Source organism: Microchirus variegatus, assembly GCF_963457635.1.
Source record: "Microchirus variegatus genome assembly, chromosome: 10".
Classification (NCBI taxonomy): domain Eukaryota; kingdom Metazoa; phylum Chordata; class Actinopteri; order Pleuronectiformes; family Soleidae; genus Microchirus; species Microchirus variegatus.
This window is the reverse complement of record NC_139811.1, coordinates 6,725,847-6,797,935: the sequence shown is the minus strand read 5'-3', so window position 1 is coordinate 6,797,935 and position 72,089 is coordinate 6,725,847. Positions and strand designations below refer to the sequence as shown.

The 72,089-nt window shown below is 41.1% G+C and overlaps 1 protein-coding gene across 2 annotated transcripts; it reads left to right on the top strand.

Annotated features, from left to right (window-relative positions):
- Window positions 1-16,704: 16,704 nt before the first annotated feature.
- On the top strand, window positions 16,705-34,447 carry nsfa (N-ethylmaleimide-sensitive factor a; the record flags this gene model as incomplete). 2 transcript variants are annotated; one of them, XM_083897035.1, is made up of 19 exons in its annotated part: window positions 16,705-16,787; window positions 18,711-18,810; window positions 19,433-19,472; window positions 19,914-20,080; window positions 20,186-20,296; window positions 21,171-21,246; window positions 22,612-22,767; window positions 25,236-25,435; window positions 25,524-25,689; window positions 25,811-25,885; window positions 26,190-26,377; window positions 26,479-26,574; window positions 26,672-26,828; window positions 26,936-27,069; window positions 27,172-27,318; window positions 28,429-28,563; window positions 29,450-29,563; window positions 31,526-31,581; window positions 34,426-34,447. In XM_083897035.1, 19 exons carry the CDS (start codon window positions 16,705-16,707, stop codon window positions 34,445-34,447), a joined length of 2,223 nt encoding a protein of 740 aa, XP_083753161.1. The 2 variants fall into 2 exon arrangements, with proteins under 2 accessions (XP_083753161.1, XP_083753160.1); XM_083897034.1 differs by lacking the exon at window positions 34,426-34,447 and adding an exon at window positions 31,970-32,000.
- Between the last annotated feature and the right edge of the window lie 37,642 nt (window positions 34,448-72,089).

Below are 72,089 nucleotides of genomic sequence, written 5' to 3'. Positions count from 1 at the left end.
TTCTTCAGAGAAATCGCAGTGAGAAATCTATATGCCAATTCAGCACCACGGACAGCGCCATAGATTCATTCCTTCATTCGAGCCTCAAAAGCCACTCACAAACATAACTATTTAGCTTGAAATTGATAATATATCCTTTTTATATTTTTCACGAGATGTATTTTTAATGTTTTCACAGTAGATGGTAATTAAAATCACAACTGTAGGTTAGAGTTAAGTCTGTCAGCCTGCAGATGCATTGCAGCAAAACCTGCATTGGTTACACATGAGGATTCTCATAATCAATTCAGGTCATTGATGGAGAAGATGCAGCTGCTCTACATTTATATTTGGACATCAAACATCTGCCGGGTTAGTCTCCTAATGGAGAGAGGATTTTAATAATGCATCATATGACTGTTGATGCTAAAACGGGGGTCTCAGGAGGATCTGAAATATAGGAACTGGTTAAGGTTCGGGGCTAAGATTTGAACTTATGGTTATGGTTAAGATCGGGGTTAAGTCTTTGTTTTGGCTGCACAAACTAGGAGATTTGATGGTACATTTTTCCTCCACGTCATCCAGCTTGAATCACAAGTGTCCACTGGTGTGTTACATCCACCCCAACCCCCTCAAACCCTCCAGGAGACTCTCACACACACACACACACGCTCACTGCAAGGACAATGTAAGGACAACGGTGTTGACACTGACTAAGGATGGACATTTCAAGCAAAAATGGCTTGTTGAATATTTAAAATGACCTCACTAATGGCCACACAGCATGTTAAGAGAGAGGTTTGTGCACCACCGGTCACCATGTAACCAGAATGTGAATGAGGACTGCACTGGATTTATTATGTTTGCTATTATCGGGTATCATGAAAGAGTGTTATTTAGCCAAACCTAGTGTCCATCTATTGGATTGTTTGTTTGTTTTTTAACAGGAATCTGAGAAAACTTAACAGATTTTCACTAATCACTGTAGTGGAACGAGATTTGAGCCACGGAAGAGACGATTACATTCACTGTGGGTCTGGTTTAGGGGTGGAACCAGGAGTTAGAGTAGATATGAGGCCTGATTAAATTCAGGAAAACTGTTAGGCCTTTACATGCTATTTTATTTGGTTTATTTATTGACTGATTTGTTTATCTGTGTGGGCTACTGGTCCTTATTAAATGTGAATAATTCCTTTTACAAGTATCCAGGACACGCGGCTAACACTCGACGTCCTCTTCATTTAAACACACTCTGAAAGCGTTGATATTTCACATCCATGCGTGTGTTCATCTTCAACAGAGTCCTCTCCTCAGAACTCTGATCAGTATTGATCTGCAGCACTAAGACTAAACGCTGAACTGACCTCAGAATCCCCACAGGGATTCTCTGTGTTGCGCTCGTTCTCCGTGATGAAAATGCAGAACACACTTTTGTTCCTCCTCCTCCTCAGAGCAGAGAGTCACTTTAAGGTCAGTGGACAAACTCTGGCTTGAACTAATGACCTGTCGTCCACTGGGCAGCCTCACCCTCTCACCTAATCACCCTCTCATCTGGTCCAAATGAAGCTGTCACTCTTACAAACCTGGGGATTGTCCTGCTCACGATCAGATTGGAGCCAATGCGGGCTTTCATTTAAGTGATTGGGAGTTGGCAACCGCCCGAATAACCTCACTGTGAACTTTTAATCCAGTTACACGTTCTTACACAAGTGCTAGCTGTTAGCTACTTAGTTTATAGTGAGCAGGTACATGAACTTCCTGTTTTATTTTGTAGTTTTTTCCCTTGTGTGTACCTAGTTAAGTTTCACTTCCTGTTCTCCTGATTGTCTGCCCCGCCCTCATGTGTTTCCCCAGTGTCTTTGTTGTTGTTGTTTTTTAGTTCATGTGTTCTTGATCCTGCTTCTCCATGTTTCAAGGTATTTTGGGTCTTCTGTATTTCATCTTCTTTCCCTTTATTTGAAGAAATGTTTCTTCTGACACCAATATTCTGTTTATTTCTCTCGTCACAGTCTCTGTGGCTGGACAGCTTAACCCGAGATTAGTGCAAACACCGACATGAGAGGTTGCTACAGAGCCCCCGAAGTGACATGAGGAAATATTTAAAAAAAAAAAAAAAATTGAAATCTCGAGTTTCAAAGTCGAGATCTCGAGTTTCCAAAAAAAAAAAAATTTGAATTTTTTTTTCTTTTTTTTTGGAAACTTGAATTCTCGAGTTTCAGTCTTAGAAGTCTTAAGAAAAAAAAATATTTTCATATTTTTTTGGAAACTCGCTTTTTTTTTTTTTTTCTCATGTCACTTGAGATTGCAGATTAGGTGCAGAAAAAAAATCTTGGAACAATGGAAGCATGGAAAAATGAGCTCTAACAATTCCCCTATTGACAAAATCACACAATACAGATTATTTATTCTGAGAATGGGATTATTCTTTGGTCATTTGGACTAAACCACTGAAGTTTGGGAAGCTGTGGTTTAAAGATGAAAGATGACAGTATTTAATCATTATTCAGGATTAGTTCACAGCTGACACATCAAACTCACTTTGACCTCTGACAGTCAGACGGGTTCCATGTTTAAATGGACAAATCCTTTTTGCTCCTGTCATCGTTTGTTCCCTCTCGCACCAGAACTGTCAGCGCCTGCTCTGATGATCTGATTGTGCTGAAATCAGTGGGAAGAGCTGGAGGAGGAACGGAGGGAGGGGTGGGGTGAGGGTGGTGGAACATTCTCCTACAGCGTTAGAGACAGACCGTAAAGAAAAGTGACTAAAAATACGCCTCCTTGTGTGGTGAAATAACTGCGGGCTGAGGGCTACAAAAGATGGCACCGCTCCTCATTTCCCCTCCTAATGAAAAGGAGCAGGTTGATTTGGATTCTCCTCCTAATTTCCCTGCAGTGCAGTCGTCGTCTTCTCCTCTGCAGATTTGTTATTCGTCGCTCTTGTTTTCGGGGCCTCTTGGATTTTCTCGCCCACACCCAGTTTGTAGGATGTAGCAGACTGCGTTGTCGACAGCAGAGGTAGTTTTCACCGCCTCTGCATTTTGGCAAACACAAGCCCTCCCTCCCGCCCTCCCTCTCTTCCTCCCTCCTCCTCTAACAGTGCTTTAATATAAATCTGCGATCAATCAACTGCACCGTCCTGAACCTGCAGCCTGTTTAACATACAGCAGCAGCAACACCTCCATCGTCTCTGCCTCCTTATCTTCTCTGCAGCCTTTGTCTCAATTATTATCCTTTTTTTGTGCTTGAGATTAAAAAAAACACTATTATACATTATTGTAGGACGTTTCATGTATGGAAAAGAACCTCATTTTCTAACCAAGTCCTTCTACCTGGAACCCTTTTGGAGAGTTCCACCAAGAACCCTTTTAAAACCCTTTATTCGGGAAAGGGGTTTTAAAGGGTTCTCTGGATCAAAATGGTTCTTCCTGGAACCATTAGTGTTACCAAGAACCCTTGAAAAACCCTCTCTTCGGTAAAGGGTTTTTCAGACGCAAATGGTTCCAGGTAGAACCTCAGCCCTTGTAGAAGAACCCTTTTGGAACCCTTATTTCTAAGAGTGTACTAACCTTAACCATAACCAGCTAATGACTAAACCTAACCCATGTCTTATATTCCTAAACTGAGATTCTGCCTCATTAGGACCAGGTTTTGGTCTACCTGTTAATGACAGGGGAAAACAAAAGGTCCTGAAGAGGTAACACATTCCAGAACACACACACACTTATTCTTACATAGCATACTTAGTGAGGACACCAAGAGATATCATGCGTTATCTAACCCCTTACCTTAACCGTCACTATTAAAAATGCCTAAACCTGACCTTAATCTGAACCCAATTTTAATCCCAATCCTAAAACCAACCCTTAACCATAAAAAAAAAAACAACTGTGAGAACAAAAGACAAAATGTCCTCACGAGTCAAAAATGTCCCCACAAAGATAGGTTTGAATCAAGGTTTGGACATGTGTACCCACACACACACACACACACACATCGAGAACCCCTTACCTCAACCTGAATAACATCACAACTCAATGCTTCAACCTTAACCTGACGATTAAATGTCTGATTAATTTATTCCGGAAACTAACGTGAATATAAAACGTGAAACACTCCCTCTCTCACACCTTCAGACGACTGTGTGTCACGACTGTGTGTCTCTAGTCAACAACAACAACAGCAGCAGCTTCTTTTGTTTGCACCTGATTGTGATCACTACCTATCTGTATGGAAACCTGATACGTGTGTGTGTGTGTGTGTGATGTCTGTATACATACAGATTATGTGTGTGTGAGTGTGTGATAGATAATCTGTGGCCGTCTCAAAGTGGGGCTTTCCTTTTTGAGCTGTGGCTATTTTTAGAGAACCTCCCCTATATCTTTCTGCTGTGGCGGTAAACAACACAACACAACACACACACACACACGCACGCTCACGCCCATTAAAGCACACAACAGGATATACACTTAAACAGTGCACACGCCTTCTGTACACATAGTGTAGTTTAGCGTCTTTGAGATAAGCAACATTCAGAGTGCACTGCATTCTTCTTTGTGGGTTTACAGCGTAGTTTTGATTCTTTGAAGCTCTTTATTGATATGGAAGTGTTTGTGACAGTGGATTTAGGTTGTAGCCTCAAAATTTGCCCCTGTATTCATTTTTTTTTTTGCTTATTTTAACCTTTAAAGGGCCAGAAAATGATCCTGTGAGTACGTTAGTGCCGGTTAAAATGGTGAATTAACAATAATTTTGAAGAAAAACATAAAGTTTTGTTGAAAAAAAACCTCTGTAGTTGTTCATGAGCACCAGATTTTGTGTTTAAATTTTTAATTTTAACAGTATAAAACATATTTATATCAATATGTGTTTGAGTCTTTGTCTCGATGTCCAAAAACGGGCCAAAAAAATAGAAACTTACTGTATGTACAGGCGTTTCTTTTTCCACAAATACACTGATTCACCACCTGGGGGTCTGCAATACACTCCTCCAGCCACTAGTTCTGCTCCTTTGACCCTTTCCTTCAAAAACTGTATATTCTTTATACATTTATTATTGTTATATTGTGACTTGAGTTTCTTAAAATAGATTATTTGACGGTGAGATCGACAAAAACTCACTTTTACAAAGCAGAAAATGGTAAATGTTGGATGTCCAGCTGGTCACGTAGCTTTTCCTGCTGTGTTCTTGCCACAGATGGTGTCGTTTTAAGAGTTTTCTTCTTCTTCTCTCACCAAGGCTCTTCTTCATGCGTTGGTGTCTCACGAGACAAAACATTAACTGTTTAATCTCCTTTCTCTTGTACTAAGAAGAGCGTTCTGCATCCCAAACAGGAAGTACTGTACATCACCTCTCTGCAACTTACGACATTTTTCACAGATTTTAATCTACACTATTCACTTATTTGCTTTGCTCGTTGAAATGGAAAAATCAAAAGTCTATGTGATTGTTTTTCATGAGCGTATGAACCTGTATCTCAGGCTTGAACTCAGAGGAGGGAGCAGACTGCCAAGAAATTACTTAGTGTGATTTATTTAGATGGGAAAAGTGAGCTGGCTCTTGTATGAGGCTTATTAATTTGATAATGTCTGGTGGCAGACTGACGCAGTAATCATTTCAAAAGGTTTTCAAATTTAACCGCAGACATTTTGTTTGACATTTACTTTTTTTCCCCCTCAAATATGTGGAAATGAAAAAGAGCTCAGATGAATGTTTCTGTGGAAAAACTTGAGGTTAAACTCAATCAGCAATTTCTAAGAATCATCTGCACTCTTAGAAACAAGGGTTCCGAAAGTGTTCTTCGACAAGACGAGGGCTGAGGTTCTCAAAGAAAGGGTTTTTCGAGGGTTCTTGGTAACACTAATGGTTCCAGTAGGAACCATTTTGATCCAGAGAACCCTTTAAAACCCCTTTCCTGAATAAAGGGTTTTAAAAGGGTTCTTGGTAACACTAAGGGTTCCTGGAACCAAAAAGGGTTCTCCTATGAGTACAAGCTGAAGAACCTTATATGGTTCTACTTAGCACTTTTATTTCTAAGGGTTTAGTTCATAACAAATAACACTTTCTAATATTTAAAATAGAAAAAGGCCACATTTTTAATGTTGGCGTTGTTAATGTTGTGTGGCAGACCAGTGAGTGTGTAACATTTTTTTACTTGTGTTGTGAACAACACTGTGCCTTTGTTTTAGTCAATGGATTAAATGTTAAAGGTGCCATATGTAAGAATGTGGCCAAAAACAGTTACTACATTCAAATTCAAAACACCGAGGTCTTTTAGGTTTCGTTTTCTGACGTAACTGGCAACCCGTGGTTGCTCGGCAGCAGAGACTCGCAATCATTGGTAGATGGCGGTAGGTGGCGCCACATGCCAAAACATGATTACAAAACATAAACATGATTTGCAGTCTGCAAAATATATTTTTTTAATGCAAATATTTTGTCTGTACTGTTGTTGTTGGTGAGTTCAGTTTGTTATATGAACATTATTCCTGAGTCTCTGTGACATATTAGGAGGATTTTATGACCAGTTGCTGTAGATTTATTACATAATGCACCTTTAAATTGAATTTATGACGAAACGCTAAATATTTTGAAAGGTTTTTGGTTGTTGTGTGACATTGTATCTTCTCTATGTGTGCGATTGGAACAGTAATAGGGTTTTGTCTTCCTCCATCTCATCTCTTGCCAGCTACTTCAGTGTCTTCCGCTGCTTTATCTGCTGGATTTACTGTCAGCGACAGGCAGCTACAGTACGCTGCAGGCCGAGCAGACATTTGTCCCTTTCAGAACAGCTGATATCGTTAAACACAGTGAAATGAAAAGTCCCTAAACGGCGATGAATGTAAATGGGTACAACAACAGATTTTAGCATCTCCAAACCATTTTATTATGTTTATCATTGATCGGTAATGTCATATCGTTATGTTTGTGTCTGCTTTGGAGCAGCACGGGAGAATAATCACATAAGAAAAAACATGATGGATCTTTATTCACCCACAAAATGTATGTGAGAAGGATAATGAGAGTTTTTCTTCCCAAATTTCTATCCAACTAGTGCAGTGCCCGTAGGAAGTATGTATGTATTGAAGAAAGTCAGATCCTTGTTCAGGGCGATGCCGACTATTATGATGGTAAATTTCAAGTCATTCCGAGATACTTTTTGTTTTTGAGAAGAAAGTCAGCTCACTGTCAAAGTGCATCAGGGCAAATGGATCATTTCCTGAATTAAAAAAAATCATTAAAATTATTTCTTAAGAGATTTGCAAAAACTTACAACGCATCTTTGCTCAGGGAGATGCCGACTATTACGATGGTAAATTTCAAGTCATTCCGAGATACTTTTCGTTTTTGAGAAGAAAGTCAGCTCACTGTCAAAGTGCAATAAGGCAAATGGATCATTTCCTGAATATGAAATGAATCATAACTTTGACTCAACAACACATAAGAAGCACATTTTTAAATCCTGAATATGTGACCTATAAACACACATATGCACAGATTTGTGTCACTTAAGCACTGAGGGTTAATCTCTGATACAACATAGTCATTTTATGTCTCAATATAATTGTTTTCTTACACAACTTTTGTCAGGTCCCTGTTGTCTCTTCAAAGGCGGCTCAATTTAGCTGGAAAATGCATTAAAATAAAAACTCTATAAGAACTCTGTCCGAGAATCCTCTGCGGTGCAAACCTCAACATTATTCAGTAAAAAAAGCTGTGATTCAGTCGCAGCTTCATTATCTATCGATTGCCGCCCTGCAGACATCTGACTGGATGAACCCCGTGAGAGCACGGCGGGATGAATAATTTAACGGGATGCCTGGAATAAGGGAAAGATTTACAGAGTGAGTGATAGTGACTGTGTTGTCACTGTAGCTGCCACTCCCTGACTCTGCAGTGTCACAGCACACTGCAGAGTCAGGAAGCACGTTCACAGTGATAGATTGAAGAGGTAGATATTAATTAATGATCATTATTAGTCAGTGGGAAAATAACCCAAAAAATACCTTTTTTTACAAATGCGGAGGAGGAGCTGTTGAACTGAGGATGAGCCACCAGAGCAATTTAGCTGATTTTAACGTTGTTTGCTGAAATTATCACAGTAACTGATTCAGACGAGGGCGACGCAGTCAACGGGGAATTTCTCAAGAGGCCCGGCAGTAATTCGCCCGCCCACTACAGATTTGGAACTCTGCTTCAACTAAAAAGAATTATAGTTAATGAAGAGATGATGTTTTCACAGTTTAAAAACAGCAGCAAAGCACTTTGTGAGGAGGAAATGGCAAACTCTCAGCCAACAGCAATTTAGAGGAAATCCTGAGGCAACAAATGTGCTATGACCAAACCAGACAAAACACAGACTGTGGTTCAATATCCAAGTTAATTAAACAGACTGTTTTAGTCTGTTTTGTTTCTGTGTGGAGCCCACGAGCTATAACCTTTTAGTGATTAAAGAAGGAAAGGCGTGAATAGATTTAGTTTTTCAGGTAAATCATTGTCTAAAATGTTACATGATGATGCTTCTTTCACACTTTATAACACATTTTTTTTTTTTTATTAAGGAGTTACAGGGGAATTTGAATAATGACTTAAAGGTGCATTATGTAATAAATCTAAAGCAACTGGCCATAAAATCCTCCTAATATGTCACAGAGACTCAGGAATAATGTTCATATAACAAACTGAACTCACCAACAACAACAGTACAGACAAAATATTTGCATTAAAAAAAATATTTTGCAGACTGCAAATCATGTTTATGTTTTTTTAACGCACGTGGCGCAGTCTACCAATCATTACAGTCGGTAGACTCTCAGCTGCCGAGCAACCACGGGTTGCCAGTTACGTCAGAAAACGAAACCTAAAAGACCTCGGTATTTTCAATTTGAATGTAGTAACCGTTTTTGGCCACATTCTTACATATGGCGCCTTTAAAGTGGATTTTTAAAGGCCAATTCAATAGCAATAGTTTGAGGATAGCCCCTCACTCCGGACTCCCCCATGAAAAAAAACATCATAAATTAAAAAATCGCTGATCATTGTCATGTAACACCAAGACAATTTACAATAACAATATTCATTATACTACTAAAATTTTGTTGTTTTTTTCAACATAATTCAACAAATGTATTTCCATACCTCCCCGGTGACCTAATGACTATCAGTTTTGCATCTATGACCACAAGGTGGCAGCAGCAGCAAGCACTGTTTTAAGTGGACTGCAGTCTGAAAGTTACAAGGTGCACTGAATGCACCTTGTAGCTCATCGTGCTGTGGACTCTGCATTAATCACACTAGCTCTCATGCACTGGATCGTTTTGTTTCATAGTCTTTAAACAGTTAAGCAGCAGGAGAAAAATCACATATGAAATACTCAAATTTTCAGCAGCAAAAATGTCTCTTAAGTGAGAACAAATATCACCACTGACACATCATTTTTGATAGATGTGCAACTAGCCAGTAGCAGCATGTGGAGCTTCCGTGCACAGCGATGATCTGCACTTCCACATGACCTATGAAGGCTGTAAAATGTCCCATCGGAGCAGATTAGTGGGCGAAACCATTAATCCGTCAACCTCTGGTATCAATCTTATCTTATCTGTTGGTGAGCCATATGTTATGTTTCCATAAGAGTCACTAAAATGTGTGATTTCACATACACTATCGCAAAATGTAGGTTGTCACCACGTTGTACTTGTGCGGTGCTTTTAATAAAGCTACACAGCTGCAGTTTGTCGTATCCCTCTTTAGTTTCCCCGAGCTGTCACAGGAAGCTCGGAGCTTTCCTGAGGCAAACGTAGACGCCGCGGCGGCGTTTCTGCCGAGTGACGAGAGCGGGAAGGCAAACTCGTACAAGACGTACGTGTTTCTTCTGACAGCGTTTCCTCTCGACTGTGATTGTTTTGTCGGTTTGAGCATGCACGACTAATGATCCGATCCTAACGGTAACAATAACAGGACTTGTACTGGAATGAATAACTGCCCTTTTTTAATACCAAAAGGAGAATGAAGGATAGGACTTTCCAACATCAACGATTGACAGAATAATTGATTGATTACCTAAGGGCACATGACAAAAGTAAAAGTTCCCAGTTTTCCCAATAATTTTACCTTTTTTTTACCCCATTTCTGCATCTCTCATGTGGCGGAACATTAACGTTGTAATGGCATGCAATCGTCTCATGACTACCAGACGTGGGGCGTAACTTTTGATCTGCAAATATGTCATATTGGCAGTTAGAAAAGATGTATTTAACGATGGGTTTAAAACAGTCAAAGTGAGCCCCAGTTCTGCTCTGCATGCACATGTAAACCATCCCAACTCCTTGCTTTGCATTCCAACTTCACACCTTTGCTGCTCCCCCTCTGTCTCAAATTGCTGTGTTCTGTCCTCCCTCTCTGCTTACCTACGCCGGCGCTCCCACAAGGTCGTAATATTTTTCAAGGTATGTATGGTAAACTCACTCACGTCTTCCTTTTTTATCATGTGGGAAAACACGGCGTTTTTGCCCAGTTGTGTCTACAGAGGTGGTTTTGTGTGCGTCACAGCTCTCTCCGGAGAGAGGAAACCATACGTGACATTCATCGTACGTAGCAACAGCAGCGCCTTGCGTCGCGCCGTTGACTGAGCTGCGACGTCAAGCTGGTGTCGGACGCTGACTGAATGGAAATGCTCACTCGTTAGCTTCCATCAACTCAAACTCCCCGGACGCTCTCGGCGCAGAACAAAATCAAGTCTCTGAAGGCCTTACTGGCGTTTCTATTTATGTGGCTGTCTGATATCGTAGACCGTTGAATACATGAATGGATGAAAGTGGAAACTCACAGTTGTCACCTGTAACCAGGCTCCTGTTGGACGACGTACGGAAACATAGCTTACAACGTCAACATCGTGTGTGTGCTATTGAAGAAGACCTGAAACTAACAATTTGGATCATTAAATGCTCAAGAAAATGTTTACTGATGTTATAAATTAAGTGAGTGGTGGACTTTTTTCCATGTTTCGGGTCGTTACCAGGCTTCTGCAGAGCTTGTCGAGGGGTCGTACCTATGTTCCCCGGGTCCTATGTTCCCCGTTTTTCCAAAAAAGGGTCCTATGTTCCCCACTTTGTATGTGACAGGGGAACATAGGACCCTTTTTTGAAAAAGGGTAGGGTTAGGGTTAGGGTTAGGGTTAGGGTTAGGGTTAGAGAAAGGGTCCTATGTTCCCCGGTCACATACAAAGCGGGGAACATAGCACCCGGGGAACATAGGACCCCGGGAACATAGGTACAGTCCCCTTGTCGATTAGCTACATAGCTACAATCCACGTCTTATCTCCAGTCTATGTCTAATACAGTTATATCAATTTGAATTATAGCACGTTAGCCAAAAACGTTTACTACTGAGATGTCGGTCATTTGTGTTCATGCCACGCAACTATGGCTGCAGGACTGTTTTTGGTATGCTAGGCAGCTAATGCTAACGAGTGCTAAACTGGTCCATATAAAAAGCAGTTGAATCAAGAAAATGGTAAATATTCCTCAGATATGTAGTTCTACAGTTTATCTATGTCCTCTTCTTTGTCGTTCTATCTCCATAAAGTAGGTAAAAGGTTTATCGCTAGCACGTCTTTTGATAGCACCGACTCGATGTTTCTGGGTCTTTAATCCAAAGACTCTAGTTTGAGTAAGATGATACCAAGTAACCGTTGAAGTTATTGAGTAAGATTATTTTCACCACAGTAGAATTGTCATAAAAGGTGAAAGCACATCACAGAAAATTAGCATTTAGCACAGCCAAGCTAGCTTATTTTGATTTTCCAGCCTTGCCGTGTCCTGAGGAGGAAAGTGGTTGAAAGACACAGCGTAGGATTCTATTAACAAACATTATGAGGTCATTGCTTTAGGTTTAAAATAAACCACGTCAGGAAACTTTATATTCATTTTTTCTAGGTTACTCTGATGCTTTCTTGGACATTTGAGCAATTCACAAATAACCATGGCAGCCTTGTATTTGTATTTTGCCCGTGTTTTCCCTTCTCTCCGTATCCTCCTTTATTGATTTTATGAACCACTCTGCTATATCCATGTTGAAAGCAAATCTTTCCATCTCCATTACCTCAAAAAAAAAAAATTTTTTTATCATTTATCATGTTTGTATGTGTATCTGCACAATAAGATCAACAGTTTCTCACTCCCCAGTTTGTGGCACGCCCCTGAAACGTCCGTTATTAGACGATTGCAAATACAAATTATGAGAGGTCCTCATGGTAAACCATTTATTACAAATATTCTAGATGTGTACGCTAAATTCCAACTCCAATAAGTTCTCTTTGACAAGTCGTTGTATGAGTTTCAGAGGCATCATTAACGGGATCATTACCTTGTGTGTTTTTATAGACATAAAATGGCTGCTGTTTAAAAAGCCTTTCCTCTGATATGATCCACAGGAGTGTCTGCAGTGTCACTGGTGAACTGAATGCATTTAATTGCTCCGTATTTACCTGGAAAGTCATCGATAACTATGTTTCCAACCTTACATATTACTGCATTGACGACATCCTATGGAAAAACTACAGCCTTGTGAGAGCTGAAATGGTTTCTATGGCGATCTGACCCCTGATAACCTCTATAGGAGTGCAGGCAATAAATGGAGCTGTGTGCCATTGTTAATGAGGAAAGGCTGTTACTCTTGGACGATAATATCATTATTTCATCTCCCCCCCCCCCAGGATTTGTTCAAATTATGCTTTAGTGTCATGTGTTCCTGAGCTGTACGGCATATGAACACTTGGCTGGCTACCATTGAAAAGTCTCTTTTCGGGATAATGATGTATACAAATATTATGCACAAGAAAAGGAAAGAGCTGCTATACACTCACTGGCCACTTGATATGGTCGATATGGTCAAGACTGAGTGATTTACAAAAACCACAGAGATTTTTTTGTGGGTCCAAAAACAAATTAGCATCATTTTCTTTTAGTTGTAGTAGACTGACTGGTAAAGTTGTACATCGTTTACCAAACATATACATACAACAATATATGGTACTAGTGCAGTGCCCTCAGGAAGTATGTATTCCTATATAGTGGGAGCTGAAGAAGATTTTTCAGTTATGGTAACGCATGATAAGGAACATAAAGGCTAACGTGATGCAAACACTGCGCAACCTCATTAGGCACAATGCAAATGTTTTCATTTTCGATTAGCATTAGCATAGCTAGCTGTTGTGGCTGTCAGCCACGCCAGCAAAGTAGTAGCATGCAAATGCAAAATAAATATGTGCTCGCGTATCGGTGAATGGACACCTCGTCGTGTTCTGCGATGAACCGTGTGTGAGGACAGTCTCTTGACTCGCACCTCCCCGCTCCAGACAGCGCAGCTGCTGCTGATGAGCCGTGAAAATTAAAATTCCTTCAAAAGGTTCGAAAAACAAGGATGCACACCATTGGGCCGTGCTCAACCCATATCCAAAGCCTTAGGGCGATCTGACCAACTGTCAGCGAGATATGCCCGCCGCAGACACACAGACGCAACTTGGATTAGGCTGTATGTATAGAGTTTCTATTAATACGGTGATTTGGGTCCTGATAGTTTGCCGTCTTTAAAAAGTGGGGTCCATATGGTGATGTATTATTTCAGACCAGCTGAGTTTTTCCATACACAACCTATCTCTGAATTTCCCCATTGGTTTTTTTCTCTGTTTCACTGGTGTCTGGCAACCAGACCACACAGAGGCAGGTGATGTGCGCTGCACTGCAGTGTTCTCTCCAAACGTGTCCCAACCTTTCCTCCAGTCCTCTTTATCCCCTCCGTGTCCTTTATGATCCTCATACTTTGACACCAGATCCCTCTTTTGAAAGAGGAAAAGAAGCAATAACCATTACCTGCAAAGTCGGGGGGGGTTTGATAATGATAGAAACAACATGGTGGATAAAGGGCGCGGTTCTGCCTCATCAGTTTAATGTGTCAGTGTGGACCTGTCGTGGCGTTGGTGTGTGGGTGTGTGGTGGGATGAATCCACAAAATATGAAGCACAATAACGGCTGGGTTTCAGGTGTCCACTTAATTTTGAACCTCTAAAGTTTGGACGTATCAATTATTTTTAAATTAAAGCAGAGATTTTGTCTCTTTAGTGCAAAATCCGCCTGTTTTTATTGTGCTTATCGCTGCACTTGAAAACCAGAGGCGGAGCCTTTCAGCCTTTTCCCACAGTGCACTGCATTTGCTGTAATACATCACACGTAATGATAGAAGCCCTGTCCGTGTCATTGCTCAGGAAACATAGGACTTGGACAAGATAAATCAATTGTCTTCTGTCTCAGAGGGGACACATGGGTCTCACAAGCCTGTGATGCATCAGCTAGTTGTGAAGCCTGATATATATTGTTAAAGACTGGGTCTAATTGCTCAATGCAGTTGCCATGGTTACCACTTCATGCCGCTCTCGAGCTGCAGTCATGTGCATTTGGAATTTCCTCTATCTGCTGTTAAATGTTTGTACCTTTTTCTTCTCTGCGGGCCATGGAGATGGTGGCTCTGCAAAAAAGGCTTTTTCCACTTGTCCACTTGTGCTGAGAGAGTGTGAGAGTGTTTGTGTGTCGAAGCCGTCGGCGAGCTGCAGAGATGGAATAATTCATGCCTCTGCTCCGTCTCTGCTGGACTCATTTTTGACAGAATATTTTTCTCAAAAATGTAATATAACCTGACCGTGTTTCAGCTCAAGCTGAGAGGAGATGATGAGGGGATTACACGCTCGGAAGAAACGTGTGATTTTGAAGTGTAAAATCACTCTCGCTCTATGTTCTTTTAGACCCGGACACACGAAAAAACTGTTAGTTTTACTTGTTCTACCTCAAATTTTCTCAAAGCGCAATAAACTGGTAAACGGTGCAATATTCCCTTTGACAATATATAGTTTGTAGATTTGCACATTTATGCATGTAGGTTCTGCAGCATCGTGCTCTTTTAAAAGAGGTTGTATAATATATAACAGGGCTATTCAACTAAACTTTCCAGAGGGCCAGCTTTTCGGAAGGCTGTCCAGCCAGTGGGCCGGTCAACCCCTGTACTACTATTTTGTGTTGCATGTACAGTAAACATACATTTTAGAAATTATTTATTGAAATAGCTGCTAGTTTTGTGCAAAAAAGGTAAATAACAAAACCACCAACATTCAGGTACAATACAATTTGCGTATAGTGCAAAAAGGTCACAGTTACAGTATCACCAACATTTGGATATAACAGTCACAATTGGCTCTTACAAAATTAGAGGTAACAATATAAACAACATTAAGATGCAATGGCCACAATAGGTTATTTTTGCAGAAATATAAGTAACAGTACCAATAATATTCCGGTGCAATTGGTACAGTTGGCTCGTAGTGCAAAATATTCTGGTACATACAGTACCTGCAATACAGCTGTACTAGTATTTATATATGTTTTAGCTTTTTAATAATACATTCATTATTTATGGGTTAATGGGCAGCGGGCCGGTCCAAATAGCTTGAAGTGCCAGATCTGGCCCCCGGGCCTTAAGTTGAATAGCCTTGATAATATAAGTTTAAGTGTCATATTTCCTTCCTAACTTTCTACTTTGTGCCTGGTTCTGGTTTTTCCTCGACCTTTTTTGAATGGCTGACTCTTAACGCACAACAATTCCCATGGTGCACAAATGGGTGAGAGCGAGATGAATCTCAATATTTTTATCTGTACCTGCGTATAGTATTTTGTCACTTCTGGTAGCGCTGAAAAGCAGTTAACTCCGCTTTGAGATGACGTGTCTTAAACATTGATCCGGTGCTGTATCGTCATCCTTTCTCATGCAATACAGTAATGGATATATGCTGGGCCAAATATTGATATTTTATTTAATAGATTAAGGCTTCAGATCTTCAAATCTGAAAAGGGCAAAAAGGCTTTCAAATTTTCTGCCCCTTCTACCTGGAACGATGTGCAGAAGGACTTGAAATTGACAGATCTCGTAGCTCTGGGGGAATTCAAGACGGTTATAAAAGCCACAGAAATAAGCTGAATCGGATCTTGTGATTGCACTGTGTGATCGTGTAATCACACACTTGTTTTCCTGTAGTGTGTGATCTTATTTGACTCGTTTGGTGTAACCATTCTGCGTTTGTGCTGCCGTCTTGGCCACTTGGAAAAGAGGTTTTAAATCTTTATAATTAGTTTTTTTACCTGGTTGAATAAAGGAAAATGAAATGAAAAGGCGCTCTAAAGTCGCCGGGCGTCGCTACTTGATGTCTCCTGATGGTGGCGCTGCTCAAGTGAATGAGGGGAGTTTACAGCAGGATAACAGTGGAGAAAACTACGTTATCGATACATAGACTTTAAGCACTTTGTTCTCTTTGTACTTTGGTTATCTAGAATGGTATCGTGATATATTATTGGTATCGTGGACCACGTATCGTACCATGAGGAACCCTGTGATTCCCAAGCATGATGTGTTTGTCTACTGAAATGAATCATGTCTAATTAGTTTCTGTCTGGTCTGTGCTGCAGTTGCTATATCTAGCAATTTAAGTACTTAAATAAATGTAGTGTAACCTTATAAGAACACACAATAACACACCGTCATAAATCACCATAAATCACGTGAAAAGTTTTAAAGCAATTTTTCCCCACTGACAACAATTACATTGAATTTGCTGGCTCACAGAAACATTAATCAGCTCCTTTCACCTCCTCCTCCTCCTCCTCCTCCTCCTCTTCTCTTTGCAGACGATGCAAGCGGCGCGATGCCCCACAGACGAGCTGTCGCTGACTAATTGTGCCGTGGTGAGCGAGAAGGATCTGCAGTCTGGACAGTGAGTCGTACTTTATTCATCTCTGTGTGGCTTTGTCGACGCAGGAGCGACTCCCCCCTGCATCTCTGATCATTGTATCCTCATCATTTAAACACAAACACCCCCGTGTCCACGTTGTTATCACCCATCATTCAAACCAGAAAGGTCACAGTCGATAATCTGACGTGTAGCCGCGGCAACGTGCAGTTTGTTTATTGGGTTTTTATGTCGTGATAATGAGGATTACAGGCGTTTACAGGATTATTATTACAGGAGTGTAAATATCAACAGCTTTTCAGCATGATAATATTACTATTATGTATATGTATATCTGTGTGTATGTATGTATGTATGTATGTGTATGTATGTATATATATATGTATGTATGTGTGTGTGTATATATATATATGTATGTATATATATGTGTGTATGTATATATACATGTATGTATGCATATATATATGTGTATATGTGTGTATGTATGTATGTATATATATATATGTATGTATATATGTATGTATGTATGTATGTGTGTGTATGTATGTATGTATGTATGTGTATATATACATACATGCTATGTATGTATATATATGTATGTATGTATGTATATATATGTATGTATGTGTATATATATACACGTATGTATGTATGTATGTGTGTATGTATGTATATATGTATGTATATACAGTATATATGTGTATCTATGCATGTATGTATATATGTATGTATGTGTGTGTGTGTATGTATATATGTATGTATATGTGTGTGTATGTATGTATATATACATACATACTATGTATGTATATATATATATGTGTGTATGTATCTATCTATATATACTATGTGTGTGTGTGTGTGTGTTTATATATAAAATATATATATAAAGGGGTGATTTTTTTAAATAATTTTTTTAAATAAGTGACTTTATTTACATGGTTTTATTTCTTCAGTTTCTGGCATATGTTTCCCTTCACTGACTGTATGCACTAAAAGCTCTGAATTATCGTCTTAGTTTTATCCTCTCATTTCACTGCCATGGTAACTGCAGCTTTGTCTTTATTGTACTTACTCACAGCAAACAGCTCTTCATGCCTCTTCATAGTGAGTTTCGTCAGCTTGGTTTATTGTTGTTGTTGTTAGTTTCAATGCCACTGTTGGCTTAATTAATATTTACAGCTCGCTTGCAGCATAACACACAAGGAAAACCTGTGCAATGAAGGCAACTCTTCAACCACAACCATGATTTATAACGTATTATAATCCATCCCTGGGTGTCGAGCTTCATTAAAAAACATTATCTACCTCTAACTCTGTAATTAGTGTTGTAGAAAAGTTAACATGAGAAGGAGGAGCCTGTATCTTAGTAACCGTCGATATGATCCAATCACAGGTCGTCAGTAATGCGTCTATAATGGCAAATTAAACGTGTGCTGCGCGCTCTCTAAACAAACTCAGCTCGTGAGATAAGTGGAATAAACGAAGGAGTAATTAAAGTCGCTGCAGAGGCACTGGTTTTCTTCAGGAGTTGATGTTGGATCAGGGCAGAGAAACAACGAGAACAGGCCTCAAATCATATGGATAAATACAGTTTTTTTACAATAATATGTCTTTGTTGTGCTCGACTCGTTTGCTGCATAACAGTAAAATGAACAGACCTCGACCTGAACTGATAGGATCGACTTTTTCCACAATAAACGTTCAAAGACACCATGTCCTTCATTCTGCACTCTCTGTTCATTTTCTATGGAAGAAAAGTTGGCTTTTTGTCTTTGTTTAAATACATGTTTTGAATCAGGAGAGATGGGTGCAAAGAAAGAAACGGTGCAGCTGCAGTGTAAGCGAAGCAGGTTGAACCACTGTGTCGCTGTGTAAATAAACGGAGGCGATAAAAGTGATGCAGCTCACGTTGGACCGACTGTGTTCTCTCTCTATCTCTCTCTGCAGACACGTGACTGTGAAGACAACGCCCAACCACAAGTTTGCATTCACAGTCAAGACCCACCACACTGTGGCACCTGGGAGTATCGCCTTCAGCCTGCCGCAGGTACACACACACACACACAGTTATTCTACATATACCTTTCCTTAACCTAACCACACGGTCAGTATTTATGCCGGAAAAAGGTCCTAAAGATGTAGACTACAGTTCAAAAGTTTGGGGTTACTTAGAAATGTCCTTATTTTTGAAGGAAAAACACATTTTTTCCAATGAATATAACATTAAATGAATCAGAAATACACTCTATACATTGTTAATGTGGTAAACGACTATTCTAGCTGCAAACGTCTGGTTTTTAATGGAATATGTACATAGGTGTATAGAGGCCCATTTCCAGTGTTCTAATGGTACATTGTGTTTGCTAATGGCGTTAGAAGGCTATTGGATGATTAGAAAACCCTTGAAAACCCTTGTGCAATGATGTTAGCACAGCTGAAAACAGTTTTGCTGGTTCTTTGACGAAAGGACAAAATGATTATTTGGAATAAAAATCATTATTTCTAATCTTGTCAATGTCTTGACTGTATTTTCTATTCATTTTGCAACTCTTTTGATGAATAAAAGTGTGACTTTTAAAATGGAAAACACAAAGAAAAAGTACACACACATCTTTATGTGGGGGGGTCATTGCTCAAAGTGTCCTAATATATCTTTCTCTCTCCTTTAGAGGAAATGGGCCGGCCTCTCCATCGGTCAGGAGGTGGAAGGTAAACAAAACCCTCAGTTTGGTGCATGTGATGATAACCTGTACGCAAAGAGAAGCAGATTATTTGTGTCTTATTTTACAATTAAAAGAGAACGCAGTAACACTTTAGATGAGGGAACACATATTCACCGTTAACCAGGTGCTTACTTACATAAATAAATAGCATACTAGCCCTTTATTAGTAATGATTAAGCATCTTTATTCTACATAACCTTATTCTACCTCTGTTACGACATGAATTAAGATTTTTCCTACATAAGGTGTTAATACGTGCTTAATATTTACTAATAAAGGGCTAGTATGCGACTTATATGCATGTTAGTAAGCACCTAGTTAATGGTGAATGTGTGTTTTCGAGAGAATTCTAATGTTTTATATGGAACCTGTGGAGAATTCTAGTTACATTTTCTCCAATGTGTGTGTGTGTGTGTGTGTCACGCAGTGTCCAACTACACCTTTGACAAGACCAAGCAGTGCATCGGCGCCATGACGATCGAAATCGACTTCCTGCAGAAGAAGAGCACCGACTCCTCTCCCTACGACTCGGACAAGATGGCCGCCGAGTTCATCCAGCAGTTCAACAACCAGGCCTTCTCTGTCACGCAGCAGGTTTTCGCCTCATTTTAACACCTCCAAAGATTAGATCTTTGTCTGTTGGGGTTCCTGAGGTTCCTGATCGTCGTCTTGACTCTCTCTCTCTCTCTTGTCGCTCAGCTCGTGTTCAGTTTCTGCGATAAGCTCTTCGGCCTGATGGTGAAGGACATCGAGGCGATGGATGCCAGCATCCTGAAAGGAGAGGCGGCCCCGGCAAAGAAAGCGCAGAAGGTAACCAGTTGTTCTGCGATCGCTGCCTCAAAAAGTCAGTGATCGCTCTGTAAACTATGAACGACACTGTTACCCCTCTGTCATATAGTTCAAATAAATAGAGAAGCCGGCTTCAAATTGTTCTGTCATTAAATCAGGTCAAAGGCATTTGATGTCATACAGTGGTAAACATATGCACATAGATTAGTTTGACAGCTTTTAGTGAATAATTAGTGTCACATATTGATGTTTATTGATATTTATTTTTACATTTAAGGACCAAATGCTAACATATAAATGCTGTTAGCACTTGGAGAGAAATGTGCTACTTTCTGTGGAGGAGGATTATGCCCACACTTTTTTGGAAATAAGTCATATATAATAGGTCAAAAAAAAATAAATATATATGTATATATGTATTTTTATGTATAAATGGATATGCATATATATACACATATATGTACATATATGTGTATATATATGTGTATATATATACATATATGTATATATGTGTGTGTATATGTATATATATGTATATATACATACACATATATACATATATATGTATATGCATATGTATATATATATGCATATATGTGTATATATATACTGTACATATATGTATACATATATGTATATATGTGTGTATATATATATATATATGTATATATGTGTATGTATATATATATATATATATGTGTGTGTGTGTGTGTGTGTGTGTATATATTATATGTATACACACATATATACATATAGTATAGTATACAGAAGTATGTGACTGGTTTAACATGGTGTAAGATGATGATGATGATGATTTGAAGGGAGGATAAGGAAAAAAAAAAGCAGGAGTGTAAGTTTTCTGAATGGATCACAAACTGTGTTTTTCTTCTGACAGATCGACGTCGGGCTGATGGTGGGCAACAGTCAGGTGATCTTTGAGAAGGCGGAGAGTTCTTCACTCACACTCGTCGGTAAGTGTCTTCTGTCTCCTTGCGGGCAGCTTATACAGTACATCCCACAGATGTAGTGACATCAAAATATGGGGTTTTTAAAGTATATTTTGTTAAAGGTAAGATGGTAGTCGGAGCCAGTATTGAGATCATTTAGTTTAGATTTAGTTTGAATGATTAATGGTAGGGTTATTATGTTACAGTGTGAAACGTTAAAGGAAAACCATAAAAACAATTGCTTCAAAAGCTAAAGCTTTAGTGCGAAATCACACATAATCACCCCCAACCTATCAAATCAGAGATTTTTTCAACTCTTTAAATCCAAGGGTGATCAAAGGAAAGATGGTTCAGAACAAAAATGTGAAGTAGTTTCTTCACCACTGCTCATTGAGGTGTGTGTACCTGTAATTAAAAGCCTCCTGTTCACCAACTTCGCCAGGAGAGGTCACTCTAACCCAGTAATTAACCCATTTTTGACAATTGGCTCAGGTCGTGTGTCACAAAAGCTGAATTTGCCCATCACAAGATAGATAGATAGATAGATAGATAGATAGATAGATAGATAGATAGATAGATAGATAGATAGATAGATAGATAGATAGATAGATAGATAGATAGATAGATAGATAGATAGATAGATAGATAGATAGATAGATAGATAGATGATAGATAGATAGATAGATAGACAGATAGACAGACAGATAGACAGATAGATTTATATATTCACAGATAGATAGATAGATAGATAGATAGATAGATAGATAGATAGATAGATAGATAGATAGATAGATAGATAGATAGATAGATAGATAGATAGATAGATAGATAGATTTATATATTCACAGATAGATAGATAGATAGATAGATAGATAGATAGATAGATAGATAGATAGATAGATAGATAGATAGATAGATAGATAGATAGATAGATAGATAGATTTATAGATAGATAGATAGATTTATATATAGATAGACAGACAGACAGACAGCCAGACAGACAGCCAGACAGACAGACAGACAGACAGACAGACAGACAGACAGACAGATAGATAGATAGATAGATAGATAGATAGATAGATAGATAGATAGATAGATAGATAGATAGATAGATAGATAGATAGATAGATAGATAGATAGATAGATAGATAGATAGATAGATAGATAGATAGATAGATAGATAGATGACATGAACATCAAAGTATACAACTGTATGAAAAATATAGTATGACAGCAATGAAAGGCTTTCTCTAATTTGGCCACAAGATGGCAGTATCATCCTTTGACAATCACAGACGTCCTTACACATGGCTGACTTGCAGAATTGCTGCTTTTATTTTCAAAAGCTAAGCTGAGCTAAGTTGTTCCCTCCTGTTTTTTTCCCCACAGGTAAGGCCAAGACCAAGGAGGCCCGGCAGACGATCATTAACCCAGACTGGAACTTTGAGAAGATGGGAATCGGAGGTCTGGACAAGGAATTCTCGGCAATCTTCCGCAGAGCCTTTGCATCGCGTGTCTTCCCTCCAGACATCGTGGAGCAGATGGGTATGAAACTCAAGCTCATGTCGTCATCACGGCTTAGTTTGACACCTGATACGGAATAATACGCCTGACGCGGTACAGAGACGGGGGAATAGACAAATACTGGCACTTTTGTCAACATGTAGATGTTTTTAAGTATAGTAATGAGATTTAGAATTGTTGAACAGGCAAGGCAGGCAACTGCTTGGGGCCCCGAGCCGATAGGGGGCCCCCCACACTCGGAGCCTGAGGGCTGTTTTCACTGAAATGTGCAGTGACCAGCCTCCTCCCCGTACCCCTTAAAATACAATGGGCGATTTGCAATTACATCTCAGTAGGAAGCCTCCCTAAAGGGGCCCCACCTCACTTTAACCTGTGTGAAGTTATCATTCTGCAAGTTGGAAAATGAAGAGGATTATTTGCAGTGTAATGCATAGCTTTTTTTACTCAGTTTATATATGTTTTTGTTCAGTTATTTAAAGTATTTTATTGTTCTATATATTTATATTGTTTTATAATGTGGGTTCTTTACAGTGTAATGTAAGTTTATATAGTTTTTGGAGCCTTGAGAGCCTTGAGATTTGCATTATTTACTTGTTTACCTGCAACAAGGCTCCTTCCTGTAGTTGAAACCAGCTGACGTTCGTATTTCCTGTGTGTTTTCCTCTTTTTTTCCTCTAAATGAGGAAGTCATTTTACAAAATTGACACCATGCTCTTTTAAAGTAGACCTGAAACTAACTGTAAACCCTCAGGAAAATATTCACTCAAGTTTTAGTTCCAGCGAGAAGTAGAGAAGACCCACAGACTTCCATTCGAACTGGCTTCCGAGGCTTACGTTTTCAAACTGGAAGTTCATTTATGTGGGAAGTGAAACACAAGTGTACACTGAAGAAAACCACGACCTAAAACGACCAAAATACAACATCATGGCAAAAGGGAAGAAATGTATTTTTATTTAATGGCCAGTGTTTGCCGTGTTTGACCTCAGCTTTACACGTCTGTGTACTGTGTTTCCCCCGCGGCAGCAAAATGTTATATATAATAATACAATTGAGAAAAAAGGGATTAGTCACCGTGAGAGCACGGTCGTATGTGTTTCATGATGCATTTTATGAAACCATTTTTCTCTCCCTCTGGCCTAAAGCACATAAAACACACAGATGCAATCATCTATTCTCTTTCCCTCTACACTCTTGACCTCTCCATTCCTTTCTTTATCTCCTGCATCTAAATCTTTTTTTTTCACATTTTCTCACTCTCACTCAGTCTTGCATTATTTAATTTCTTATTCATTACTAAAAGAAAATGTAGCCGTGGGGTTAAAGGAAAGGTTAATTGGTTTATTTAATTGTTAATGTGGCATTGTGTGAAGTAAAGTCCAGTCCTGTACGGAACAAAGATTTGTGCGAGTGATGAATTGGTCTTAAAAATCTGTGTTAAAATAGGTATATGTTGCTTTAAGGCGTGCGTTGTCCGTAAACTACATTTCCCACGATGCACGGCGATCGCGTTACCCGAAAAAGTGACGGCACTAGATCGCAGTGTATCGTTGTATATGCATCATGCGACGAGTGAAATTGAATAAGTAATAGATACAGAAAGTTATTTAGCAATATGTTACTGAGTAGTTAGGTTATTTTACATTATATTTGGTTACATTTGGTTACATTTATTCTGTATGACAGTCACATCTGGCCCTTTGAGAGTAGCCATTATGCTGATGTGGCCCTCAGTGAAAATGAGTTTGACACCCCCTGGTCTAAAAGAAACCTCACTAGTGGTGAGGGTCCTTGTTCTGATTCTGCTGAAAACAGGACAGCATGTCCTTTTTTTCATTCATCTCTAGCCTCCTGTCTTAAAGAAGATATATGATGCAAAATCAACTTTGTAATGACTCTAATACTTATATTTGAGACTCTGGAGGCCCTATGAGTAGGCGAGGTGTGAAAAAAGATGACTCAGTCATGTCTTTGTGGTCCGCCTCAGTCTAAGTACAGGATATAAAACTCGCGATGTTGATTTCGGCGCTCATTGCTACGTCACAATGCGCTAAATTCCAGGAATTGTTGTCTCGCGGAGCTCCGCTTAGTCCCGAAAAAACGCCCCCAAAAAAATCCGGAAGATACTGTTCTATTCTTGTCTGCACAGTGCAGCACAGAGTTCTACACAAACTTCCAGCCTCAGAGGACTTACATTTGATATATGACGGCAAATGATGCCTCAGTGACGTAGTTTCCTGTGTCTCATTTGCATTTAAAGAGACAGGCACTCAAAACCAAATGTTCTGAACAGAGCTGTTTTGCTATGATGCTTCATCCTTAAGGTATTTTGACCAAAGCATGTCACAGACATGTTCATTAGGACACCAGGGAACTAGGTTCACTTAGAGAAATAAGGTATAATACGTCTCCTACATGGTCCTACATCGTCCGCTACACGGTCATTCCTAACACGTCATCCTCTAACCCTCCCTGATTTCCTTTGTTTCAGGGTGTAAGCACGTGAAGGGCATCATGCTGTTCGGCCCTCCAGGTTGTGGTAAAACGCTGATGGCCAGGCAGATTGGGAAGATGCTCAACGCCCGCGAGCCAAAAGTCGTCAACGGCCCCGAGATCCTCAACAAGTACGTGGGAGAGTCTGAGGCCAACATCCGTAAGCTGTTTGCTGAGGCGGAGGAGGAGCAGAAGAGGGTGAGAGCGGCGTGGTGTAGTTACTATGTTTGATGGATGAAAAAAAAAAACAGACGACAACACTTTTAAATTCAATCCTTCCCCCCAGCTGGGAGCCAACAGTGGACTCCATATCATCATCTTTGATGAGCTGGACGCCATCTGCAAGCAGAGAGGCACAGGCGCCAGCAGCACGGGCGTGCACGACACTGTGGTCAACCAGCTGCTGTCCAAGATCGACGGTGTGGAGCAGCTCAATAACATCCTGGTCATTGGTACGTAGAATCGGAGCCAAATCATCTACTTATTTACAGTTTTATGATACATTAATCATTATTCATAATCAGTTTTTGTTAGTACGGCTAACTGCTAACATACGTGTCATTCTGTCTGCAGGTATGACCAACAGACCTGACCTGATAGATGATGCTCTGATGAGGCCTGGAAGGTTTGAGGTCAAGATGGAAATTGGTGGGTGTTTCTTCTCTCGTCATGAAATATGTACTGTGTTGTATTTATATTTCAAAACTAAACTTGCGCTGCATGGATGACGGATCGCCTTACGTGATTTCGCATTCCTGTAGCAGCTTAGGCGTTAAAAACCGCTCAGCTCAAGGACAAATGAGGCATCAACGTCACTTCCAGGGAAGCTCAGCTTCTCCCTGAGTCAGTGGACCCTGTTCATTCAGTGCTGTAGATAAAGATCTTTCTTTTCTGTCCCATCTTTTTTACTTTTTCCTTCCACCCCAACACTGCTCCACCCGCCAAACTCCAGGTTTGCCCGACGAGAAGGGCCGCGTGCAGATCCTGAACATTCACACCAACAAGATGCGAGGCTTCAATCTCCTGGCGCCTGACGTCAACATCATCGAGCTGGCAGCCGAGACCAAGAACTACAGCGGTGCGGAACTGGAGGGGCTGGTCAGGGCTGCTCAGTCCACCGCCATGAACCGTCACATCAAGGTTTTTGTTTTTAAACATATGATTTATGGTCATTTCCTCCCTCAAATATATATACAAAGGTATTAAGAGACAGTTGTTAAACTTCACTTTGCTCTTACTAGGCTACATCTACAGTTGAGGTGGACATGGAGAGAGCAGAGAAGCTACAGGTCACCAGAACAGACTTCTTGGGATCCCTCAACAATGACATCAAACCCGTATGTACCACCTTCTTCAGGAGCCTCCTACAGATTAACCCTGTAATAATATGATATGAGACAAACCGCCTTCATTAACGACATCTCTTTCTTTTAGGCGTTTGGTACGAACCAAGAGGATTACTCCAGCTACATCATGAACGGCATCATCAAATGGGGCGACGCGGTCACCCACGTCATGGACGACGGAGAGCTGCTGGTGCAGCAGACCAAGAACAGTGATCGCACACCGCTGGTGGCTGTGTTACTGGAGGGTAAGACATCAACACCACATGAGAACCTCCAGAATGTGCAGCTGGCGACCTGATGTAAAGCCTACTTGGTCTTTTATATATCTCTCGATCCTCTCAAACCCACCCAGGTCCACCCCACAGTGGAAAGACCGCTCTGGCAGCCAAGATAGCAGAGGACTCGCAGTTCCCCTTCATCAAGATCTGCTCTCCAGACAAGATGATCGGACACTCGGAGATCTCCAAGTGTCAGGCTATCAAAAAGGTAAGTGCCGGCTTGGGTATGCGTGTGTCAACACATCTAGTATTGTACTCTACACCGATATCTTAACCCACCAACCCCCCCTCCCCTCACCGTCTGCTTCAGGTGTTCGATGATGCTTACAAGTCCCAGCTCAGCTGCGTGGTGGTGGACGATATCGAGCGTCTGCTGGACTATGTCCCCATCGGTCCCCGTTTCTCCAACATGGTCCTTCAGGCTCTGCTGGTGCTGCTGAAGAAACCTCCACCCAAGGTCAGAGTTCATCGAAAAAAATGTATTCTATCCAAATGATCTGTGAGGACCAGATCAAACCATTGATTTTATCCAACTAAACATTTCTCTGTGTGTTCAGAATGGTTTGAATCAGATGATGACGTTATATGTAATTCAGTTGTGCGCTCTTGACTCTGGGTTTCCAACCTAGAGAGCTTCAGATCAGGTGATGTACAGGCCTACAGCTTATCCAGGGCTAATCTGGAGAGGGTGGGATCAAGAGGAGCTTGAGGAGCACTTCACTCACTTCAACCCTCAGCAAATGTGGCAGGGCATCCAGGCCATTACTGAGTACAAACCCAGCAATCATTTTAATAAGAACTCTAACCCTGGGACATAAGGTTCATAATACAATAGAAGTAGAATTGAAAGCAACAAGGATGCATTTTAATGCCAAAAACCAAATACGATCAGATCACTGAGGGTGGATTGTAATACCAGGTCAGAACGGGGGCCAAAAACCAAAAGAGATAAGTCCTTGTGGAAGAAATCGTCACAAGGCTTGTGGTTATAGCAATAAGCTCATGACTCTTAAAGGTGAAGTAAGTAGTTTATAGTGCCATCTAGAGGAGAGGCTGAAATGTACATCAACAAACTGCTCCTCTGCTCACCCCCTCCCTTCCCTGAGCGATACGGTATCCTCAGCCGGTCAAATGTTGTCCTCGTCGTCTTTCTCCGTGTCAGAAGATGAGGTTCTAGTATTTATTCAGATGTATAAGTGTTTCTTTTACATATCGGGTTAGGGTTGCCTCAGACTTCCTGCTCCGTCAGTGGAGGCGGGACTTCCGCTACAAGTAAAGCGACGCTTGATTTGTTCTCTCGCGTTTGTCCATACAGGCTCCGGTAGAAACATGGCGTCTCGCTGCTAACGGTAGCAATGCAACAGCGGCCCGTGACCGTGTTATTTTACATGACTTTTTGAAACGAAAATGAAGCAAAAACTATTATACAGCGACTAGACATTGCAGGAGCACATAATATGTATACAAAAGTGGATTTTGGGTCATATAAACCCATAACATACTACGCAGTGTCCCTTTTAAGTCGTACTACATTTGTGACGTGTAATCAATCTTCACTTGCGGGCAGGGTCGGAAGCTGCTCATCATCGGCACCACCAGCAGGAAGGATGTGCTGCAGGAGATGGAGATGCTGGATGCCTTCAGCACCACCATCCACGTCCCCAACATCTCTACTGGAGAACAGCTGGTTGACGCGTTGGAGGTATGAACACACACGTACCACTTTTGTGAGCGCGAACGGATGGGCCACTTTCACAAGGACGCTTCAGTCGGAAGTGATGAATTATACATACCCTCCGTTCTCAAGGATTCTGAAGGATTCTCGTTGTCTTCCGTTCATCTAGACCAGGGGTTCTCAAAGTTTTGATAGCTGAGGGCCAATTTAGGAACCCAACATTGGACTGAGGGCCGCCAAAGGAAAAAAAACAGAAAGAAATCCCATTTGTAATAATTTTAATGACCAGATTGCAGTTCTACAGTTTAGCGTTAAGTAATATAAGCGTTAATATAATGTCATTTACTGGGTAATTACCCAGTATTGTGGCCATTGTTCTTAACTTCTAATTACAGGTTAATACCAAGTAACACATTTCTGTTACCATATATTTACTGGGTAAATAGCTAGTAATTGGGGGCTGTAGCTACCTGCTTATTACCAGCTTATAACCCAATAATACACTAAAATTCACCATATAGAAACCAGGTAAATAGCCAGTATTTTTGTTTACACTTATTGGTCTGTATCCAGTAATGTCCAATAAACATTTAACAAGCTTAGTCGCTCCTGGATTAAAACTATCAACTGTAATTCATTGCGGGCCGCCAGGAATGTTTCTGCGGGCCGCCATTGGCCCCCGGGCCGCACTTTGAGAACCAATGATCTAGACAGCCTAAACAAAGCTTTAACTTAACCACAATTCAAATCTTAACCCTTCGCAACATTGCAGACGCCCGCAGCATGGGCTCGACAGGGAGTGACACTGACTACCGCTCACGTAGCCAAATGCCTCGTCTAATTAGCGACGCCGCATAATGTCAAGGATTTAAAAATCCTTCACCTTTCTAAAGTCGGTGTCATTTTTGTGCAGCTTCTGGGGAGCTTCACAGACAAAGAGCGGGCCAAGATCTCACAGCAGCTCAAAGGGAAGCGGGTCTGGATCGGCATCAAGAAACTCCTGGTGCTCATTGAGATGTCGCTGCAGGTAAGCGGGACTCGACAATGCATGCATTAATAATAATACGGTTATGCATGAGCTGTGATAGAGTGTGGTTTGATGTGTTTGACCATAGGTTTATACACTGAGAATTAAAGATAAGGTGAAGAAAATCAGGAAATGATGTCTTCTTTTGGATGACTGAAAAATAAAAACTCTTAGCTGCTCTTAACTGCACTTTCCTGGATCTTACGGTCGCCGTGGGAAACAACAGGACTATGTGACAGTGCTGTGGTTACACTGCCGTGGTTACACTGCCGTGGTTACGCCGCGCTGATTGTTGTTCATCTTGCTTCTCCAAAGCACTTAACAGTTTTGTGGTTTGTGAGCCTCGGAGTGTGACATTTTCATGATTTCATGCTAATTAACTTTCCCACTAACAGATTCATGGGTGGATACTAATCCCGTATCTGACGAGTGACAATAGATTTTTTTTCTTCCTTTCTGTCTTCTACAAATTTGATTTAAATTCAGCGATCACAACTCAAGGCTGCCATGTCCTTACAAAATGGGCTTGATCTTATAATGTCGACAACTTTGCCCTCGGCGTTCACATAGGCCTGGTTCACACTTAGGAGGTTATATGATAAGCAGTCAATTCAAACTTGTTGAGTGCTGTTAAAAGCAGTCAGCAAACTGGCGTTATATCCATAAATTGATTGATTGTCCAATCAATCAGGCTCCCCCAAGTCTCAGACAACGTTGTTTCCCCCGTTAGCGATGTTAGCAATTACCCGCTAACACTGGTGGACATGGCAGACGTCACATCACCTGTCACTTTAGCAAGAGTTGTTCTCGTTTTATCTTTATTTAAAGTGCTATTACATCATGTCACTTTAGCAAAATTAGCATGTAGTTAGCCATGACACTGCTCTGCTAAACTCTGAAAGTTACCCTCCAGCAAAGGCTGCCATCTCGCTAAATATAACACTGAACTAAACATGAGTCCAGCAAAAGAATTTTGATAAGATGAGTTGCTTCCAAAACTTAATTCAAGAATGTCATTTAGTTGTGTGGGACAGGGTTTCACTACCCTCCTCCAGCGTGTATGCTAACTCTGTTATGCTAAACAAATCTTATTTTGTAAAAGTGTGAAGTCCAAATGCTATCAGGCTAATGACCAATTACCAATAATCACTTCCCTTAGCTAGGTTTTTGCGAAACATATGTGGGCAACAACTATAAGAAAGTGTTTATGTGCTAACAGAAGCTTTAAATGTTATGTCAAGCTAATTAGCTTACATCCACTCTGTCTGAGCGAGGAAGCTAACGCAGAATTACTTTTACGGAAGCCGTAAGATCTGTCAGTAATCTGTTCTTTGTTCCGGTCATGTGTAGTTAGCCATTATGCTATGACACTGCTCTGCGAAAGCTACCTCCAGCCAGAGCTGCCAACTCGCTAAATATAGCTAACACTGAACTGAACATGAGTCCAGCATAATGGTAGAAAAAGATTTAGGAAAAGATGTGTTGCTTCCAAAACTTAATTCAAGAATGTAGTTTAGTTGTGTGGGACAGGGTTTCCCTACCCTCCTCCCGCTGTTCATGCTAACTCTGTCCTAATGCTACCAAGCTAATGACCAATTACCAATAATCACTTCACTTAGCTAGGTTTTTGGAAAAACATATGTGGGCAAAAACTATAAGAAAGTAAGAAAGCGTTTATGTGTGAACAGAAGCTTAAAATGTCAAGCTAATTAGCTTATATCCACTCTGTCTGAGCGAGGAAGCTAACCGTAAATCTGTTCTTTGTTCCCGGTCATATTTCTGTTGGGTAAATAACAATGATGAACCGCGCTGATTTGTGAATAAAACGGCCGCACCATTGTGATCAGAGAAGCACCATCTGTGTAGCTGCTGGGAGATTATCGACTCTTTATGCAACTGTTTATTCCTGCCATCAACAGACTGTTCTCACGCTCCCACTGCTTTTCTATCTCCGTTTTCTAGATGGACCAGGATTATAGAGTCACCAAGTTCCTGTCTCTGCTCAGAGATGAGGGGGCGTGAGTACAAACCTCGCTCTGCAAACACTTCATCACTTCACATTCACTGCTCGTAGGCAAATTAAAAAGTCCCCGTCTTTTCATTCTCATCCGCCCTTCCAATTTAACGTTTCTTCTCTTTTTTACCCCCGTCAGCCTGTTAATGTAGACCGTTACATGTCGGTTTAGTGTTATTTCAATAAACACTATTGACAACACACACACACACATGCACAACAAGACTCCGTAATGGCAAAAAAGAAAGCTTATCGATCACGATGACTCCAATCTAGAGTTTACACACACACACACACACACACACACAGAATGTGGGTGTTCCCATCGTCAATAACCCGTGACCTCTCCCCATCGACGACTGACCTTAACAGCTTTATTTTGCCGTCACCAGGGTGAATGAAGGAGATCAAATCAGAATTTAAGGTGCGAGTCGCTTTCACAGCAAACTGGTAAGATCGAACCTATAGAGCCTAGAGTCAGTCAAGCCGTGTTTCCGTCATGTTCAGCTCGGTACAGTACGGTACGTTTACGTTTCCGTTAGGGATCGTACCCGAAATAACCAGCCCCAACCATTCCATTCTTTGGCATCCCTCTCTTCGGGCACCAGAGTCAAATTGTACAGTCCAGTGAGGCTGAAGACGGGAATCAGCTGATTGGGCGACAGAAAAACTTCACCGTCCATTCCTTACCATACTGTACCACACCGAACGTACCGTGATGGAAACACAGCATTAGAGTCCATAGTTGGCTAGTACAGTGGTTCCCAACCTGTTTTCCAACCCACACCCCTTGCTCAAACACATGCACCTAAAGAATAAAATGATCAATTACAAAACTTTTATTTGCAAAAATTTGAGCAATTTGTACGTTTTTATGAAGGTAATTCAAGATATTGGCCTTCAGCAATCAGGTATAGCTGCTCGTAAGTGACCTTATAAGATTTGCTCATACGGCGATGGTCACAGAAGTCCAGAGATCAGAGGTGTTGGGGATAAAATAGCTTGATAAAATTAGACGTGGACCAGAAACATGTCTTTTATTCGAATTATACAGAGTTTTGATGACCACATTGGGTGTGTTATTGGGGATTTCTTAATGAAGTACGCACAGATATACTTTTGACAACCTCAAAGTAGACAACACTCGGCATTACATGGATTTTCCTCCACAGTAGGACTTAGATGATCGCCAAATCAAGCAATTGCTTGGGGCCCTGAGCTGGCCTGGGGCCCCCGAGACAACGACCGGTTATGAATAACACGCAACGACAAACGGTGTGTGAGCACCCCCCTTTAATTTCTGTGATAATCAATGCAGCAGGTGCAGTGACACTGTTATCAGTATCGCCCTCAAGGGGGCCCCTCTGAGTAGTTGCTGACAGTAGCCAGCTTAAGTTCATGATCACTGCTGCCTTGGGCCTCCATGTCCATTTTTGCTTGGGGCCCCCAAATTCCTTGAAAAGGCCCTGAAAATTACTTTTTTTTAGTTTGTACACAACAATTCTACGTTGCTAAGAATGTCTTTATCTTTCCCCATGTTTGTTTTGCTACCACTTTATCTGTTGATTATTGATAATCCAGCAGTACTATCAAACCTAATGGTGGGTCGTGTTTGTTTTTTATGCAGCAGCAGTGCAGTGGCGGGCGGGCGGGCGGGCGGGGGGAAGGAAGCAATCATCCTTTCAAACTGCTAAACGACCGGGGTTTTTTATTTTAAGCAGCAGAATCCACTTCTGCAGACACTTCATTGTGTTCTCACTCTTCACGCTGCAACCTGTGATTTACAGCCGTCTCGCTTGTGCTCGCAAAGTGTCGCTCTCTCTAAGTCTGACTCGACTGAAAATAAGTCACTTCCTGCTGCACCGTGTTTTGGGAATGTTGGGAATCTAATCAATGCTTCACCGTGGGAACGACACAAATAGTGGTGTGAAGCTGACGGACCAAGGGTGAATTCCAATTCCTCAATCTTAACCCTTAATCTCAAAAATGTGCGCTCCCTCTAGTGCAAGTGCTGTCCCGATTCTCAGAAAAATTCAGTTGAGGGGCGAGTTTAAGGGCTGCATCGCCCTCAATATTGAGATTTTTACCGAGACCACCCATGGGAGCAAGGGCTACCCAGAATGCATTGCGTGTTTTGACATAACAAAGATGGCGCGCGAAAGCAGCGAAACGAGTACGCTACAATCATGGATGTATAATATGAACTGGATAGAGCACCGCCCCTTCGCTTCCGTTCATTCCTATGAAGCTGCTCACTCAGCGCATATGTCAAAAAAGTTTTTTGACTTCCGCGTTTATTTCCGGGTTATGGGGCCCATAGAGCATGCGCAGTAGTGTCACTACCATATAAATATCTATAAAAGCCCGTGTCCATGTCTCAAAGTGTCCTGTGGACACTATTACAGGCGTCTCTTTTACTATTGCGGTCAGTGGGAAAATTGCTTTTTGGGCTTTTGTGCTTTTATGGGGTTTCCTGTTGCAGTACTCACAGTGGCCACCATGTAAACATTGTCTTCAAGGCAGAGGGGGTGGTGCTCTATCCAGTTCATATTATACATCCATGGCTACAATGCGTTCTTCTTTTTTGGAGTTGACAGACTGGACGCAGGTTTCGCGTTATTCTGCCCCCTACAGTCTGAAGACGTATCTGCATTTAAGGGGTGTCCCATTTCTAAGTGACAAAATAACCCTCAACACTTGGGTTTTGAGGGTCAGTTCAGATTAAGGGTTGAGCTTGAGGGTTAAGATAGGAATTGGAATTGGCCCTAAATTATTTGGCGTTTGTGTGAACGACGGACTGTAAAAGAAGATTTTAAATCTTCCCTCTCCTTTGTCTTTGTCTTTCCAGCGACCGCAGCTTCTACGAGTAGAGGTGAACGTCTTACCGTCAACATCCCAAACCCCCGTGTGGAACAAACATAAGGAGAAGATGGAGAGGTCTTGCTCCTGTCATTCACCCCTCTGAGTCCATCCGTCTATATATCTGAAATAACTGGTCTGTGAGAGGAAGTCCACCTGTCCTCTTCCTCTCAGCATGTTTCCACTGGCACCGATCACCCATGTCACCTTCTTCTTCTTCTTCTTCTTCTTCTTACATAACGTTCATTGTCAAAACGCTGACGTGTCACCGCGGCTCTGTTATCTGTAAAAAGGTTGCATTATAATGACTGTAAAAAAAAAAACGTGTGCTGTTTGTGCATCCTGCATAAAAATAGCTATAGTGTTTGATGTATGTGTTGCGTTATCTCTTGAAGGTAGTTCTTGTTGCAGTGCGGTGTGTGTGTGTGTGTGTGTGTGTGTGTGTGTGTGTGTCCTAAAAACAGTATAAACAGAAGACGTCTGAAAGTGACACAAAAGCCGTCTGAATATTAAGAATCTACCAGAGGCTTTACGGTAAACTTTGTTGTTTGGCTGTTTTAAAAACAAAAAAAAAAACAAGAACGAAAATAACAGTTCCATGTGTAAATGTAATCCCTTTAACTACACAGTATATCCATGTCCTGTAAATAGTATATATAGACCAAGCGAAGTATATCACAAAACTAATTTAAATGACCCGTCTGTTTGGTTACGTTATCAGTATGATTCCTCCTCCCTGTTGCTCCGGAGACGTCGACTTACCCCAGGTTACTGTGATAGTGAAGGTAAATGTTGGATAGTCGGCCCGTCCCTCCCTCCCTCCGTCTGTTTGTACGTCTGTGTTGTGTTCAGTTGAGTTCAGGAGTGTAGCTGTGGCATTATCAGTGTTAAAGATTCAAAGAAAGAAAGCAACAATCTGCACTTTTTTTAACATCGACTCTTATTTTAATCGCTTCTCGGAGATCGTTTTTCTTTTTCTTCTGCTGTCGCGCGTTCTGTGCTTTTAGTCTTCTGTTATGACCATTACTGGTGTATGTGTGTGTGTGTGTGTGTGTGCGCACGTGTGCATGTGTGTGTGTGTGTGTAAATATGTTTTAACATGCAGATGTAATATTGCAATAAAAAAAACAAAAACACAGATGCACAAGTAAAAGACACTTCCAACCTGTCGTTCGTCTGCTCCTGTCTTTTATTGGTATATATGTTTTCGCCTGTCTGTTTGTTAGCAGCATAACTCGGAAAAAGTCACCAACGGATTTGGATGACATTTTTCAGGAAATGTCCACAATGGGACCAGGAACAAGTGGCTAAGGCCCACTTTACATTGCGCTTTTCGCAACAGCGGGAACCCCGTGTAAAGAGAATTTCCAGCTGTCGTAGTCCCGCTGTCTTCAAACATTCTCCCGACAACTGCAAAGCGGTCGCCCGACAACTCCAAAGTGCGTATAAAGAGAACGCGTCGGGCTCGTGAGAGCATATACCGCGGGACTTTTGTTCCAAAAAAAATGGCGGGGGGGTGAAGGAGGGGCACTGGACACGTGTACGTGGAGCACCTCTGTAACCAAGTGCCTGATCAGTATCTGGTCGGAGGACGAGATCCAGAAGAAGCTGGAGTCATCCAAGAACAAGATGGCCTACGTAAAAAAATGCAACAGCGGATACAGTCGAGCAAGTAAAGAGGAAGATTTCTGGGTGGTGTGTCTAAATTTCAGCGATGTCGCGAAAAGCGTAACGTAAAAGTGGGCCTAAATTTTGGGGGGGGATCCGTAGATGCTGCGCACCGGCAGGGTGGAGCAGGCTGCCTTGGCGGAAGGTCCGCGCTCTCCGAGTGCTTTTCTAGTCTAAGCTGTTTTTTTGATCCGACTCCTGAGGTCGGATCAATTTCGAATCATCAGATTCTGTCACAGTGTTATTGACTCCCCGCAGTGACGTAAAAAACACCCTGCGTTTCCTCTGGTTATCCACACCTGAACATTACTGCGACCACACTTTACCTCCCCAAAGATAACACTTCAGGAGCTCGGAACCAAGGCAACTCCATTTTGGCACTGCTGAAATAACCCTCTTCTACCTTCTGTACTATGAATTCTACGTGTTTCATCGTCAAATTGCAAAACTATCTCTCTCTGCATTCCTTACTGTATATCATCTATTATTGTGGGAAATAACAGTGTTTCTCCAACTCTTCTCCCTTTCCAAATAACCCTTAATCCATCAATACATTCTACACATGACAACTCATTTAGAAAGTTGAATTAATAAGCCGTCTCCGCACATCATCTCATGTGCTATCTCCACATCTACAATCTCTGTTTACTTGCTTTTTCTGATTTAATGTTCTAAACATACAGTATCGCTGAGTCCACACTATGTCTATACGGTGTTTAGCCATAATATGATTTATTTCGTCTTTCTTTCATCATTTTAGTCTGTTATTTTGCAGATGTTACGACTCCTCTCCCAAACTTGATGATGAACTGCCTTTTTTTTTTTTCCCCCCCGAAAAACTCGCGAAGATGACTTCATCCGACAAATCCTCGACTCCCTCAGAATCAATCTATCTATAGTCTGTGCTGTGTCTGTCTGTTTTCTCTTCTCGCCTTATCTCTGTCTCGCATCCTGCAAATTGACTCATTCCACCATAGTGAGAGCGTTTCTCCTGCACATCATCATCATCATCATCATCAATGTAGGCTCTATAATATCTCGTTTTTTTTAGCTCTTTCAGTGAAGCAGAGACTCCTGAAATTCCAGAAGCAGAGACGAGCTGTAACATTTCCCACATCTTCATCAATAGGAATATCTGTTTCCACTCTGTTGTCTTTCATTATTAATCTTTGCATTTCAAAGGCGTTGAATGGGCAACACTTGATTCTTTTGTTCTTCTGCTTCACAGAGGGTTTTTTTTTCTAACAAGTTTCCATCTCCCAAGATCTAAGCCGTCTTCTTTAATTCCCTCGACAGTGCGATTAAGCCCTGGGCTGATAACATGCTCAGCCTAAAATTTTAGAATGACTAAGAACTCCTACTCTCCTTTCCTTTCCAAGGAACTGTTTTTTTATGTCTCATAAATACATTTTAACGCCTTTATTTTGAAACGATCCTGTCCAATGTTACCTTAAAACGACCACAGTGGAACAAACGTAGTGCTGTACAGAACAGAGTACATAAAAGACTCGCACAACGCAATAAAACGTATGAGGAAAAAGGACAATAAAAATGGCACATTGTTATATCATTTTAATTGTACATCAACAGTTCAGTGGTGCGTGTCTCCTCGACGTAAAAGTGCGCTGTGTTTTTTCCTCCCTCGCGTCGAACGTAGTCGTGATAAATCGACGAGAAACATTCTCGTGAATATTTAATATCACGATCGTTCACGTGTGTCGCTATAATACGGTGTCATTTGCCTCAACGTGCGCTCCGGTTACAGCAGCTGGCGTCGAGGACGTCCTGATTGCTCAGATTGTCTTGGATATGATGTTCGAGTCTGGGATCAGGACATCTTTAACACACACACTCACACACACGTTCTTGTACTTGCTGCATATTGAGGACCGGGTATAAGTGCTGAGAAGTGAGGACCAGTATTTCCACTTTGTAAATCAACGCAATTACAAATATGTACTATATGTGCAACGCAATTACAAATATGTACAAATATCGACATCTATAAAGAACTACTGGGCGCAGTACAATAAAATGTCTGCAGGTGGAGCACCAGAGCAAAAAGTGTGTGAAACACCAGGGCTGCAAAATGGGTTCTTGTACCAAATTGAGGAGCTGGAGTATAGCATGTTTACAACCTGAGGAAGTGATTTCAATAAAGACAAAGTGAGGACCGGCCAAAATGTCATCACTTTGTCAAAATGACCTCACTTTGTTGGTTAAAAACTCTCACTGGTCCTCAGTTTGCCACAAGTACAAGAACACACACACATATTATTGTACTTGCTGCATATTGAGGACTGAGTATAAATGCTGACAAAGTGAGGACCAGTATTTCCGCTTTGTAAATCAACACAATTACAAATATCTACTTCATGAATGACATCTATAAAGAACTACTGGGTGCAGTACAATAAAATGTCTGCAGGTGGAGCCCCAGAGCAAAAAGTGTGTGAAACACCGGGGCTGGAAAACTGTACCAAATTGAGGAGCTAAAGGTGTTAAAAACAGAGTATAGCATTTTCACAACCTGAGGAAGTGATTTCAACGAAGACAAAGTGAGGACCGGCCAAAATGTCCGCACTTTGTAAAAATGACCTCACTTTGTGGGTTAAAAACCCTCACTGGTCCTCAGTATGCTGCAAGTACAAGAACACACACACACACACACACACTATTGTACTTGCTGCATACTGAGGACCATTATGTCCACTTTATAAATCTACACAATTACAAATATCTACCTCATGAATGATATCCATAAAGAACTACTGGGTGCAGTACCATAAAATATCTGCAGGTGGAGCCCCAGAGGTTTTTGTACCAAATTGTTAACTCTGTTAAAAACTGAGCATAGCATGTTTACAACCTGAGGAAGTGATTTCAATGAAAACAAAGTGAGGACTGGGCAAAATGTCCCCACTTTGTAAAAATGACCTCACTTTGTTGGTTAAAAAAACCCTCACTGGTCCTCAGTATGCTGCAAGTACAAGAACACACACACACACACACACACACACACTCATATACCAATACAAACACGTGCAGATGGTGAACTGTGCCCCTGAGGTTTCTGGGAATTATCCTTCTTCTTATGCAGGACATTTCACTTTTTACACAACAATGCTAAGCCATTGTCAGGAGTCCTCCGTGTGCACCGTTCTCATACAATCGGTACAAATTGTCTTTGCGTGGGCGTTCAAGGATGAACTAATTAGAATTGAATGTATTGACGGCTCACATTAAAAAAACAAAAAACACCACCTTCAGAGGCGTGTGCCGAGTCAACGGGTGGAGATTTAACCGTAAAAGCTTTGTTCGGGCCAATCAGAGAGACTAGAGAGCGACCCGGCACAATGTCACGGCTGCGGTCGTCGTACACTGCACTTCTGCAGGAAGGTAAACAACGAACGAGGGCGTGGCTCTGAAGAGGAGAATGGTCTGTTTTGGACAGATAGCTCAGAAAGTTCCTCAACGTCGCACGTGGAATGCAAAGACAATGTAGAGAGGAGACGCGGGGCGAGGGGGGGCAAACCAAAACCTGTTTCCCCTGTTAATGAAAAACAGCCAAACACACAATGTCAAAATCTTCTCAGAGACCTCACCCACACTTAGTTGCACTGAAAACTTGTCTTTTTGGACGGATTATGGCAGCTGTGCGTAGCATGTGTTCATATATTTGTACTTTCTCTTTGAAAAGTGCTGTATAAATAGACTTTTCCACGTCATCGTTTCACATTCACTGCTCGTGGGCAAATTCGTAACCGTCTCTCCCACTTTTACCTCCGTCAGCCTGTTATTGTACAACAATACATGTTGGTTTAGTGTGATACACGCACAACGAGACTCGGTGATGGCAAGAAATCGTATTAATTCTGATGATTCCTTCAATCTAGAGTTTACACACACACAGAATGAGCGTCATCGTCAATAATCAGTGATCTCTTCCCATCAACTACTGACCTTTATTCTTTATTCATCAAATCAGTATTTAAGGTGTGATCCACGTTTTCCCTCTGCTGTAGGATTTAGATCCACGTCCAATCTTCTACACGTTTGCACATAAATGCATGATCGTAGCAAACCGTGCAAAAGAGAATCAAGTGAGTCCAAAGACGGAGAAACAACGCGTGGTAACATTAGCCGCAATAGCTCTGGACCATCTTTCATAAATCAGCAAAACCACTGAGGCTCGAGAGAGAAACGACAAGTATTAGCGCTCAATTAGTTACCAAGTGTTGCTAAAAAAATGTCTTTATCTCTCTCCATGCGCTCACATGAAATAGATTAAGACTGTAACAAATCATTCTCAATCAATTGATCAGTTAAAAGACTAAAAGTCTCAAAAAGGAAACAAACTCACACGGTAAATGTGCTTCAAAGATATTTTGCGTACTGATATAAAGTCAAACAAACCCATAAAATTATGACACACAAAATAGTTGGTTAACGATTAATAAAGGATTCATCAATTAATTGGTGCAACCAGAGGCGATGTAGGGGCCCTAAGCAAAAATTCCCAGGGGGCCCTTCCTTCCAACCAGTGTTCATCACCATTATGTTATAAATAATCTGACACCAACGGAAAATGTATGAAATCAAAAAAAGAATAATAATTGCGAAATGAATGAAATAACATGGAAAAACATTGTAATTAAAAAGTATGTGAAAATATAAATGTAAAGCACAATAAAATACTGTAAATAGCTTTTTAAAAACTATATAAACTTAGTAAAAAAAAAAAAATTACACTGTAAAGAACCCACATTATAAAACAATATAAATATACAGAACAATACAATACTGTAAATAACTGAAAAAAAACATATATAAACTGAGTAAAAAAGATATGCATTACACTGTAAATAATCCTCTTCATTTTCCAACTTGCAGAACGATAACTTCACACAGGTTAAAGTGAGGTGGGGCCCCTTTAGGGAGGTTTCCTACTGAGATGTCATTGCAAATCGCCCATTGTTGTTTAAGGGGGACGGGGAGGCTCCGAGTGTCGGGGGGCCCCCTATCAGCTCGGGGCCCCAAGCAGTTGCCTGCCTTGCCTGTTCACAAGCTGCGCCTCTGGGTGCAAACCCTGTGTTGAAATCAACATTGTATCTTACAGCAATTACTATAAATCCTAATCGTTTTGCTTCTTCTTTTACATATTTGTCTAAGATAACATTAAATAATATTGATTTTTTCTCTCTACTTTCCTGTCCTACTTTCATAATCCTGTCTCTATCAGTGTATTTCAACATGCAAGTGTATTATTGCAATTAAAAAACTTAAGAAAACAACACGTGCGACCTGTTGTCCGCTCCTCTCTAACTCTGCATCGACGTCTCCGTGCACCTGAGAAAAACCTTCTCCGAACTCCTTTTTGATCTAGACTCACTCCTGAGGGAAATCTGGAGACTCTTCCACTGCTAAGTGCTCCTCGTCGTTCATCTCCTGCAGTTTGGTGCTGCATGGGCAGGTTGCATTAAGTGGCTTTTAAGAGGCTTCTCGCTGAAAAAAAACCCCCCTAATTGCCTGCAGTGGGTGAAAAAAAAACAGCGGCGGCAGAAGAGTGGCGGTGACAGTTAACCAAAGTGGTCAAAATTTAGAGTCTGCACAGTGGGAACGATTAAACCCACAATGGATGCAAATCTCTCTCTCGGATATCATCACATTGTTATCCTGACAGTATTACACACAGAGAGAGGACCCATAGGCGGGGTCACATGGCGGAGTAGTGGTTAGCTCTGTTGCCTTGCAGCAAAAAGACCTGGGTTCATGACCAGGTTGGAACAAGGGCCTTTCTGCATGGAGCTTGTTCTGAATTGACTGTAGACTGTTCTTGCTACTGTTGCCCTAACAAATATCTTAAAAATGCCACAGGTATAATGGATAACAAGATACGATGCATGCAAATGCAGAACTGTGTGAGTGTAAATGAGGCTCTGTGTGTCTATAATCTTTTATTTTGCAGTTTTAATACACGTGTAGACTGCTGTGTTCATCACTGCTGTGTTCATCACTGCGTGTCAAGTATAATAATGATGCATGTGCTATAGTAATGGATTGTTCTCACTGACACGGTGCCGTATAAGCATGCAAATTACCGCTGTAGCTTTTGGATATTTGAGTATGAAGTATATTAATATCTATAATATCTATCTATCTATATATATATATATTCCTACATTTATTTTATGTTTAATTCTTTTTTTTATATCGTATTTTGCTGCTGTGTCAAATCAATGTCTATTCTATTCTATTCTATTCTATCAATTGTGATATACAGTACCACATAGAGACAAACAACCATCCACTGTCACACTCACACCTATAGTTAATTTCAAATGTCCAATTTCCAAGTGCAATAAAAAAAAAAAAAAAAAAAAAAATACACGACTAAAAAGCAAACTAAGCAGAATAAGCATACATTATAATGAACATGTGTGGTACATACAGTGTACAGTATTGCACATGAAGAGGAAGAAGGTGCTCCATAATCACAGCTTATAAAAATGTAATATATATATAAAAAAATAATAATAATAAGAATTATAATAATAAATGATAATTAAAATGTGTATAGCCAAAATAATATGTGATAAAGTTTGAGTTAGTTAAAGTTATTCTTCTTACTACTGCTTTTCAGACATGTTAAACTGTATTTTGTTGCTTTATTTTGTATTTTCTGACAAAAAAGTTATTCTTATTATGTTATTATTCGTTTTTTTTTTTTTTTTTTCATTTTCATTACTTCTTTTCGTTGTTGTTATTATTATTCACATGTTCGAAATAAACTAAACTAAACTAAACTAAACTAAAAGCAGTGGCATTCCCCTGTAATTCTCCAGAGCTTATGCAACCCCCATACACACTCACACACAAACACACCCACCGCCTTGCAGTACTCCTCTCCGGGCGGTAGAGGGCGCTGCAGCTCCTGGTGGCGAACCGTCGTCGGCGGCGGGTATCTCCTCTCTCCTGCTGCTGCTGACCCGCATTCACCCATACTGTACAGGCAGAGAGAGGGAAGGGGGAGGACCGAGCGCGGATAGCTAACAACCGCTGCTGCCACACTTCCCCCGCAGACACACACACACAGACACAGACAAGACCGTGCGTGGCCGTGGCTTTGGCAGTTTCCCCGGGCAGGCAGACATGACTCCGCCGTCTCCACTCACCTGAAAGCGGACTGAGAGAGGGGCTAGCACCGGGGAGGGGAGAGAAGGCACCAGCAGCGACGCCGTTTGACACGGTAAAACCCCAACCGGGGCTCGCTTTATTATTTATGTATTTATGTATGTATGTATGTATGTATGTATTCAGTCAGTCGTTTATATGTGTGTTTCCTTCGCCGTGCTTTGGCTCACGTGTTGAGGCGGTGTGTCGTGGTGGTGGTGCTTACGCTGAGCTCCAGCCTTGTTGTTGACGGTTGTCACAGAGAGTCTCGCGTGTACAGTCAGTGGAGCAGGAAGAGCAGAGGGGAGGAGGAGGAGGGGAGGAGGGGAGGAGGGGGCGCTGGTGTACGGGGACGGCGGTGCAAGGTGAGCGCTGTCCTCACGTCAACCCGGGGCCGCCGCTGCTGCCGCTGCTGCTGCTGCTGCACCGGCTGACCGAGACCTCCTGATACGCCTGTAACCTATAGGACCATAAAACCCTGAGGCTGTGTTTTCCTGTGCTTCCTGTGCTCCGTCACCTCAGTAACCTGCAGTCTGACCCGCATGACTCTGACACTGTACGCAGAGACGATTCTAGAGTATGTAGGGGCCCTAGGCAAAAAATCCACCAGGGGGCCCTTCCTTCCAACCTGTGTTCATCACCGTTGTGTTATAAATAATCCAACGAAAAATATATGAGTTAAAAATAAAAATAAAAATTCACGAAATGAATGAAATAACATGGAAAGACCTTGTAATTAAAAAGTATGTGAAAATATAAATGTAAAGAACAATAAAATACTGTAAACAGGGTATCCGCGCGGTCTTAAAAAGTCTTACATTCTCCTAAAATCTCATAAAAGGTCTAAAATACAATTTTGAAAGGTTACTTTTATTTAAAACATGCATAAACTTCATTCTCGCTTTGAAATTTTTCTATTTTTGATAACACAACAACAACACAGAACTAAAGTAGGCCGCCTGTGCTGCCCGGTGATAATTTATCGAGCACCGCTAGCTTGCGTGCTCTGTGCGTTTCAGCTTAGCATAGCAGCGGAGAAAACGCAACGAAAGCCCACAGCTAAGCGGAATAGCTTGCACAAGATGGGTAAGTGCTAGTTCAACGATTTGTGGCTCCAATTTTCCTTCATGTCTTTTGTCCTTTTTTTTTGACATTATGAATGTGAAATGGGTCTTAAATTGTGTTCATTATGGTCTTAAAAAAAGTCTTACATTTGACTTGTTGAAACCTGCAGATACCCTGTGTAAATAGCTCTAAAAAACTATATAAACTTAGTAAAATTACACTGTAAAGAACCCACATTATAGAACAATATAAATATATAGAACAATAAAATACTGTAAATAACTGAAAAAAAACATATCTAAATTAAGTTAAAATAAGATGCATTACACTGTAAATAATCCAACTTGCAGAACGATAACTTCACACAGGTTAAAGTGAGGTGGGGCCCCTTTAGGGAGGTTTCCTACTGAGATGTCATTGCAAATCAACCATTGTTGTTTAAGGGGGACGGGGAGGCGGCTGGTCACTGCACATTTCAGTAAAAACAACCCTCAGGCGTCGGAGGGGGCCCCCCCTATCGGCTCGGGGCCCCAATCAGTTGCCCGCCTTGCCTGTTCACAAACTGCGCCTCCGACTGTACTCGCGCTACTGCCAGGAGTCACGTTGAGCTCCAAAGTGCACGCTTCATATGGAACTATATGATCACTGTGCAACAAGAAACCTGTTAACCTACACACACACACACACTGGCCCAGGCTGACCCTGCTGAGGCAGAGAGGTGACACCACACAGCCCAGCACACAGGTCGGTGCCCACATCTCAGGTTATATGCCAGCACATAGGCTGCGTCTATATGTACGTCGCTCCCTGTGAGTGAGATTTACTGCACAGTCATTGTTCACATTCCTTTGCTGTGACATAAATGGCTCTGTATGTTAAAGTATGCCCGAAACGCTGCATATGAATCATGCATGTGTTTAATGGGCAGTGTGAAATGTGGCGACCAGCCTATAAAGGCAGAGAGATATGGATCGTGGCTGCTATATTATGCACCATATGGGCACACAGTGTGTGTGTGTGTGTGTGTGTGTGTGTGTGTTTTTTTTCTTGTTTTTCTAACCATTTTTGGTTCAAACGCTGACCTTGTAAGGACCTGTTCCTAATGGGACCATGTTTGAGGCTGTTGTTGTGGTCATATGTGAATTGTGGTTACGGTTAATGTGAAGCCCATGTGTCAAACCCGAGGCCCGGGGGCCAGATGTGGCCCGCTATGTCATTTTATGTGGCCCGTGAGTGATTAATTGGTCTTAAAAATCTGTGTTAAAATAGGTCTATGCTGCTTTAAGGCGTGCGTTGACCGTAAACTACATTTCCCACAATGCATGAAAAAGTGACGGCACCTGCCACTAGATCGTAGCGTATCATTGTATATGCATCGTGCGACCAGTGAAATTGAATAAGTAATAAATACAGAAAGTTATTTAGCAATATGTTTACGGAGTAGTTACCTTTATTTTATATAGTCTTTGGTTACATTTAGTTACTTTTTTTGCAGGTTAATTCACCGCACACAATGGGATTCACGATGCCTGAGTGCGATAGTATCACGCAGTGCAGTAGTGCACTATTGTGCAGTATATAATAGTACAGGTGTGGCTATGCTATGCTTCATTTTCAGCCTTTTTTTGTTCATTTACGTGTTAAAATAGCAATGTTTGGCACCAGGATATTTCACAACAACAATCGTATCTCATGGTTAGTTAGGGACGATGATTGTGAGTGTAGTGTATATCGTCCATTCAATAAACTTTATTTGTCCCCAGGGGCAAATTAACATCAAGTATACAAGCATGAAAATGAAATGAAAGTGAGCGCAAACTTGCGAGATTTTTATACGTCTATAAAAACAAATAAGTGAAGTCGGGTTCAGGTTGAGATATTATTGCATAGAGATGTAACAAGAAGGAAACACAGTTTTGTAAATATGACCGTGGGTGTAAGAATGGAATAAAAATGAAACTGTAGTAATATAACAAGTCATATTTTCTCCCCTGGGGTGCAGGATCCAGGCAAGGCCAAGGATAAAATTACACAGGGAACACCCACAATGCCTACGAGGTTCCCCCCAGTAACCCAGTTATTATTTCAGTAGCCTGGTCTGGAGGCTCTTTTAATTACTCTGCAGAGGTCCGTCCCTCTGTACGAGCGCTCGCTTCCTTTCCTTTCATACTTAATTGATCCTATTAAAGGGGGAAAATTGTTCTAAAGCCCCAAATCATAAATGTGGTGAAGGAACTGTATACGTAAACTGTCAGGGAAAATAGAAACAGGATACTGGATTGCGTCGTAGAGAATTTGCAGTATTGCATTTACAGTAATCCTAATACTGGAATATGTACACAAACCACACACACACTATATATATATACATATATTTATATGTATATATATATATACATATACATACATATATGCATATATGTTCTGTGCATACAGACATTGAGTCATAATCTTGGCCAGACATGACCTCTTTTGACGTCTATATCCCTGACTCCACCCCCTCCCCTCCCCTCCATTCCCATAGCTCATTGCTGCGAGGCAGTGCCCTGGTTTTCTGAGGTAGGCTGAGGATTAATGTATAGCGAGGAGGAGGAGGAGGAGGTGACGTGGAAGGGGGGGGAGGTGGTGGGTGGATGGGTTTCTGTCTCCCTCCCTCCCTCCCTCCCCCCTGCCTGCCTGCCCTTGTCTTTCTCAGTCTGAAGGAAATCAGTTATGTAACGTATATATAATGGGGCCTATGGAGGCAGCGGCTGCAGTCCCACAGCATGCATGACGTCACACACACACACACAAGTAGACGAGGGGGGAAGGGGCCGAGAGACGCATAGATCTCCAGTAAGCTGGTGTTGCTGAAGAAATGTACCCTCACATGCCTTCACATGCAGCGATGACAGTGACAGTGTTACCCTAAATTAACCACTAATGATGACCCTCCTGAGGAGGTGAGGAGGTCGTGCTTTCTGGTTCTGTTTCAGTGAAGAACACAATGTTCTGGGGATGTGCAGATGGTTAGAAATGATTCGATTTCGGTGGTGATTCAGGATGTGGATATGGATTCAGGCTTTTTGCTTTTTTTTTTGCTTTTTTTTTTAAATCAATTGCTAACTTTGAGAGACAGGAGAGGGAATTGACACTGTGGGAAACAGAGGCAGCCTTTGGTTGATATTTGTGCTCTCTGAGGGCTCTTCCTAGAGTCTCTCACACACTAAAAACCTTTGGTGGTATATACAGGATTATTGAACCCAGGTGAAGCCTGCTGGAAAAAGGTTCCTATTGTCTTAGCGTTGCACCAGGAATGATGCTGAAAGAACAAGAAATTAGCATGCACACCAAGGTTATTGACCCCCGCCAGGAGGTTTACGTTTTTGTCGGTTTGTTTGTCTGTCTGTTAGCAACATAACTCGAAAAGTCATGGACGGATTTGGATGAATTTTCAGGACATGTCTGCAATGGGACCAGGTAGGCCTGGGCGATATATCGATTTTATCGATTAATTTCGAGTTTTTTGTTCCGGACGATTGTTTTCTCCTCTTACTACGGCATACCTTTTGCCCTGGGGAGCTTCCGTGCGGAACCCTCCTACTTGTTTCCCTTCTGGACATGGACAGGGATGCACGCATAGCGACAACATGGCTACCGCAAACAAGTGCTAAAATTTTGATCCCAAGAAAGCACTAGTATCTTTAGAGATTTTGAACCGCTGTATGCGACTGTATATCAGACCGAGTCTTTGCTCCGGAGACCCCCGACACAAGGATCAGGCCGAACAGTGCCGAACTGTAGATCATTTAAAAAACGTGGGTTAATCTCCGACAATTACAAGGTAAATGTCTAAAATCTCAATATTTAACACAGTAGTCTGGTCCGCGACTGGCATCACGCTGTCGCTGTATTTTAGTCCAGAGACTGTGACACAGACACTGAGTCTGCGCTACGGTCAAGGAGGAAAATATTTTAATTAACTGACACTGAAACACTGTGTATGTATGTGTAAAACGTCATGCATTTACCCAAAGTACATCATTTGAATAATTATTTTGTCTTTAATAGTTAAATAAAAATAAAATAAAAAAAATCGATTTTAAATAGAAAATCAATTTTTTATAAATAAATTGGGGATTTTGTTTTGTAGGTACTGTGCTGCCTTGGCGGAGGTCTGCGCTCTCTGAGTGCTTTTCTAGTTATAGTTTTGACATTTTCATATGTTTTAATTTAGTTTTTCAGTTTGCTTTTTTAAAATTTTTATTTCAGTTCAGTTTTTTCAAATGTTCAACAAATGATTTAGGAGTTTCAGTTTAGTTTTTATCTCGTTTTAGTCTTAGTTTTTCAGGTATTAAGAGAATGCCTGTAGACTGTGTGACACCAAATATGGATGATCAAATCCTTTCATTTCATTCTTTAACCTTTAACAGCTGCAGGTAAATCAAAGGTAAAACTTCACATGGTCTGTATTCCAGAGTGAAGTTTTGAAGATGAATTTATCAACAATTCATTTTAGTTTTAGTTATATATGTGTCGTTTTTGTTTTTATTTCAGTTAACTTTTAGTGTTTGACTCAGTTTTCACTAATAACCCTGATGCACACTCGAGTTTTGCGTTCCCACGAACGCTAATAAAAACCTGTGTGTGTTGCACAGTTTCAACCAGGGATTAAACTGTTTTTTGACCACTAGGACAGGATTATAATCCTCTGACAAGTTGTCACCTCTGAGTGGAGGAAACCTATATATGTTAAGTATGTCTGCAGGATTTCTTATTGCACTTACTCATCATCATCATCATCGGTCCTCATCCCCGGAGCTGTAATGATAATTAGTTTGAGGTTCAACACCTGTCAGCTACCGCTAAAAACGGTTCGATCCCAACTCAAAACATACTCAGAAGCTGCACTTGTACCTGGAGGGGTGGCACTGTAGTCGTATACACATAGGTTCCTCCATCTGTTTTGTTTTTAGAAACACCGAGAGTGTTTGATTTAAAATTTGCATGTCAGAAACCAAACAATAAAAGCTGTATAAACTGTAAACTGCAAAACACGGTCCTCCCTCCCCATGGCCGTGGTCATTTTATGACCTATTATAACACATATCACCTTTTTAAGGCGCATATTTTGACATTGCTCACCATCTATTATACATTGGTGCTCCTTCTCCTGCGTTCCATAGTCTTTAATGAAACTTTCCCGACTGTTTTGAGGACATGGTGCGCTGCACGTTGCCGTACTCTGAATATAGCAAGTGTGAACGTGGAAATATGTGAATTTAGAGCGAGAGGCTGCACATACCCACACGGCCCCCCGAGTGCAGGTCTAATCAACCGTAGTAAGTGAAATCACATGTTTGGATTTTCCCCCCAGAGTGTGCAGGACTTTGGACTAGGGATGGCGGGTAATGTACAGGTGCGATGGTGGCTGCATGCCATTTAGGTGAAGCAGCTCTTTGAGCGCTGGTATAGGAAAAGAGCCACGATGTGTCTCTACTGCTGTGAGAAAGAGTTGCACAGCCATCTTTTATTTGTTTTTAAATCCTTAAATGGTCTTGCCCTGTCTTACCTCTCTGAGATTGTGGAACAATCTTACGCAGTATGTTAGCCACGCCCCTGCACTGTTAGCCACGCCCCTGCACTGTCCACTTTTAAAACGCATCTTAAAACCTATCTTTACTCTGGCTTTTTTTAATAGTTTTATTCTCTGACCTGTTTATTTGTGTTGTTTTTATATTTTCTACAGTATTTTACTATTTTATTGTTTGTTCTTAGGTCTACACCCTTAGAAATAAAAGTGCTAAGTAGAACCATATTTGTTTCTTCGGCTTGTCCTCATAGGAGAACCCTTTTTGGCTCCAGGTAGAACCTGGGTTCCACCAAGAACTATTTAAAACCCTTTATTCAGGAAAGGGGTTTTAAAGGGTTCTCTGGATCAAAATGGTTCTTCCTGGAACCATTAGTGTTACCAAGAACCCTTGAAAAACCCTTTCTTTGGGAAAGGGTTTTTCAGAAGCAAATGGTTCCAGGTAGAACCTCAGCCCTTGTAGAAGGACCCTTTTGGAACCCTCATTTCTAAGCGTGTATTAGGTCGCACGTTTGTATGTTTTATTTGTTTTATTGGATTGGATTTTGTGCTGTACGACGAGGCCAAGGTTGCACGATAATACCGTTATGTTCATCCATTTCTCTGCTCGCTGCCAGATAACGTAGTTTCCCCCTCATAATTACAAGGTGCTTCCAAAATGATAATGATGCTAATTAGCGGCCGTGCAGATCTTCACATCACGAGTGTTGGTGGAATATCCTGCCAAATTGAAGTGTGCTAATTAAAGGCGATGCTCCCTCTCCGCTAAATCACAATGGACCCAGTCGAGCTGCTGCTGCTGCTGCTGCTGCTGCTGTGGTGGTGTCTCCACGTTGTTGTCAGAGCTGATAATAATATAAATAGAATATCCCCCCATCCTCTCCTGCAGCTGCACAAGAAAAGAACTTAACGTATGCGGCTAAGCAAAATCAAAATGGGTCTTGAAATATATAAAGGACGTCATAAGTAGCATTTAAAGTTCGAGTGCTCTAAATTGAATTTCTGTAATTGGGTTTAGGTCGATGTGCATTGGACTGAAACTGTGTTGGATAGAGGATGACTCACACGTCCTCTCTTTGAGCCTTTCATCCAGGAGTTTGCCTGTGTGCATTACCCACAAACCAAAGACATGAAGACAGATTCATATATGAAGGTGATTCACTGTGCATGAGTTATAAATAATTGGAGCTGATAAATTAGCCGGTAGTATCTTTAACATAAACGCGTAGGCTTAGAATATATTTATTGTGACACATTGGGATCAATTTTTTGACCAACATGGATAATTAATATTGCATTTTTGCCTAAATACAAACTCATCAGTACTCGCAGTGTGAGGCATTGATCACTGCAGTTTCTCATTACTTACTATAATGGATATAGTGGAAATGGAATAAACTAGTATTAACTGTTTGAAACTAATGAAAATAGAAGGTGGATAGATGATAGATCAGAGAATATGCTATAATCTAGTTTTAAATGGCTATTAGGATCAATCCTTATGTAGTTATCTCGTAATGAAGGTTTCGCTGTTGTGTAGCTACTCTTCTGTTTTGTCATTTTCTCAACATTATTGCCCTCAAACCTCTTGTCGTATTCTTCTCAGAAATTAAAGCAATACGGCGCACCGTTGTTGTAATGCGACTGTATTTCTGGCCATTTCCAGGGCTCACCGAGATGAGAAAGTTAGGTTTCGATTGCAGTGCACTACCTATAATTATGTCATCGCGTATCATCTCAGCACCATGCACCTTGAATGAAACCACCTCAGTGTTCTGTTATGAAGGCTACAGTGGTTCCTAATTTGGGATGAGAAGCTACGAGACTCAATCCTGGAATCTGTCCGAATACTGGTCAAAATCACGGGATCGGACATCGGGAAAAAGACATTTGTGAACTCCGATAAGATCCAAAATCCCTAAATTTGACATAAATGCTTTCACTAAGCACAGACTGTAAAAAATATTGTACAAGTGGAATATTTCTCAGACAGTTTGAACAGTTTTTGAAATGGCTAGTTATGGCAAGGGGCCGATGGTTGGTGTAGTGGTTAGCACTCTCGCCTTTGCAGCAATTAGACCCAAATGCCCGGGTTTGAGCCTCGGGTTGGAACAAGGGCCTTTCTGCAAGGAGTTTGCATGTTCTCAGCTGTTTTCTCCGGGTTCTTGTGGGAGGAAGCCGGCTTCCTCCCACAATACAAAAACATGCAATATGGGGATTAGGTGAATTGGTCACTCTAAATTGACCATAGATGTGTGAGTGCATGGTTTTTTGTCTCTATATGTGGCCTTGCGATGGACTGGCGAACTGTCCGTGGTGTACCCCGCCAAGCTGAGATAGGCACAGCACACCCCGCGACCCTCCGGTGGAGGATAAAGCGGTAGATAATGGATGGATAGTTATGGCAAGATGGTAAATGCATCATTCAACTCTATCGGGCTGATATCGGAACAAGATAAAGTGGTATCTAGCCATCGCCTTGATGATTTCACAGGCTAAAAATCCCCCGACAGATGAACATTCATGACAAAAATAATTGTTAGCTGCAGCCCTGTACTGTATGTGACCGAGCAAGTGTGAGAAGAGCTGTGACTAATTAGCCTGAAGAGATAATAACCTCTCTTCACCTTAGGCTGTTCTCAGAGTGATGCACATCCACCAGGTGGATGAACATGATGTACATAATGCCTGACTGACAACAACATCAATCACGCAGCGGCACAAAACATACAGTACAGCTCTTCAATGTGCTCACGCACATGCACAACAGGGTATTGCAAAAGAGCCTCAGGGTCCCTCCGTGGCACCCGTTTCTTTGGAATGTTCCTTTCCTTTCCCTGTGTTTTAATGCAGCAATGCTGCATTGAATTATTGTCAGAACAAGCGCTGCATCTCCCACGTAGAAAAGATTAGTTATGAAGATCTTAAATCAGGGTTAAGAAACACCAGAAGTCTCCTGACAGACCACGTAATAGGTTTTTGCGTTTTGAGTATCTAAACATGCCGAGTGATGGAAAGGGAAATGTGCTAAAACAGGACAAACATGGAGATTTAGCAGCACAGCTACCGACCAAAATGAATAGGTCACATTCTGCTAATGAGCAAGACAAAGTGGAGCAGGTCCTTCTTGTGAGGGGAAATGGATTGTTTTTCCTGCACTAATAGGTAGGACTTGATTAGCTTCCTCCCTCTGAGCACTGTCCTGTCCGTGAAGCCGTGAATGCTACCCTGTGCTTTTCATTCAGCCTTTGCATTTCTTGTATAAGCTATGAAATCATTGCATCTCCAGGAACACTCATTTGTTCCACCAGATATAGCTCACCAGTAACGTCCAGCGCCTCCTTCAGCGCAGTTACATGTTGTTTTTGTGCTCAAATGACTTGGTCTGGCACCGCTGATGATGACGATCCACTGTGTTCTGCAGCTCAGTATAGCTGTTGAAACAACTTCTGGCTGCAATCAGTCTTTCTTCACTACATTCCACTGTGTCTTTTACCCTGCAAGCTGCCGTAGCTCACCCAGTTTCTCTGCAGTTAGGTTGAAGAAATGTAGGCTTTTGAAGAGGTTGCTCTCTTTATGCGGTTGTCGACTCGCAATCCTTTGACGACTTGGTTTCCCAACTGCGTTGGTACTGACGGGGAGGACCTCGTGAAGGTGTCGTCTTCCTCCCCTAGCACCACTATCTAATCAAAATTATGGCTGCAACTAACATCTATTTTCACAATCAATTCGGATTCAAATCTGTTGATTATTTTCACGGTTAATGGAGTACTTGTGTGGTCCATAACACATCGGTGTTCTGTGATGATGTTCTCATATGTCTTGTTTTGTTCAAAAACCAAAATTATTTTGTTTTGAATGATTTATTTGTTAAAAGGAGCAAAAAAAAACAGAAAATATTCACATTCAAGAAACTCACAAATGAAACTCATAAATTAGTTTGTTTTACTTATTAAAAAAGACACTATAAACCAATTAGGCGATTGTCAAAACCATCAATGAATCGTCTTAGCCAAAATCAAAATCTAGTTTAGCCAATTTGGTTTATGCCCAGAAACCTGCATTTCTGATGACATCAGCTGTACTTTGTGTTCACCCCTATCCACTAATGTTGCCGTGCTAATGTCAAGACGGCAAACATGGTTAACATTTTATATTTGAAACATCAGCATGTTGATGGAAGCAATATGTTTTTGGCAGTTGGACAAATATATCCGGTTTAGTGGATCGGCTGAGTCAGCTGTGTGTTTTGTTTTGGGCGTTTGCTGATGCTTTTTGTCTATATGTGTCATTTTGCTTTGGAAGAATTCAAATATTTTGCTTCAAGAATTCAACTAAATAAGAAGGGTTAGCTTTGCCTTTGCAGCAAGAACACCCGGGTTCGCTACCCCGGTCAGAACGAGGTTTCTCCGGGTTCTCTGCCTTCCTCTCGCAGTCCAAAAACATGCAATATTCGGTATATTGGACACTCTAAATTGACTGTAGTGAGTGTGAGAGTGAATGGTAGTCAGCTGAGATTGGCATTGAAGTCCCCACGACCCTCATGTGGAGAATAAAGCGGTAGAAGGTGGATGGATGGATGAAAACGCATAAATCTTAGGGTTTTGCATGTGGTACATGGGATTCGACGTCGGCAACTGCAGAAACTACAAAGTTGGCAGCTGCTTAATGAAGAGAGAGAGTGCCTTTTTAAGTGTCCCTCGTGCAGAGGGAAGTACCTGCGTCTTTACCTGCTAAATGCTCCACTTCACAGTTCACCAGCTGTTTGGTGCCGGGGAAGGCAGCGAGCGACGTCTTAACTGTAAAGTAGGTCTGTCACAGTGGAGGAATTTTCCCCCTGCTGTGTAGCTACAGTAGTTTTGCATAATATTGCCCAGTATAATATTGGAGGTATTCCACGCACACACGCACCCACCCTCAATTTTGCACAAAGCGCGAGTGGAAACCGACTGTAGGGTGTTGTTGTGTTGTCTCTTTTGCCGCTGGCGAGCAGTGGCAGTTCACCGTCTTAACTCTCAATCAGTGTGACATTGTGTAACAGTGGCTGTAAAGTATTTACGGCGTACACTTTCACAGTTGTGTTTGGCTTCAGTGGCACCGCTCTCTTGGCTGACATCCACCACGAGGAGGGCATTTACAACTGGATAATAGTTGAGACGCAAAGGGGCAGAAGCTGTAGCTATTCTGGTTAAACGCTCTTACGCTGACTGACAGGTGATAAACACACATACGCTCAGCTTAGGTCTTCAGGACTCTTGGCATTTATTTCAGCTCAGAACACTTTACATTAATTCTGTTTTTTTTCCACACACACACACACACACCACTGCTCTTAAAGGAGCCGGCACCACCTGTTTAGCCACCAGTGCAGTTGCCATATTTTTTTTCTGTCTGTCTACAAGATGAGGTCAAGCCGTGTTCACTTGCGGTTGTAGCGGTCGCTTGCCCGTTATCTGTAGTTGGCTTGTTGCTGTATCAGGAATTCCTTTTTAGCCCATATACTGGAGAATTGTTGCTAATTACGTCGTGCTTCCTTATTTACATAATCAACTAATCTATGGATTGTTTTCTCGAGCTGTTGTTTGGTCCATAACATGTCAGAAAAAGTTAAATAATACAATCAGAGGATTTATTATTTTGGGTCACCTATACAAATTTTTTTGTGCGTTTTCCATTAAAAGTCACACTTTTATTCATCAAAAAAGTTGCAAAATGAATAGAAAACATAGTCAAGACATTAACAAGATGATAAATAATGATTTTTATTCAAAATAATAATTTTGCCCTTCCAACAAAGAACCAGCAAAACTGTTTTCAGCTGTGCTAACGTCACTGCACAAGGGTTTTCAAGGGTTTTCTAATCATCCAATAACCATTGTTGACATTTGCAGCTCGTAAAGTCGTTTACCACATTAACAATGTGAGTGTATTTATGATTCATTCAATGTTATAGTCATTGAAAAATAAAAGTGCTTTTCCTTCAAAAATAAATGCAATTCTAAAAGAGCCCGAACTTTTGAACGGTAGTGTATATGGAGCAAAGAAACCAGAAAATGTTCACATTAAACGTGCTGAAATCCAACACTCAATCCAATTTATCAAAAATATCCAATATATTTAAAGCACAATCAATGCAGCCCTAACTGAGTGCACTTCTAGTTTGGTATTGCTATGATTCGATTTCAGCTTGGGCTGACTAATATGGAGCAACGGCAGTATTATGACTAAATAATGTCAGTAAACAGTGAAGAATGGGGATAAAAAAAAAAAAAATAGTAGTATGTATTTTTACCTGTGTGGACTCTACAGGTCACACACTGAGGATGGGCATTTCAAGCAAAAAAAGCTTGTGCCAGTATATTATACTCGATTGGCTCCACACCACAGCCCCACAGGTTTAATAGCAAATAAAATTGTGAGCCTACAATGACTCCATTCATCCTGTAGCACTCAGACCTCGACTTAAAGCACAACTACACCCTGAGAACCAGGAAGAAGAAGAAGAAGAAACTAACTGCTTGCGTTTTTGCAAGACGGCGGTCAATTAACAACAACAACAGAGGACGAAATGCGACTTAATGGTTGCCGTCTGGAGTTCTTTGCGACGACGACGAGACTCGGCTCCTCGCTCTTCCTCTGAGGAGAGCGTGGCTGTAATATCGGAGTGCTTGAAAACATAATGATACGATTTGAAGACTCAACAGGACGCCCATGCAGCCCCCCTCCCGACCATGTGTCTGTTACATCAATCATGTCAGTAACTCAGTGATGCCCACTTTTCCTCAAATGAGCATGCGTTTGGCACAGATGGTGGTTGGCATCATCTGAGAGCGACGGCCTGTTCTGCCGTCGCTGATTTTGCTCTGATATTCCTTATCCCCCTCCCATCACCGGCTCTGTTGCTGTGAAGTCTCGGCTCTCTCACAAACACCTCTCAGGGGGATTGTATTGTTTTGGGGGATGAGAGAGAAGATAGAAACACCCTGCTTTAGTGGGACAAGAGAGGGACTTTATAACAAGCTTGTTTGCCTCCAGGGAGGATTGTCAGACAGGATTGCCACACACACACACACACACATATATATAGAGTACATGAACTCAAAGTAGCCAGAGCTCTGCACACACACACACACACACACACATGCACTCTGTGTCCTGTGAGGAAAGGAACCAAGACTGGCGTCGGGAGTGGCAACAACAGGAAGTGGTCCAGGGATTACTTTAAAAGGACGGACTCCCTGCTCAGATGAACTTACACAGAGAAGGTTGAGCCTTCTGCTCGCCCACTCGGGGACGGCTTCAGCCGATCTCGTACAGAAAGCTCACACTGTGACTTTAAAAAAAAAGACTATCTTGGTGTTCTGAGGGACACGGGCAGAGATGTTGTCAAGGGAATTGAGATCAAGAATGATAGAAGAAACGGAGAGTGTCTGAAAAAAACGGAGGCTCTGTGCAGCAAAGGTCACTTACAAAGACATGGATCTCCAAAAGCTGCAGGCATTTAGCATAAGCCTCCACCAGCTGGGTCTAATGAATTTCATCAGTTGCACATTAGCGCTGTTATTGTTTTCCTTTTCTTATCAGATAACCTCTGAACAGTACATTGTGCACTTTTTGCAACAGCATCATTTATTTAGCACGGGAGCACAAGGAGGGCACAATATCAGCGTTTTTAAGAGTTTTTGTTTTCAAAAGTGAAAACCGTGTAACAGACAAATCTCAACCTGTTTCCTTCCCCCTGATGGGATTTTATAATTTATGTGCCTGATGTGAATAAAGAGGGTGGCGTCGAAGTTCACCTCCTGAATTATTCACAGTTTTAAAGCATAACTATAAACCCACTGATCTGAGGCTAACTCTGCCCAATGCCTGGGTTTGAAAAATGCCAAGAAGTGGGCAGGGAGCTGTGAGTGAGACGGATGGGAGCACCACAGTTCATTTTTGCGTGTGTTATGAGTGAGAAATATTATATTTGTAGTGATAAAATATAAAATATAGAAATAACTGTTAAGCTGTTGAATGTTTAATTACCTCACTTATTTATATTCCGGCTAGCGTTAATGGCGGTTAACGGCGTCAACGTTAACGCACATTAACGCATGACACGTTTCCATGTAAAAAGACGCGTGTGACATCATGTTTTTGTGACTCCCGATTGTTAAAATGAGTCTCTAAAGTCCCGCTAAACTTTAAAAACAGAGGCTAACATACGCAGTACACAGGTACGCTAGTTATTTGTAGCGCTGCTCTTTTCTTTTAATGAACTGACAGCCGCTACAGTTCGACTGTAGGCTAACGCAGCTAATGGAGCTAACTGGTAAACGGTGCCTGGACTTTGGTGCCGCTAGTGGGCACATTAACGAGTTAATTGCAATTAACGCTGTTTAATAAACAGACTGCTGCAGTTCGACTGTAGGAGCGCTAACGGAGCTAACTGGTAAACAGTGCCTGGATTCCGGTGCCGTGGAACATTGACACCGCTAACTCCGTTAACGCGTTAGTTTCCGCCTATGTCACCCCCCCTGTTCGACCCAATATTTGCATTCACTTTTCAGTTTGTCACCAGACACGATGTTTTACTGTTTGATTTGGATTAGAATTGAATAAACTTGTTTTGTCTGGAACAGGAAAGTTATCTTGGGTCAACAACAGAGATATATATTTTGTTATTTTCGCACAGTAGCACCCATGATGTCACTATATATATATATTCGGTGCTTTCTCAGTTTTCATTCAGCCCAGAGGGTGAAAGGCTGGCAGCTGATACTCTAGTGGAAGTTCTACCTGGTATCAGAGCCATGTGATTTGTCTTGAGGCACACTTTGACCCACTTATAAACAGTCAGAACATTCAGATTGTGGGGGAATTTTCCAAACAGCTCCTTTTCATTTAAACTAAATCAGCTTAGCAAGTATATCAAGGACACGTAGCCATGCACAGACACGCAAAGCTCTGTCCTATATATCCTTCAGCTGCACTGAATTTAATACATCGTCAGTGTTTCCACTGCGTCGGCTGCTTTTTTCGCAGCGAGACGGAGGCAGGACAAAGAAATGCGGCCATTGACTGTATGTGTCAATAGAAGCTAAACACATTATTAGACATATTGAAACCAGCACACATACTTAAAATGTATGTTTTTTTCTCCCTCTTTCTTCTCCTTGGGAAAGGTTGTCGGGTCACAGTAGTCATAGTTGAAATACCGAATCTGAAAGAGCCAGTATCCCCTGGTGATTTTGAAATGATAATTAGACGGGATCAATCCAGAGCATCCAGGCTTTTTGCAGCCCAGACTTAAACAACTCTGACCCATGAACCTGACGGTACGTTAATGAGATCCTGCCTCAGTGTGCTCAGGGACGAGCACTCCACTCGACTCTGCATCGCCTTGAACCCAATAATTTTTACATAAAGCTTTCTGTAATGCTGCTGACGGCTGCTAAAGCTAACATCAGTGGCTCCACTTGGAGTCTTATCGGTCAGAACTTTGGAGGCTGTGACCTTGAAGGGAAAGTTCAGGTTTTTGAAGTGGGGTTGTACAAGGTACTACTAACCAAGGTGTTTTTTTTCACTAAACAAGTTTTCTGATTTTTCAGCTTCTTAAATGTGAATATTTTCTGATTTCTTTGCTCCATTTGACAAAAAAAAAATCATTAAAACTGAAAAGACATTTGAGAACATCATGATTTCCATGTCTGGTAAACACTGATGTATGAATGTGAATATTTTCTTATCTCAGAATGTGAATATTTTCTAATCTCAGATTCTGAAAATGTTCTAATCTTGGAATGCGATCATTTTCTAATCTCAGAATGACACAATTTTCTAATCTCAGAATGTGAATGAAAACATTTTCTAATCTCAGAATGTAAACATTATCTAATCTCAGAATGTGAATGTGAACATTTTCTAATCTCAGAATGTGAATGTGAACATTTTCTAATCTTTGAATGTGAATATTTTCTAATCTCAGAATGCGAACATTTTCAAATCTCAGTATGTGAAAATGTTCTAATCTCAGAATGCGAACATTTTCGAATCTCAGTATGTGAAAATTTTCGAATCTCAGAATGCGAACATTTTCGAATCTTGAAATGTGAACATTTTCTAATCTCAGAATGTGAAAATTAAAATGTTCCAATCTCAGAATTTTAATCTGAACATTTTCTAATCATGGAATGTGAACATGTTCATTCTAGGAATGTGAGCATTTTCTAATCTCTGAATGTGAACGTTTTCTAATCTCAGAATGCGAACATTTTCTTATCTTGGAATGTGAACATTTTCTAATCTCAGAATGTGAAAATTAAAATGTTCCAATCTCAGAATTTGAATGTGAACATTTTCTAATCTCAGAATGTGAATGTGAACATTTTCTAATCTTGGAATGTGAACATGTTCATTCTCGGAATGTGAACGTTTTCTAATCTCAGAATGTGAACATTTTCTAAACTCAGAATGTGAACATGTTCAATCACACTCAAGGTCTCCATATAATCTAACCCCAATCTGAATGTTTTTGTGCCTAGAGAAAACCCATGCACATGTGGAGGAGAACATAAATATCGCATTACATGTTCTACCATCAAAATGTCACATTTTAAATGATATGTCTTCCCTTGACTTAATAAGAAGATTCTAAATGTAATTTGTTCTTGTCATTTTACAGAGTTATTCCACAGAGGACGACGGCCTGCCGTCAGATGATTGCGTCAGTGAAGACGACTTAAGAAGACCGGCCTCTGTCTTCAAAGCACCAGGTTGGTTCTCCTCTCTTTTGCGTCGAGTAATAACCGAACCGCGTTTCTTCTGCCGTCTGTTCCTTTAACCGACCCGCCCCGATGAGGCTAACGCTCCAGTGGTGTGTGTGTGTGCGCATTACCCGCACAGATGGCTCCCCTGACTTTACAAAGTCGTCATAGTTTATAAATGTAGACTGAAATGATTGATGAAGCAGCCGGACTGTGCTCATTAAGATTCTGCAGAGGCAAAAATCACTATCATCGGGAGATGATCGCACACCGACTTTTTTACGACAGGTACAAACTGTATTTGTTTAAAAAAAAAAAAAAAAAATCAGCATTGTATCAAGACGGTGAGAAAATTGCGTAACGCCTGCAGGCCGGGGCACATCATGTGGAGCCCGCACACAGAAGACGCCCGGAGGCTCCGCGCTATAAAAAGCTCTCATGTGCAGCTCTCTTTAATGAGACGCTCAGACATGCATCGACATGAGCTTATTAGCCCTTTTCCATGATTTTGCGTAAAAAAACTGTCTATTTTCAAGGAACACTGATACATATGCTGTGCATTGCACCATCGCTAACTCGCCGGCATGTTTTTGTCAGTTTAATGAGACTCGATGAAACCAAGAAGGGTTTACTGTAGTATATACAAGTATAGTAGTATACACACTGTGCTTTTGCAGCTGCATCACTTCTCTAAAATCGTCATTTTATTTATAACGGATAATAAAGGATTTGACAACAGTGACCAAAGTTAAAACATGAATCTCAAACTTTTGTTACACGGTAAGCTCACTCTTAAGCCCAATTTATACTTCTGCGTAAAGTGCTCTGCGTAGGCTACGTAGAGACTCTGCGTCGACGCAGAGACTGTCGAAGAGCCTCTGCGTAGTCTCCGTCTGCACGAAATATTTTTTAAGTGTCCGTCACTCCGTCAAGGGACTACGGAGACGGCAAGAGCTGCGATTGGTCCTCAGGACAGGCTGAGCTAAGCTGCTCTGTGCCGGCTCTCAGTGCGCTCCGGGCGTCCTGACAGAGGCGGAGCAGATCCCCGCCGATAACGCCGCTGCCGAACTATAAATACGTCATATCTTAACACACACAGCACATGTTTAGACTCTAAATGGCCAATTTCTCGCCTCAAATTATCTTAAAACTGCGTTCCGTGACACAGAAAAGTGAGAAACGGCCACTTTTTCAACAACAACAGTCTTTCTCTCTCTTTCTTTCTCGGACGCCATTGCTCACTGTAGCCAGAAGCACAACAACCTTGCGCAGCGACCCCTACTGATCGGGCGGGAAATTGCAGCGAGTGTCCGTCACCACGACGCAGAAGTATAAATGCTCGAGGCGTCTCCGTGGTGACGCAGACGGATAACGCATACGCAGTCGGAGAAGTATAATGTGGCCTTTAGAAATAAAAGTGCTAAGTAGAACCATGTAAGAACTCTTTAAACCCCTTTCCTGAATAAAGGGTTTTGAAAGGGTTCTTGGTGGAACCTTTATAAAAAGGTTGCTAATATTGTACACTTTTTCCTGATTTTATTGCACCTGGGTCAAATAAGACAAAACCATTTGTTAAAAAAATTAAAGCTATGGCTACTATGGTGCACATTTTATGTTTTTTATGCACTTTGAGGTGCACAAATGACAGAATGAGAATAAATATTTTTTATTACAAAGTGAATGAAAAACATTATTGCTACTACCTCAGATCATGTTCACGTACAGTTCTTTTATTGTTTTTATGCAATTTTTTTATTGGTCTTTCATGCATTTGTGACACTCGATGATGATAGTTTCACAAGATTTGTGCCGAGGACGTAGGAAATGGAATATATTAAAAGGATTTTATGAATAAATATCATATAATTTTGCATTGGAAAGTCATCTTCAGGATCCCAGCCCTTCTTACGAGTAGTTTGTCTTTACAACATTAGTTGGAAAACCACCATATAAGTCACACAGTGAGAAGGTAATTATATGTACGTACGTGGCACAGTATTGTTTATTAGTCCCGTCCAGCTTAAGCAATGACCACAAAGAACATTACTATACATTACTGGATTAATCATACTGTGATCAATCCAGTAAAGGCTGACGTACACGTACTGTATGTGGTGAAACATTTTTTAAAAACTGCGTACGCCGCATGCATCAAAACTGGAGAAAGGTCAAACTTCAAGCGGCAGCGCGAGTTGACCGATCAAATCAAATTACGCAATTATACAAACAGATGTTAGCGCAAAGTGTCAGAACCAGCGCGTCATGCCACACGAGGCACTCAATCCTAAAGACCTAATCCTCCGTTACTGAGCAGCAAAGGATTCCTGCCCCACAGCTTTTAAATTAGCCGTGTGTGAGGACTGTAAAAGCGGCGCGACGTCCAGCTGTTAAAGACATGTACACACAATAGATACAGTATGGTGGTGGGTACTGTATTGCCCCCCCCCGCTGTGAGAATGTAAAGAAAGCCGGGAGATTAGGGCAGGCGGTTGGAGTCACAGATTTGTACTCGTAATGATCTGATGACAGAACGCGTTGTGGCGTGATGCAGGATGTGGGATTGGGATTCGATGTCTCATGCTGCCCCACGTTATTTTCTCGATCACGAGGCAACGCGTCGTTCAAGACTGTTTACATTGTTTCTATGTCTTCACATGCAACGTTTGAATCAGTGTGAGAAACTTAAAGTAGACATATTATGCCCTATTTCTACAAGTTAACCGAGTTCCCTGGTGTCCTAATGAACATGTCTGTGACATGCTTTGGTCAAAATACCAAAAAAGGCTCACTTTTGAGTACCTGTCTCTTTAAAAGCAAATGAGACACGGGCAACTACGTCAGCGTCACTGAGGCAGCTAACAGCAGTTAGCATCCGGAAAATCCGTCATTTGCCGACTCTAGCCGGCACATTGCAGTCATATATAAAATGTAAATCCTCTGAGGCTGGAAGTTTGTGTGGAACTCTGTACTCTGCCGCACCGTGCAACCAAGAATAAAACACTTCGCGGACTTCCGCTCTTCCGGATACTATTGCCCTCACCTGCACTCTCGCGTTTTTTAGGGACAAAGCGGAGCTCCGCGAGATAACAATTCCAGGAATGTCACATTGTGACGTAGCAATTAGCGCGGAAGTCAACATCGCATGTTTTATCTCCTGCACTGAGACTTAGGCGGACCACAAAAACACGACTGAGGGCGCTTTCACACCACTAGTTCGATTATTTGATCCCCACCAGGCAATGCAATTGTTATTATGTAACATATGACTCCAGTGTGGTCCACTTTCACACCAGCAAACGAACCAAAATTGGCCCATCGAAGTTTCATCAATGTGTTTATATCTTCCGGTAGAAAAGCGCCAATTTTGACTCACTATGGAGCAACACGTTCGCACATTGCTACTTGCTCTGATCTTCGTTTATTACATTCTCTGTATTGGCCATTTTTGGCAAAATATCCAATTTGAGAATGAGTCGCGGCTGCGTCTGGAGAACAATCTGCTGATTCGCTGGAGTCGCCGAAGACGTATATCGCGTCATTTCAGGCAGAGGAGACGCGCTATTTTCATGAATGTGGTCGTGCTAACTATGAGACGAAGATTGCTCCAAAGACCTACAAGGTAGGCTATGTCCATGGCATTTACTGCAGAATCTAATCTGTTGGGCCAATAGGCTACAGGGTAATTTCCCACTGATAGCAAATGAGTCTATGTAAAATAACTGAATTAATAGTCTAGACTGTTTGGACCCGAGTTCGCTTTCTCACGAGATGGACTGCACCAGAGTCGGACATTTGGTCCGACTCATATGGCCTCATAGGGCAAAATATAAGTATTAAAATGATTAAAAGGTTGATTTTGCATAATATGTGCCCTTTAAAGGCTAAAAAGAAAAGTTACAGAGTACAGGGTTTGAATTTCAAAGTTCATTGACTAACAGAAGCCTGGTACAAAGATGAGTGAGTGACAAAACTGCCCGAGGTAAAAAGAAAACAAAAGAAAAATGCAACAATGAAGAAACAGGTTAACATCCAGTTTCCAAAGTCGCAAGAGAAATAAATGACGCCTCGCAATGCAAACACTTGTGACAGGTTGATAAACCCTCGGGCGGTTTCAGAACAAAAACCTCCGATGCTTTATCAGGACATTACCGCAGGAGGAAGCGCTGCACGGCGTGTTGTTGTCAGAGCGCGGAGCAGCAGCAGGCGAGTAACAGATGAGGACAGACTGGTTGGTCAGGGTTCATCCTGCAGCAACGTAATGAGCCAAAACATAGCAGGAGAAGGAGAACCAGACGGCGGAGGCTTCACATACACGGTCTCCAGATTATAACCCCATCAAGCTGCTTTGAGACGAACCGAGATCAAGTGAACACAACAGGTGCAACACGTTTGTGGTGATTTTCACGAAAAAAAATTGTATAAAAAGAGAATTCTGTGGGACATGCAGAGCATTCGTATGTGGCTGCTGAATAAGCCAAAACACAGCCGTGTACTCACATTTCTGAGGGATTAAAGAGTACAGTGAGACAGATTAGGTGCTAATACCTTTGTCTTTTAGTGCATTAAAATCCAATTCATTAGCACAATATGTAAACCTAAATGGACTGAGTAAATATGTTCAACAACAACAACCTCGTTCCTCATGAAAAAGATGAGATGAAAACTTTTATTTACTGTTAATTCCCACAGCTTAAATCTGAATTTAAGATAAGAAAAGCTGCAGATGAAATGCTGAATAACACTGTATGTGACAGGCTTAAGTAGAAGGACTTTTCCGTTTCCGTTTAATTGTTTGTTATAAATTGTGAAACTGTGAATTTAACACAGATGAAATACAGATTACAGTACTGGTTTCAACACCCCCTAATCCCTAGTCAAATATCAGGTGTGACAGAAGAAATTATTATATTTCTCGCCGAGATGACGATAAAGAGTGAATGAGTGAATGATTCAGAAATTAAATTGTACAGGTTATTCCAGTGGAGTGCAGCGTTTCTGATCATTAGAATTCGTCTGCGCTATGAAAAAAAAGTTGCATCAGTTCATGTTGAGTTTACATCACTTATCTGAACGCCTTCATGGTCCAGTGGACCTCAAACCCTTTCAGAGCCACTGAGCATCATCTACTGTGAGATGCAAAAAACTCCCTCCTCGGCATAAATTATAAAGTCCTTTGAATGTTGCATAAATAAGTTTGGTCACAAGATGTTTCGTGAGCACGCAAAGAACACAGTGAGCCAAAGGCAAAACTGTGCATCAACCTATGACTGAGAAGATGTTGTCATAGGAAGTGAAGCTTAAATTCAGTTTTCAGACCATTTAGTAAAAATGTACCATACTGTTCAAAAGTGTGGGGTCACCTTTTTTTTTTTTCAATGAATATAACATTAAATTAATCAGAAATGCGCTATATACATTGTTAATGTGGTTGTTAAAGACTATTCTAGCTGCAAACGTCTGGTTTTTAATGGACTATGTACATAGGTGTACATTCTTGGAAATAAAAATGCTAAGTAGAACCATATAAGGTTCTTCGGCTTGTCCTCATAGGAGCACCCTTTGGAGGGTTCTACCAAGAACCCTTTTAAAACCCTTTATTCAGGAAAGGGGTTTTAAAGGGTTCTCTGGATCAAAATGGTTCTTACTGGAACCATAAGTGTTACCAAGAACCCTGTTACCAAGAAGGGTTTTTCAGAAGCAAATGGTTCCAGGTAGAACCTCAACCCTTTTGGAACACTTATTTCTAACAGTGTATAGAAGCCCATTTCCAGTGTTCTAGTGGTACATTGTGTTTGCTAATGGCGTTTGAAGGCTATTGGATGATTAGAAAACCCTTGAAAACCCTTGTGCAATGATGTTAGCACAGCTGATAACAGTTTAGCTGGTTCTTTGACGAAAGGGCAAATGTATTATTATAAATGAAAATCATTATTTCTAATCTTGTCAATGTCTTGACTATATTATCTATTCATTTTAGCAACTCTTTTGATGAATAAAAGTGTGACTTTTAGTGAAAAACACAAAATATAACAGAGTATAGGTGACCCCAAACTTTTGAACGGTGGTGTAGCTGTAGTGGAATGTGTTCCAATAAAAAATAATATCAATCCTACACTACCTGTTAGAGATCTTCCCTAACTTTCAGCCATTTTTGTCATCCTGTCTACAACTCATCCATCAGGCCAGTCGTACAAGGTGTGGTACAGGATGAGTGTGATTATATGGACTTAGGTTTCCTAACCTCTCGTAGCCCCATAACCACACATCATCTTTACGGATGGCCCACTAAAGAAAGCAGTTCCTATTCAACCCAATCCTTCCTTTGCCTGCTTCCTGTCTGGCTTTGCTCTTTTGTACTGCACTTTATCCAGCTCCTGAATCAACACGCAAGGTTACGAGAGCTGGACTCTGAAACCACGTACCTCATGTTGCACGAGTTCCGGTACGATCGGTGTATCGCAACGCAGATTTTAGCTGCTTTGCAGTTTCGGTGCAAGATCACGGTGATAGAGGGTTCACGGATGTGTAAGGTTGTCGGGTGCATCTTTGTTTGATCAGAATACAGATCACTAAGTTGTGGCAGCAGCAGGTAAAGAAAAGAGACACCTCATGCGCCTGCTGTGCATCTGTTAACGTCTGTTTCCACCTTAGTTAAACAGAGCTAGGACCTAATACAAATCAGATTAATCCGCAAAAGGAGTGCTTAAAGTTTCATTTCAGGAAATGTCTGCAACGGGACCAGGAACAAGTGATTCAATTTTGGGCGTGATCCGTAGACGCTAACAATATTTGTATCGCTATTTTGTGGGGGGCTGAGCTGCCTTGTTCGAGGTCTGTGCTCTCCGAGTGCTTTTCCAGTTGTCTATGAGTCATTTACTGCACTAATTCAGTTAGGTTTTTAGTCATTTTGTGACTTTTCTGTGTACATTTCAAGCTATACAAGTTTAGTTATATAAGTGTCAGTGGCGGTCCGTCAATAGAGGGCATATACATTTTTTTTTACAGTGAGTGACGTGTATAATCTGCATTTAAATGTAGTTTAAAGATGTTCTCACTCGTTTACAGCGAGTCAAAGGTCCTGTGATGTATTTCCCGTTCCATTGTTGCGCAGAAACCGTTGACTCTCGTTATTGATGGTGCATGCCCAGTAGACATGATAAAAAGAGATACGCTCTTAGAAATAAGGGTTCCAAAATGATAATTCTAAGGGCTGAGGTTCTACCTGGAACCATTTGCTTCTGCAAAACCCTTTACAGAAGAAAGGGTTTTTCAAGGGTTCTTTTTAGAGTGTTCCACCTGGAACATGGAGCCAAAAGGGGTTTTCCTATGAGGACAAGCCGAAGAACCATATATGGGTGAGTGTACAAAAGATAGGAAAACGCTTGGGCACAAAACTTATAAACTTCTCTGCGATAACCGGATACGGAAATCCGCTCTAAACATCTTACTCCTGTAACTGCCGGGACATGCTCTTGTGTGCATCTGACAGCGTCAGTGTGGACACACGGCTTCTCCACAGCAAGTGAAGCAGGTAGCGACTAAGTCGGTCAGGTCTTTATAGAGCAGTCGACGTCAAACTGGTTTGAAAGAACAAAAGTGTCTCTCGCTCTCTCTCTCTTGCACTCACGCAGCTCCCCCAGCCTTTTTTTTTTTTTTATCACCAGCCTCCACTGAAAAGTGTTCGGTTATATAAGTTTCACATTTGCCTAGCAATGGAAAAAGCCATTCTACAGAATAAACATACTCCAGCAAAAGGAAAGGAGGAAGATAGAGAACAGGACTGGTTGTGTAACAGCTATATTTGAGACTCATTAATAACGGTAATCATCGCCATTGTCTTGACCACCCCTTTGTCCCGACGCCGTCCGGGATTGGTTCCCTCTGAAAAGGGCAAGTCATAGATAGATGAAGGATAGATGATGATGATAATAATAGCTTCAATCGTAATAGTGGTAGTGAGAGTGATGGTCGAAGCTCTGGAATCAGGGATTCCTGCAAAATAAGAACAGAGAGTATGAGAAAACATCCTTAAGACCAGTCAGCTTAACTGCGAGCAATTCAGTGCAATAAAGACACGGTGAGTCACAGCGACCGGGGCGCCAGAGTTAGAGCCCTGAACATGGCGCGCCCCGTTGATACTTATTGGGTAGAGAATCGACTATGACAAGTCCTGAATTCTAAAATGGAGGCGCCAAGAAGTGTAATTGAATTGCGACTGGTACTCTGAAGAAGCAATCAGCGCCAACTGTGGGCTATAATTCATCATGGCCTATTTTGCCTGTGAGTGATCGTCATCTGACAGACGACTACCTCTACTTGCAATTATTGAAGGAGTCAAATGGAGACACTTAAACACGAGTATTGTTAAAAAACACTGGGTTTAATGCCAGGCTACGGGATACAGATCAATCCTACAAGGCAGATGTATCTGAATCAGTAGACAGGAGGATTTTTTTTCTTTTTCCCCACCACTTGGTTATCTGGTTCATACATGTGAGAAACTAATCTCTGCAGGAAGGCTGTACACGACGGACAAAGAAAAACAAACTGTCAAGAAACAAAAGGAAACGGAGATTAAACAGGTATAGGTGAAACACTTAGGAACAGGTCTGACAAGGACAGGAAGTAAAACTAACTCCAACTTTTTACAACAAAATCCCAAACTGAATTTATAAAAAAGTCCAAATAGAAAGTTAAAATCTGACATAGTGACAGCACAGCAATCTATAGCCAGTCATTTATCCCCTAGGCTGTGATTTAGGAAACATGTTATGCAGCGTCTGACTCACGGTTCATACTTTACTTTCCCATTTTTTATAATAGTTTAATTAATGGTAATTCATACCTTGAAGTTGTTTTCCTTCCATTATACGATAGAGTCGTTCATATTTGGAAGGTGTCTCATGTGGTAATGCTTAATCATATTATAAAGCTATTGCATAACGTGAACGTTGAACTGCAACTTGAAACGCTAGGAAAACATGATCATGAATAGAGAAACAATAGTGATATCAGTTGGAACAATGGCTTTATAACGCAGTACTTGACAAAGTCTTGAATATTTGATTGAATTCAGTTTAATTCGATGAAATGCAAAAGTTTGGAGAAAAGAATTAAACTACACTTCGTACGTTTTTTTTAATATATATTGGCAGATGTTTTGTTTAAGAGCATCAATGAAAACAACCAGAGTTGGATTCAGCAGTTTGATTTAAGACCATGTCACAAGAAGTGACTAATGGCCCTTTTCCACTATGGTCCGGCACGGCACAGTTTAAGTTGATTTTCCACAACAACAACAAAAAAGTACCTACTCGACGTCTGTTAAATATTGAGATTTTTAGACATTTCCCTGGTTATTGTTGGAGATTAACCCCGGTTTTTAGGATTGTTAATTCTTTTTAACTGATCTACAGTTTGGCGTTGTTCGACTTGATTCTTGTGACCAATTCTCTGACCAATCAGTGGCCGAGCAGGCACTAAAAATAGTACCTGGTACCAGTTACTATGCTACACTCTTAGAAATAAGGGGTCCAAAAGGGTCCTTCTACAATGGCTGAGGTTCTACCTGGAACCATTTGCTTCTGAAAAAGGGTTTTTCAAGGGTTCTTGGTAACACTTATGGTTCCAGTAAGAACCATTTTGATCCAGAGAACCCTTTAAAACCCCTATCCTGAATAAAGGGTTGTAAAAGGGTTTTTGGTGGAACCCTCCAAAAGGGTTCTCCTATGAGTACAAGCCCAAGAACCATATAGGGGTCTACTTAGCACTTTTATTTCTAAGAGTGTAGTGGAAACGCAACTTAACCGTGCCGAGTCGAGGTGGAAACACGCCATAAATATGAATGATGTTACGGTTAAAACATGACATCTGTTTTACTCGTGTTTCGTACCAGTAAACACGATAGTTAAATGGACACGATCGCTCCAGGTCCCATAAGTTGGCAGAGAATCACTATGCAGATGTCCAAGTGCTTCAACATACGATGAGAAGAAATCAATTACCTGAATCTAGAGAAACCAAAGCAATCGATTCTTTGAAATCCCACCAACACCCAATTGTGGCTCTACTGTGGGAGTTTATCCTCATAAAGTTAACTCTGACGACTATTACTGCATACGGTGCGAGTTTCTAAATAGAAACACTGTCTTCTTTTCGCCCCGAGTCAGTCGCATAAGTTTCACTGCACTAAAACAGATCAGAAGGGAGGATGGTGTGTACAAAATGTTTGATTTATTTCCAGTCATGTTCATGTACCAGATCACAGCCACAGATAAAAGCTTTTTGGCCCAAGGGTGACGTCTTCATTCGCCATGCACCGTTTCCAACAAGAGAGTGACTTATTTTTAGCCCCAGCTGTGCATCAGAATATCTAGTGTTAACACATGGAGACAGAGCTGGTTTTCCCAGCATGCTTTAGTCACAGCATGGGGTCAAACGGGGGGAGAAAAAAAAAAGGATAGAATATATTTCTAGGCCATGAGCCATTAAATACTTCATGCTGTACGCGCCGGGAAAGTAACACCATTTATTATCACTGATAATTTCACTCATCATTAAGTAGCACAAGAGTCAGGCGTGGACCTTTGGTCCAAACAGGTGAAAATAATGAAGTAGATACATCAAGTGTCTTTGTGTGTTTTCAATTTCTGCGAAAAAGTGTTTATTTTATAATAGCAAAATGAAGGAATCACAATATATAACATACATACTGGACTGTATGTGTTGCACCTCCATTTAATTGACATAAAAAATGCATAAAATAAAAATGTCTCATTTTTAAGTTAATGCGTTAATGCCCAGTTAATACACATTCTCTTTATCATTATTAGAGCTGAAGCAATTACTCGATTAATCAGCAACTATTTTGATAATCGATCGGTTTGGAGCTTTTTTTTATTAAAGGTGCCATATGTAAGAATGTGGCAAAAAAACGGTTACTACATTCAAATTCAAAATACCGAGGTCTTTTAGGTTTCGTTTTCTGACGTAACTGGCAACCCGTGGTTGCTCGGCAGCTGAGACTCTACTGACTGCAATGATTGGTAGACGGCGGTAGGTGGCGCCACATGCCAAAACATGATTTCAAAACATAAACATGATTTGCGGTCTGCGAAATATTTTTTTGAATGCTAATATTGTATAATATGCTGTGCTGTTGTTGTTGGTGAGATCAGTTTTTACTTTTTATTCTGTGATATATTAGGAGGATTTTATTGCCAGTTGCTTTAGATTTATTACATAATGCACCTTTAAATGTGAATATTAACTTTGTTTCTTTGCTCCACATAACAAAGAAATCACTAAAAGAGAATAATTTTGTGTTGTAGACAAAACGAGCCATTCGAGAACATCGTCATTTCCAGGTTTTGACAAACACCGATCAACGTTTTGTAACATTCTGACATTTTCTGGACCAAACCATTA